The 65720-nt window shown below is 38.2% G+C and overlaps 2 protein-coding genes and 1 pseudogene across 2 annotated transcripts in view; 1 reads left to right on the top strand and 2 right to left on the bottom strand.

The window, feature by feature from the left end:
• Positions 1-19862: 19862 nt before the first annotated feature.
• On the top strand, positions 19863-20551 carry LOC113930385 (annotated as a pseudogene).
• An 18033-nt stretch (positions 20552-38584) lies between these two features.
• On the bottom strand, positions 38585-45499 carry PAGE2B (PAGE family member 2B). The gene is made up of 5 exons (XM_027608248.1): positions 45421-45499; positions 44414-44505; positions 43860-43968; positions 41825-41875; positions 38585-38699 (listed from the first exon to the last, which is right to left on the bottom strand). The coding sequence occupies exons 2-5, from the start codon at positions 44495-44497 to the stop codon at positions 38677-38679; spliced, it is 267 nt and encodes an 88-aa protein (XP_027464049.1). The 5' UTR covers positions 44498-44505; positions 45421-45499; the 3' UTR covers positions 38585-38676.
• Positions 45500-62993: 17494 nt separating this feature from the next.
• Positions 62994-65720, bottom strand: part of LOC113930771 (diphosphoinositol polyphosphate phosphohydrolase 3-beta) — a 3727-nt gene continuing 1000 nt past the window's right edge. The window contains exon 1 of the mRNA XM_035725667.1: positions 62994-65720. This exon is cut by the window's right edge and continues 1000 nt beyond it. The gene's annotated coding sequence lies outside the window, so the exon portion shown is untranslated.

Below are 65720 nucleotides of genomic sequence, written 5' to 3'. Positions count from 1 at the left end.
CTGACTGAGCCACCTAGGTGTGCCATTGTTTGTTTATTTTTGGATGTACAGCTGGGAGCAAATCTTCCTGGGTCACTGGATGTAAAGGTGCACTTTTGTTCAGTTATAGATGTCTATTTATTTAAAAAGTGGGGAGAGAAAAAAATAATGTTGCCATGATACTGATGCAACTCTAGTTGGGGACTTTAATATAACTTTCTCAACAATGGATAGATTGTCCACTCAGAAAATCAGTAAGGAAACATTGGACTTAAACTACACAATAGATCAGATGTACCTAACAGACATTTTACAGAACATTGTATCCAAAAGCAGCAGAATACCTATTCTCTTCAAGTGCACATGGAATATTCCCGGGATAGATCATATGTTGGGCCATGAAACAAGTCTTAATAAACTTAAGAAGATTGTAATCATATCAAGCATATTTTCTGATCACAATGGTATGAAACTAGAAATCAATTACAGGAAGAAAACAGGAAGACACAGAAATATGTGGAAACTAAACAACATCCTACAGAAAAACTAATAGGGCAGAGAAGGAATAAAAAGAGAAATCAAAAAATATATTCAAAGAAAGGAAGCACTAAAACTTATGGGAAGTAGCAAAAGCTGTTCTAAGAGGGAAGTTTATAATGATAAATGCCTACATTAAGAAAAAGATCACAAATAAACAACCTAACTTTATACCTCAGGTAACTAGAAAAAGAACAAACTAAGCCCAAAGTTAGTAGAAGGAAGATGATAACAAACATCAAAGCAAAAATAAGTGAAATAGAGACAAAAAAAAAACCCACAAAAGATTAAGAGCTGTTTATTTAAAAAGATAAACAAAATTGACAAAACTTTAGATAAAAGAAAAAAGAGATGATTCAAATAAATTATAAATGAAAGAAAAGACATTATAATGCATATCATACAAAGGATCACAAGAGACTACTATGAGTAATTATATGCCAACAAATTGGACAACATAGAAGAAATGGATAAATTACTAGAAATAATCTACCAATCATGAAGAAATAGATAATCTGAGCAGACCAATTATTAGTAAGGAGATAAAATCAGTAATCAAAAATGTCCCAAGAAAGAAATATCTAGGACCATATGACATCATTCCAATTCTTCTCAAACTCTTCCAAAAATTTGAAGAGGAAGGAACACTTCCAAACTCATTTTATGAAGTAAGCATTACCCGGATACCAAAGCCATGCAAGGATACTATAAGAAAATAAAATTAGAGGCCAGTATCCCTGTTGAACACAAATGCAAAAATCCTCAACAAATATTAAATTGAATTCAACAGCACATGAAAAAGATTGTACACCATGATCAAGTGGAGTTTATCCATGGAATGCAAAGATGTTTCAACATCTACAAATCAGTAAGTGTGATACACCACATTAACAAAATAAAGGATAAAAATATAATTTCAGTAGATTCAGAAAGATCATTTGACAAAATCCAACATCCTTTTGTAATGAGAACTCTCAACAAATTAGATATGGTAGAAATGTACTTCAGCATGATAAAGGCCATATATGACAAGGCCACATGTGACATCATATTCATTGGTGGAAAGCTAAAAGCTTTTCCTCTAAGATCAGGAACAAGAATGAGTGCCCATTCTCACCAATATTTTCAACATAGTATTAAAAGTCCTAGCCAGAATAATTAGACAAAATAAATAGATAAAAGAAAATAAATAAGGCATCCAAATCAGAAAGGAAGAAGTAAAACTGTCTCTTTTTGCAGATGACATGATATTATATATAGAAAACCCTAGAGACTCTACCAAAACTTTGTTATAACTAATCAGTGAATTCAGCAATGTTGTAGGATACAAACTCAATATGCAAAAATCAGTTGCATTTCGATACAGTAACAAACAATAGGAAAGAGTAAAATACTTGGGAATTGATTCAACCAAGCAATCTCCAGATTCAATGCAATCCCTATCAAAATTCCACAGAAATAGAAGAAAAAGTTCTAAAATTTTTATGGAACCACAAAAGACCCTGAGTAGCCAAAGCAATCTTGAGAATGAATAACAAAGCTGCAGGCATCACAATTCCTGATTTCAAATTATTTTACAAAACTGTAGTACTCAAAACAGTATGGTATTAGCATAAAAACAGACCCATAGATTAATGGAGTGGAGTAGACAACTCAGAAATAAACCCATACATCTGTGGTCAATTAATTTATGACAGGATCCAAGAATATACAATGGGAAAGGATAATCTCTTTAATAAGTGGTATTAGTAAACTATATAATAACATGCAGAAAAATGAAACTAGACCCCTATTTTACACCATAAAAATAATCTCAAATGAATTGAAGATTTAAATGTAAGACCTGAAATTGTATAACACTTAGAAGAAAACATATGGGGTCAGTTCTTCGACATTGATCTTGGCAATGATTTTTTTTTTACACCAAAAGCAAAGGCCACAAATGCAAAAATAAGTGGGGGTACATCAAACTAAAAAACTTTCCTTAGCAAAGGAAACCGTCAATAAAATGAAAGGGCAACCTATGGAATGGGAAATAATATTTGCAAACTATCTGATAAGGGGTTAATATCTAAAATATACAAGGAACTCATACAACTCAGTAGAAATCAAGCAAATATCCCAAATAAAAATTGGGGAAAGGACTGAAATGGGCATTTTTTTTTTCAAAAAAAGAAAAAGACATACAAATGGCCAGCATGTATATGAAAAGGTGCCCAACATCACGAATCATCAGGGAAATACAGGTCAAAACCACGATGTGATATAACCTCAGACCTGTTAGGATGGCTATTATCAAAAAGACAAGAGATAAACTCTAGTGAGAATGTAGGTAAAAGGGAAATCTTGCACACTGTTCTTGGGAATTTAAACTGGTACAGTCATTGTGGAAAACAGCATGGAGATTTCTTAAGAAATTACATAGAACTACCCTATGATCCAGCAATCCTACTCCTGGGTACATATCCATAGGACACAACCAAAGATCTTAAAGAGGTATCTCTACTCCCATGTTCCTTGCAGCCATAGCCAAGGTATAGATACAACCTAAGTGTCTGTCAGTGGATGAATAGATCAAGAAAATGTAGGATTATGTGTATATACAATGGAGTATTATTCAGCCTTAAAAAGAAGGAAATCTTGCTATTTATGACAACATGGTTGACTCTGGAGGGCATTATGCTAAGTGAAATAATCCAGACAGAGGAAAACAAATACTGCATGGTATTACTTATAGGTGGACTTTTTAAAAATAGAAAAGAAAAGGAAAAAAAAATAGAACGCATAGAAACAGAATAGAAAAATGGGCTTTAGGTAGAGGAAATAAGGAGAGTTTGGTAAGAGTACACACTTTCTTGGGCACCTGGGTGGCTCAGGCAGTTGAGTGACTGACTCTTAATTTCAGCTCAGGTCTTGATCTCAGGGTCATGAGTTCAAGCCCTGAGACGGGCTCCACACTGGGGATGGAGCCAACTTAAAAAAGTAAACACTTTCAGTTATAAGATTAATAAGGTCTAAAGATCTAATGTATAGCATTATGACTAGAGTTGATAACACTGTATTGTATAATTGAACTTTCTAAGACAGTAGAACTTAAATGTTCTCTCCAAAAAAAAAAAGGGAGTAAATGTGTGAGCTGATGGATTTATGTGAGGTGTTTATTAACTTGATGGGGAGAACCCTTTTACAAAGTATACATATATCAAATTATCATGTTGTACACTTCGAATTTCTTACAGTTTTTAATGTCAATTATACCTCAATAAGGCTGAAAGAAAAAGAGTCAAAGGGAAGGAGAGTGATGAGGTGTGGGTATGGGAGTGTAGAAGTTAAAGCATACGGTTTCAAAGAATATAGAAATGTTTAGTATGACCAGATGAAGGATGGATTATGCAGGCGTGGGGGACTGTTGAGAAGTAAAGAAGTAGTATCCATTCGAGTAATTGGATTAGAAATTATATTGAGGAAGTAATAGAAAAAATTCTAACACTTTAGCTGACAGCCCATTTTTTGTAGTCTTAGCTGCAGCAATTGTTAGCAAAGTTCCCTCTTTAATCTGTACTTTAGTTAAAATGCATCATGACATTAAAATATCTTTTCTGTTAAAAATACTTTAAAATATTTATTATTTTTCTGAGACTCACTGGTATATTTGCAGAGATCTTAGGGTAGATCTGGGAAGAAGTGGCTGAAAAGCATAGGAGAGAGGATGAAAAGGATTTCCTGCTATATCAGTTTTAAAAAGGAAAGAAACCCGGGAGAATTAGTGAACCATAATTAAATGAGAGACTGTATTCTTGTGACTGTTAAATAGCTATGGATTTGACTGGGGCAAGTCATTAAAGATTTATTGGTCTCAGTTTCTCATTTATAAAATGGGATAACAATATTTAAAGCTTTTTTTGTGAGGGATAAAAGAGAGAATATACATTAAGTGCTTAATATATTGGAAATCATTATATGAATTCGTTATATATATCTATTTTAGCCAAAGAGAAAAATGTGTTCCTTTCTCTTTAAATATCACAAAATTGGTTGTATGTTAATACAGATTTTCTATATATTCTTTGAATGTGTGAGGTGGTGTGTATATATGTGTGCAAGTGTCTATGTAATTTGTCTACAGATGCTTCTACTTTTGAAGTCATTAAAGCCATAGTTTTGTATTTTAAAAAGAAATCAGAGGAGGAGACGAACCATGACTCTGGTTTGACTCTGAGAAACAAACTGAGGGTTCTAGAGAGGAGGGGGTGGGGGGATGGGTTAGCCCGGTGATGGGTATTAAGGAGGGCACATACTGAATGGAGCACTGGGTGTTCTGCACAAACAATGAATCATGGAACACTACATCAAAAACTAATGATGTAATGTATGGTGATTAACATAACATAATAAAAAAAAGAAAATCATAAGGAAGAGAAAATACAAAAAAAAAAGACCAAGTCTTTATTGACTAAATCATTTTCTACCTTCAAGCTTTCTTCTCTCTCATAAGTCTTCTGTTCTTCTTTCTGTTAATACTAGGTTTTTAGAGACTATCCTGTCTTACAGAGTCTAGAAAGGAATCTTGGATCTTCCTTCTATCGTATATAGCCTCTTGGTGTCACCACTCTATCCTTCAGGACCTGGTTGGGTAATTTCTCTGGGGAAGGTGTGTAGAGGGGAGCTTGGAATTTGGCAGGGTAATTTCTCCGGGGAAAGTGTGTAGAGGGGAGCTTGGAATTTGACAGGTTCTCTTCAGAGCTGTGACTTGTAAATGACTCTTTAAAAAAAAAAAAAAAGAAGCTATGAGGCTGATCTTTCCTAGAAACTTAGAGGCATACAGCTGAATATCTTCACCCTCAAGGGGCGTAAGCCAAGATGAACTTGTTCTCTTCCTTGTCCTCCATCTGCTCTACTTCACCAGACTCAGAAAAATTCTGAGATCAAGGAAGGGGAATTGCTAAGCTCTTAGCTTCAGGAGCAGGTCTTTCTGATTTCTCTGGTGGCCCTATCAGGAGCAGCGGGAGTACCAATCCCTAAGAGAGCCTGGGACCGGTGGGTGAACACTTGAAGAATCCATGAGGTTGGAGGGTATATTCTTTGAGAGGATTCTGGGGCTGATGTAGGTGTAGATATATTAACTTTTTAATTTTTATGTCATAATATTATTTATTTCCCAGACTATTCATTTTTAGAGTTACCTTGATTTAATTAAAATATTAAGTACAGGTCATATGTAGATGAGACAAAAACCATGAAGATGGCATGGGTTATTAAAATGGTAGAAATGCTACTTAATGTCATATTATGTGTTGAGAACTGAGCTGGCACTGTGTGGCTAGGCCCAGAAAAATGAGTCCAATTTCTAGTCCTCAAACACCTCAGAGCTGCCCAAGAGAATTTCTATAACATCTGTTACACTAAGGCACTGGATACACAAGCAAGACATCTACAAAGAAAAAAAATCTATACTAATTTCAGATTGGAAGGGGTATTTTTCCTATCAGTGTTAATGCCAAAATTAATTTTAATTCAACAAATATGTCTACCATATTTCATGCAGTGTGATATCTACTAGATATGAAAAAGCCAATGAAATGGGGTCCTTCCTCTCAAAGGTATCACAAACTAGTGAGGGGGCAAACACTAACCAAATAGCATAACAAAGGACTACAGCTACTGAATTTGAAGTCTGTATAGAGTGGTGAGAAGGGAGGAAAAAGGGAAAGAGGAAACAGTGAAATAAATTGAATGAATAGGCAAAGAAGGAAAATGAGGAAATATGTTTCATTATGAATGTGAAAGCTCTAAACATACTTAGTAATTTTATCAATCACTGGGTTCACATCTTTGATTCTTACCCATAGGAAAATGGCTCTATCATGGTGTCCTGGTGCCCTTTCATGTATCCTTATAGTCCAAGGCCTAAGCCACAGCTAATCTGAGTCCTATAAGAACACCTTGTGATCTTCTCAGAATACAAGAGCATGGGAGGCCTTGGGAACTGCTACAGGGCCATTTACTCACATTCCTATCTCCTCTAGGAGGATGTCAGGAGACAATTTCTCATCTCCTCCCTGATTCTGAGGAGATAGAAAACTTTCTGTCCTGTGTTCCTCAAAATAGAGCTGGGGAATATAAAGTCACTTAGCTGTTTCTAGATTTGGCTCCTAACAACAAAGTACCTCACAATTTGTGTTGTGTAAGACAAAGATCACAGGTTGCTGGTACCTTTGGCTAATCTTCCTTTACTATCTTTGTAAGTAATAAACTGTCTAAATCTAAAAAGTGTCTCATTGCATCTTTTCAGGTCAAAGTACTCAGGCCTTGACTTGGCCTTGCCTTGTTTTTATTAGTAAGCTTAACAAATTTTGTATCCAGTGTGGGGCTGTAAATTTAAAATATCCTTTTAGAAAACATGGGACTGCATAGGCCACGTTAGGAGATAAGATAGATTTCCTGGCATCTGGTAGCACCTGCTCTCACCTATGTGGTACACAAAAGAGAAAGTAGGGTCCTCCTAGTAAGGGATTATAATGAGACCTGTTAGGAAGGGTAAGACTCCTCATGATCAGGTAGTGCAGCCCTTGGCCTAGGAGGTAGGCAAGGGGAGAGGAATCAGGGTCTTCCCACAGGAGCTGTGTGAACCAGGTTAGGGGATAGGACTCCCAGGGATCCACTAGTGTTACCCATTAATAAATGTTTGGAGATCAAGTGGCTACAAGTAAGATCAAAATGAGCTGCTCAATTGATGTTTTGTTTTTATTAAAAGTGCATTGTTGAGACCTGTGAATAGCCATTTAAAACCAAAAGTAAATGCGAAGATAATTTTTATCATGCGAGTTGCTTTCTGTGTGCCACACTTTCCCCCCACTCTTTGAGCTTTCATCTACAATGTAATCTAGAAGTGCCTAAGTTAAAACTTTTTGTTCTGTGTTTCTGTAAAAAAAAGAGAAAGAGAGAGAGAGAAAAGTACCTAATAGAGTATGGGGAAACTTGCCATGGAGAATTTTTTTAAAAAGTTAAAGTGTGGGTGTGCGGGTAAATTGACCTTGGCATCCACTGATAGGGAAGATTAGAACAAAAAAACAACAAAAAACAAAAAACAACATAAGAGCTTATGATGCTACAAGTCAGGGACCCAAACAAGTAAATCAAAGTGGCTCGTGTATTATAAAAACTCAGCTGCACAAACACCTCTTCTTTAAATGGTTAGAGTAGACAGAGATTCTTATAGGGCATGGCCACTTTGGTTGTGCATGGCACAATGCCAGGGGCTGCCCTTCCCAGGCTGTCATCAGAAGATGCTTCTACTAGGGGTTGAATTATGTGTCCCCAAATTCATATGATGAAGTCCCAACCACCAATACCTCAGAATGTGACCTTATATGGAAACTGGGTCGTTGCAGATATAATCTGTTAAGATGAAGTCACGTTGGAAGAGAGTGAGCCCCAAGTGAATATGACTGACGTCCTTATAAAATGGGGAAATCGGGACACAGATACACATGCAAACAGACGTCATGCGAAGACTTGGAGTGATGCTACCACATGCTAAGAACTACCGGAAGACAGGAAAGAGGCCTAGAACCGATCTCTCCCTAGCACTGACAGAGGGAGCATGGCCCAGCCCCCATCTCACACCTCGATCTTGGACTTACAAACCTCCAGAACCGGGAGACAAGAAATGCCATGTGGCAGCCCTGTCTACAGTCCACCGACTACCTTCCAGAGATGTTGACCCCCCCGTACCCCCAGGCCCCTAACATAATGAACTGTGCTAGTGTCTGTTCCAAATGCACTGACATGCCCATAGATGAACCAGGCAATCTATTCTGTATGCTTCGGAAAGAGAGCTCAGTAAAAAGAGAGAAAAGACATGCCGGAGACAACCTGTCAAACACTAAACAACATGTAATGTCCCTGCTGCACTGGTGTCACTGGGATTCAGGAAGACTGACTGGCAGAAAGCTCTGTCTAAGGCCTGCCAACACCAGTTGCTGTGGCCAGAAGGTGTACTTTCTGCTTGGGAAAGAGAACTGTTCCAACACAAAGCTTCTACCTTTTCTGATTTGGCTGAGCAGTGCTTCTGAAACTTCCTGGGGTGTCAACATCAACTGAGAATTTGATTAGAGCCGATAACCCTCTATTGGAAAAATATACTTGACCCCAACATTTGCACACAGGTTCAAGAGTCTGAACGGGGCTGGCCTGAGGGGCAGTGACTTTGGGTAACTGCATAGGGCCTGCCTGGGTTTGGTTAAATACCCTGCTGTCACGGTCTTGAAATTCTTAATTTTTAAATAATGGGTCCCACATTTCCCTTATGCATTGGACCCCACAAATTATGTAGCTGGTTCTAGGTTTTAGGAATACAAAAGCACTGGGAGAATGGGCCTTTAGCTGTACCTATTCAGGGCCAGGAAAGATTTACAACTCCTATTCAACAGATTTTATGTGAGGGCTCCTTTGCAGAAGGGCTACATGGTTAGGGATGCAACATCTCAAGACAGCGAGAGAGGGAACACCAGCAGGGGGAGTGGGAGAGGGAGAGGCAGGCTTCCCGCTGAGCAGGGAGCCCGATGCAGGGCTCGATCCCAGGACCCTGGGATCATGACCTGAGCTGAAGGCAGATGCTTGGCGACTGAGCCACCCAGGTGCCCCTATTATTAGTTTTTTGAAGGAACGGAACCCAAATGCCTACAAATGACTTATGTGTCCAGGGAAAGCCATTATATTGAAAACCCTATTTCTTCAGAATCACAGTTATTTTAAATTTAAATTTTATTAAAATTATGTTTTCTCCAAAAACTTCAGAGGAACATGAGCCAGCAAGCAGGAGAATCTGCCCTGTCTTGCTGACTTATCGTAATAAACAATGTCACCACCATGGGGACGTCTTGACTTTTCAGCTGTATGTAGTCTCCAACGATGGCTGCAGGAAGTTTCCAAGGATGGCCTTCAAGCAACTGAACCAGGCTGCCCAGTGTTCATACCCTTGTGTAGTCCCCTCCCACAGTGATTCTGGCCTGGCCTCTTGACTTGGGTTAACCAAGGGAATGTGGCATAGGTGATGCTTTGGCAATTCTGGACCTAGTCATAAGGAGACTGCTCACTTCCACTTACTCTCTCTGGGAACATTCACTGTGGAGAGGCCTGAGGCACCAGGCAAGGAATTAAGTGACCCTACTTGAGAGATCACATGGAGAGGCCACAAAGGACCCTGAAACTATATAAGGAATAGAAAGTTCCAGTTGTCTCAGCGCTCAAGACAGATATCCAGATTTCTTCAGTCCTGGCTATCACCTAACTACAACTATAGGAAGGATCCCAAGGAAGACCAGCAGAACTGCCCAGTTGAACCCAGTTAACCCTCAAAACCATGAGAGATAATAAAATCATTATTGTTTTGAAAAAAAAAATTAAAGTAACTTGTGAGTGAGGTTCAGGATGATTCATTGCATGTACAGTTGTAAAGATGTGTAATTGGTTTGAAATGTGATACATGTTTTAAATTTGAATGTTTATAAAGTATTAGAAAATTCCTTTGATATCCAAAGTTTTCACTGTATAATGATGTTTTGTTGGTTGGCAAATTAAAGATCTCATTCTCAGTGGCCTTGGCTGCCCACTAGCAGGAGTGCCTAATAAGTCCCAACAAAATTCAAGGCCTGCTTGCCAAGAAAAGTTTCTTCAAATAATAGCAACTTCACAACATTAAATCCCTCTGGAAGTCAAAGAAAAACTGCTGTCTTTTGCAAACTAAAAAACAGTATGTTCCTGATAGAAAATTTGTAACTCCTACAAAAGTTGGCCATTTATCTTACAGTAAGAGAAGTGATACGACAGGGGACTTTGGCCCCACCTGTTTCTGGCAGACTGACTCCATTCAGATTTGTAACCCCCTCCTCTTAGAGGCCTATAAGGTTTAAATACCGTTAGAAAAAAAAGGTAGGTGAGACCCCTCAGGTTGAGTAGCCAGGTATGTAATGGGACCTTGGTGGGTAGTAGTAGACCTAGTTACTGAAGTGTTCAGTGCAAGGTAGAGAACTAGTGCTTAACTATCATGATGATGAGAACCCTAATGAGTTGCATCAGTAGTTACAGTTAGAGATAAGAGTTAGGGACCTTTTAAAGCTAAACAAAGTATTCCATGGTTGTTATTCACTCTCCTTGCTATTGGGAAAGCAAAACTATTTCCTCCGGATCATTAGCTATAGTCACAGATAAAGTACTCCCTGGTAATCAAGAGTTGTCAGATACTCAGAGAAGTGCTAAGGTCTACTCTTACAATGACTAGGAAATGTGGGAAATTAGAAATAGGTTTGAGCAAAAGCCTAATGAAACTACAGAGGCTTGGCCCCTTTGACTAGCAGGTGAAGGAGCCATACTAGTTTTGATGGGTGAGAGGGGATGGAAATCATTCGGTTATCTAAAGACAGACCCATGCTCAAAGCCAGCATGGCCACATGCACCTTGGCTGATGGATGACATGAGCATGGAAAAACAAGTAAAGACCAATCATGGCTTGTTGCATTGGGTCTTTACATTTATAAGAAAATGGTAGTCTACCTGAGATGAGTTTCTGTCATCTGATAAACACACATGAATGAGAACAGGGAAAGCTATCACTTCCCTTATGGTCACTGTAACCCAAGCTGGATTTATAATGGAGAACATGAGTGCTCAGATGAGATATTTATCCAGGGATAGACTGACTGGTTTCAGTCTGGTAGTACCAGGCTGTCAGGAGCAATTACATCTTCTCTTGCACCCCAGAGATCGCTTCCAGGTTCTGTCCAACAAACTGTCAGAATGGAAGCCTGGACAAAAGACCAAGAAAATGTCGTTTAGGATAATGAAGAGAAAAAAAAAAAACTGAAGTTCTAGACCATAGAACCTTGTTGACCAAGCTATTATGCCAGGAGAGCTCCAAAGAGGAGAGTGATAATTTGCCCATTGTCTTAGTCTATTCACGCTGCTTAACAAAATACTATAGAGTGAGTGGCTTAAACAACAGACACTTATTTCTCAGAGTTCTAGAGCCTGGGAAATCCAAGATCAAGGTGCGAGCATATTTAGTGTCTGGTGTGAGAGCCTGTCTCTTGGTTTACAGACAGCCATCTTCTTGCTATGGCCTCACATGGCAGAAAGGTCAAGAGAGCTCTCTGGAGTCTCTCTTATAAACACACTAGTCCCATTCATGAGGGCTCCATTTTCATGAGTTAATCACGTCCTGAAATCTGCACTTCCAAATACATTGGGGATTAGGATTTTAACATGAATTCTGGGGGGACATAAACACTCAGTTCATTTCACCCATGAAGGAAACTCACTATCAGACCATAAGAGGACTACAGAACTTAAAGATCTTGGCTGTAGTAGGCTACGATCACTGGTCAGCTTTGGCCTTTACTGTGGACAAACAGGAGGAGAACCAAGAGGACCTTGCTGAAGTTTGTGTTGTTCGAATTAGTGTTGATCCAACACCTTCAATATCACTTCTTTATCCAGACCTTACCAACCTTCAAGACAAACAAGATTAGGACAAAGGCCAGGGTCCTTCCTTCTCTAAGAGGGTCTGAAGGCCTTGTACACTGGTCAGGGTGTGTTGGGGACATGATGAAAATGAAGGTTGCAAAACCTTTTCAACTCTTTGGACATAGGGACACAAGCACTACGGTGCTGAGCAGCACTCATGAGTATGGCCAGGATGGTATGCTAAATGATGCCTTCCCCCCAAAATGCTCACTTCCTAATCCCCACAATTGGTGACTATGTTACATGGCAAAGGGAAATAAGCAGGTGTGATTAAGGTAAGAATCTTGAGATGGGGAGCTTATGCTGGATTATCCAGGTGGGCCCAATGTGATAACAAGAACCATTATAGTCCTTATCAGAGGGAAGCAGAAGGTCAGAGGAGAGAAGATTCTATGCTGCTGGTATTGAAAATAGAGGAAGGGGCCATGAACCAATGAATTCAGGTAGCCTCTAGAATATGGACAAAGGCAAGGAAACAGATTCTTCCCTGAAGTCTCCAAAAGGAATGCAGGCCTGCTAATGCTTTAATTTTAGAATTGTGACTTTCAGAACTGTAACAGAATAAAATTGTGTTGCTTTGAGCCACTAAGTTTGTGATAATTTGTTATAGCAGCAATAGGAAAATTATACAGCCTCAAATTAACTAGATTTGGAAATAAATCTCAGATTGGACAATTGACTTATAAAACCATATATGTGGGCCTTTGGGGGCCAATACCCACTAAAGTGGTTGTAACATACTTTTCTTGACTTTAAGGGATATTCCCTATAGAGAAATGCCACAATTAGAACAGTGGTGGTAATGTGAATGCAAAACCAGGAGTCTGCCTGACTTCCCAAGTCTATTCATGTAGTTACTATAAAGCAATAAAGATACCAGGGTGGTAATCAAGGACTAGTGGAGGCAGAAATGCTTAAAGAAACCATATAATCTTATAGTATTTCTGTGTGTCTGGTGAAAAAGGCTGATGGTATTTGACACTTTGAACTGTTGTAAACTCAGTGCAGTAGTCTCCCTCATCCCTGCAATTCCAGATAGCATAACAATTACTGAGCATTTTGTGCAGACTGAAGGATTCTGATGTGCAGTGTTGAGCACTGCTGATCTCTTCTCAGCATCCCCCTGGATCTACATGATCAAAGCTAATTTGCCTTCATGTGGGTCAGATTAAAATATATGTTTACTGTGCTGCCTCAAGGCGATCTGAACTCTCTCATGATTTTTCATCATTGAATAGGCTGAGACATAGAAAAGACTGAAACCTCACCACAGGTTTTCTAATAACATTACATGGATGACATTATTCTTGGCTGGAAGGGCTAAAGACAGCATACAGACTGCCTTAGTTAAATAGTACCATATGTGAGTAACCAGGGCTGAAGGATTAACTCTGACAAAAATCAGTGGCCAGCAATGCAACTAATTCTCTTGGTAACCATGTGGGCTGATGCCCAGGGAACAATCCCTAAACTTATTATAGAAAAACTGATTACCTTAAAAACTCCAGCAAACAAAAGGGGATGTCTGATAGACTTGTTCAATATTTGAAGTTCATCATACCTCATATGAGGCAAAAGTAACCATCTTTGAATGTGGCCCTGACCAGCAACAGGCCTTAGAAATTATCTAGCAAGCTGTATAGACTTCCACTTGGGCCACTCAGCTCTAAGGAGCCCTTTCAGATACAAGTGTCAGTAATTGACAATTATGCAGACTGGAACTTGTGACAGAGAGATCTGATCACTAGGCAATGGTGCTCCCTGGGGTTTTGGACAGCCTCCCACCAGGCAGCCGGTAACCACATGGTGTACCTCATTTGAGAGACTGTTAGTGGCTTGTTATTGGGTGTTGGTAGATTCTGAAAGACTGACAAAGCAACAGCAATGTTGTTATACCCTGATATCCCTACCCTGGGATGGGTCAGAAATCAGAACACCAACAAAATAGATATTGTACAAAAGCATCCATTATTAACTGGAAGTGGTATATTCAGGGGAAAAGGTAAGATAGGCATTATGGCATCTCACAGTACATAAAAAAGTGTCTGGTCACCCTACAGATGAGGTTGTCTCAGATATGGGGTCTGTGCCAGCACCTTGGGCTTCTTGGGGGCTTTAGTACACTTGAGGTTCCTGAGGATACCTGGGCCTGATTCACAGTTAGATCAGCTGAATTCAAAGCCAGTGAGGTGTGCTGGGTCCCTGCTTCTGTGCAACCCCAAAGAAAACTGTACTACAGCAGTGCATGAAAAAGGGAACTTTGTTCAAAAGGATATTTCCATGGTGTTTGCCCTGGAAAACACTTCCCAGAATGTACCCTGTTACATGGTCACTGACTTATGGGCAAAAGCCAAAAGGCTGACAGTGTGGTACCTGGCAGGAGGATGACTAGATAATTCTCAGCCTCTGTAGAGACATTAAATGGCAGCAAATCACACAAGACTCACAACCCCTGCTGGTGACCTACACACACACACACACACACACACATACATAGATGTATATCAACTTGACTATTTGGCCTATGTGGAAGACAGATGGATCTTGGAGAATGACAGTGGATCATCATAAGCTTAACCAGGTAGTGCCTACAGTTGCAGCTCAGTTCTTTTGGAGTGTAGCACATCTCTTCATGGGTCATGCTTTGTACCTCACCTTTAGGGGTCTGCTGAGACTTGAATCTAATTACAGGTATAGAAGCAAATGGGTGGTGGGAGTGAGTCTTGAGGAGAATCAGCATTGTCTTGCATGGCAGCTGCCTGGGTGAAGACATTACAGTTTCCTCAAGGAATGCAGGGCTCATCTCAGATGGCAGTGGAAGGGCTGCTAACTGGGACTGGGAAAGCTGCTACCACTGGGGTTGGGGAGGGCATTTTCACTGGCAAAGCAGACTCATCAGAATTTAGAGGCTTCATGTCCTGAACTCCATCAAGATCTTCCCATATGTTCCCATCCCAACTTATAATATCCCATTCTTTCCTAATCAATGACCTTACTTTAACAGTAGACACCCTGTGAGATTGGGAGTTCAACTTGTGTTATAATTCAGCTAATTGCTGGATGAAATTCTGTGTTTGATTTTCAGCAATCTCAGCCCTGCTGCTGCAGGAGATAAGGGTCTCCTTCAGGGCACACATAGAAGCTCTTAGAAAATGTATGTGGTGCTTGAGCTGGGAATTCAAATCCCTGAGCCTATCCTTTTTACTTCACTACTTTGTCTAGTGACATTAGGAACAAACTCCTAATGAGCCAATCTCATTATATTCACCAATTTTCCAAAAAATATTCAAAACTATCATATATGCAGTCACCCAGCTCCTTGCTTCTTATAAGTGGCTTATTAGGAATATACAATACAGATATCTTGTTTATCTATATTGCCAGATCCTGCCATGTTCTATCATTGCTCTCTTTACTACTGGAAATAGTCATTAGCATCTTTAAATCTAGTAAGTATGGAGAGTCAATTCCAGAAACTCTGAAACAGTTCAGAAAACTCATTCTTAACATCTATTCCTCTAGAACCACTGTCAGCATCAAAATCTGTATTAATCAGCGTTCTCCAGAAAAACAAAACCAATTGGATATTAATTAACTTATTTATTTATCATGAAGAATTGACTCAAGTGATTATGGAGGCTAAGAAGTCCCAGGACCTCACACTGTAAGAAGGAGCCCCAGGAAAGCTCTGAAGGCCTGACAACCAGGAGGAGCTGATGGTATAAGTCTCAGTCTCAGGGCAGAAGACTGGTGTTCCAGCCTAAACAGTAAGGCAGAGAGGGGACAAATTCTTCCCCCATCTGCTTTTTTGTTCTATTCAGGCCCTCAACAGATTGGATGATGACCACCCACATTGGGAATGGCAATCTGCTTTACTCAGTCTACCCATTCAATTGTTAATCTTATTCAGAAATATCATCATAAACATACCCAGAAATAGGGGTACCTAGGTGGCTCAGTCTGTTAAGCGTCTGCCTTCGGCTCAGGTCATGATCCCAGGCTCTCGGGATGGAGCCCCGCATCAGGCTCTCTGCTCAGCGGGGAGCCTGCTTCTCCCTCTCCCTCTGCCTGCCTCTCTGCCTATTTTGCTTGCTCTCTCTCTCTCTCTCTCTCTCTCTCTGTCAAATAAATAAATAAAATCCTAAAGAAAGCATACCCAGAAATAATATTTAGTCAAATATCTGAACACCCTGTGATCCAGTCTAGTTGACACATAAAAGCAACCATCATACTGATCAAATCTGCAGTATCCAGAAAAGGACACCTGGATACAGCATCCATCTGAATACAGCATTGCACAGGTATGGTAATTCATCTACAATCCAGGGCTGAACCCCAAAAGCAAGATGTACTGATTCCAGCGCTGAACTCCAAAAGCAAGACTTAGTACATGAGGCTAAGAAGCCTGGAAAATGTGCCCAAACTGCTAGCTACACAATCAAGTGGCAAAGGGAGCTTTGGGGCACATATCCTGAGGTACTAGATCTGGCCAATCCTGGCAAGCAGACTATAATAGCCCCCCTATTTTCCTCTTGAGAGTACCCCTGGGCATTGGCTTCATAGACACCTTTTCAGGATATGGTATTGCCATCCCTGTCCACTTAGCAAATGGAGACCATACTATTCAATGCCTCTTAGGTGAACTGTGTAGTGTATTTTGATTCTCTAAACATGTGATTAGACATTGGTACTGTCTTTATAGCAAAAAATAACAAATAGTGGGAAGTTACATAGGCATTCTATGGACATTTTATGCCCCATATCATCCCCAGGCAGTAGATGGATTGAAAGATAAACTATTAAGAAAATGAAAAAGATAATTGGATAATAAAGGCTCAGCTCCCAGTGGAACACATACTTACGATAGGCAGTTTGGGCTTTAAAATGGTAATTCCACAGAAGGTTACCTTCCCTTCAAATAAAATGCCTGATTATGAGGTTGGAGGTGGGGTGCGGGAGGAAGCCCAGACGGGCTGTAAGAAAATCCAAACCATATAATTCACTCTTCTCACTCTATCATGTTACTTCCATACCTGCTCCTGGGAAATCAGGCTACTAGAACTTGCAAGAAACAAGATTGTGGGGATGGGAAACTCTAATCTGATGCATCTTTAGTTGTCTGGCTATGCTTGATGGATTTGGGCAATTGTGGACATAGATAATAATAATCATTAATGTGAGGTAATAAGCCCTAAGGTGGTCTGGGCATGGCCCACATGTCAGGGGTTGCAAGATCATCTCAAATGTACAAGAAATACAAAGAAGAAATTTCTGAACCACACAGGTACAAAATCAAGGATATGGTTTGGGTAACACATTGGGAGGATTGGAAAAAACGGTGAAGTGATTGCTGCAGGAACCAATCATACCAATCAAGTGGCTATGGAAAGAGAATAACAACCCTGGCTGGTGGAGAGAGAAAATCTTTGACCTTGGGTGGTCAAGGGTAGAGAAAGAGACTATTAATTTCTGTTTCCTTCTCTCAGTTCTTATCCATAGTACATCTGGTCAATTTAACACCAAGTGACACCATCACCCATAACTTAATTGCTGACCAAAACAAATCTTAGTTTAAAAACTCTCAGAAACCTCTTAATATCTGCTGACTCCAGAAAGAACAGCCTTGAAACAAAGAATAAGTTTAACATTCTAGACACTGATATGATTCTCTTTAGCCTTATGTTGTTATTGCTGGACTCTTTATGCTTTTACATATTGAACTGGCTTGACTGCAACTGGCTAAGGTCTCTTCTCCAGATGGTTCCAATCATCCTACTAGGAGTTACAGTTGTCAATCTTATCCAGTGTTGCTTAAGTCAAACAGAACAGATTTGATACAATCCGCTATCAGTACAGTTGATTGACTTATTTGGGTGGTGCAATAAACAGTCTGACTCCATTTTTGGGTTTTTGTGGACTACTGAAAGCTTCTAAGCCATGCCTCTCCCTCTTGTTCATCTACCCACATTTGGGCAAGCTGATAAAGTGCACCCTTCATTAGTGCTGATGGGAGTTTTAAATAATGCAAGATCCTACTTATGCATAGGGACACTCACCATGGTGCCCCCCAAACACAATAGGAACTCCAAGCCAGTTTCCTTTTCTTGCTCTCTCAAGATATTTTCAGACTCGTTTGGGAAGTCCACTCTGCTCTCCCTCAAAATCCTCCTTATGTGAATGTTAAAACTTTGAATATGCTCTTGGTGTGTAGGTGGCATTATCTGAACCTAATTTGGGGTGAGGGGCACATCCTGTGTCTTCAGAGTGGACACAACTATTGGCAATGTGAGCAGTATAGCCTAGGTGATGACCACTACTACAGGGGGTCTTTTTTTTCTTGCCTTGGCTTGATAACTGGCTCTGCTGTCCGATAGAAAGTATGTAATTTGAGCTGTTACCTACTGGCTGGCTTGTCTTTTGAGTGTCCTCCTTTGTGTTGCATTTGCTAAGTTCTACCAAGTTTCTGTTATAGATTTGACCAGCCTAAGTTGGAAGTTTTGATAAATAATGAGTATTTGTGGACTGGAGTATAGGGTTGAAGTTCTCTTTAAAGTAGCCCTGGGACATTTGTCATGGCCCAGACCCATCTATGTGTCTTAGAATGAATGATGTGTTTCAAAAATTAGAACAAACTATTACTGACACTAGGCTCAGGGGAATAACTTTTACCCTGTGACCAATTAATTGTCACCAATTAATCTCAACCAGGCATTGGTCCCCCAGTCTATACAGCACTCATGGGAAAGACTATACCCTGTGAAATATATGCAATATGTGAACTGGTCAGGTGGTCACTTGTGTGGAGGAAGAATAATCACTATTTGGAGAATAGTTGCTATTTGAAGATTTGAATTTTTGAGGTCCACAACCCTAAAGGCATATGGCTCACTAGGACTCCACAAAATACTTTAGTTTCTGGTGCTACCTATGCCTGTAACCAAAAAAGATCCCAATCCTGAGGATTAATTATGGAAAAATGCCAATGATACTCCTGTAGCATACCAAGAGATTAATTCAAAACTGACTTAAGCCCAGGGTTCTTAAACTCTAAAAAAACAAATATTGCAATGCGGGAGGTCCCTAATCCTCATGATACCAATTTGAGGCTCTCTGGAAAAAGAAATTTATAAATAAATGGGGTAGGGATAATGCCTCCAAGTATATGGAAAGAGAGAAAAAGGGAGGGAGAGAGAGAAAGCGAGAGATGAGGATTAAGGAGTGCCCTCGTTGTGATGAGCACCAGCTGATGTATGGAAGTGTTGAATCACTCTATTGTACACCTGAAACTAATAATACACCTGTATGTTAACTATACTGGAATTAGAATAAAAACTTAAAAAGGAGAAAAGAGGAGAGGAAGAAGGAAGAGGAGACAAAGAAGAAGGAGGAGAAAAAGGAGAAGAAGAAAAAGAAGAAGAAAAGTGGGTATAGGGAGAAGAAAAAAATGAAACAAAGGTCCAGATTCTGACCCAACTGGAAATCCAACCATTCCTAAATGAATTCATACAAGAAAAAGATAAAGGGTCACTAATTGCCATTTGTGCTTCTATAGTATAGGTACTGAATTAATTTTAACAACTGCTGAAATGCAAAATTGGCAAAATTTCATGGTCTTAATTCTGGGGATCAAATTGCAGTTATATCTCTGATCTCATTCAATTTATACTTGGCGTGATGGATAATTTTATGTTTCAAATTAGAGGGTGTTTTTGAATGAGATTAACATTCTGCAGCTGGCCTTCCGGGGCTGGGCCATGGAGCAAAAGGAGCGCACAGCCAGGCCGGAGCCCCCTGTAGGCTCTGTCTGGGCCTCTCCTTTGGCGATGGGGTCCTTGGTGAGGTTGCTGAGTGCAGTGATCATGGGGGTACGATGTTGTCCTGTATCAGCAACCACTTTGCACTGAAGCACCTCTCCAGCGGGGCCTGCTCCAAGACAACATGCCTCGAGGCACAGAAACTGGTATGTTAGCCAAGATTTTCACTGACCAAGGGAAGCTCATCCCAGATGATGTCCTGATTCAACTGGCCCTTCGTGAGCTGAAAAACCTCACCCACTATAGCTGGCTATTGGATGGTTTTCCAAGGACACTTCCACAGGCAAAGCCCTGGATAGAGCTTATCAAATAGACACAGTAATTAATCCGAAAGTGCCTTTTGAAGTTATTAAGCAGCGTCTTACTGCTTGCTGGGTTCATCTAGCCAGTGGCCAAGTCAACAACATGGAATTCAACCCTCCCAAAACTGTGGGTGTTGATGGCCTGACTGGAGAGCCTCTCATTCAGTGTGAGGATGATAAGCCGGAGACAGTTGTCAAGAGACTGAAGGCTTATGAAATCCAAACAGGGTCAGTCCTGGAATATTACCAGAAAAAGGTGGTGTTGGGATGTTGGAACCATTCTCCTGAACAGAAACTGACAAGATCTGACCCTATGTCTCTGCTTTCCTATGAACAAAAGTTCCACAAATAAACCAGAAAGTATCAGTTACTCTGAGGAAAGATGCATATAACTAGTAAGATAAGCAGAGGCTCCTCATCTCTGCATTTAGAAGTTCCTTGTCCTGAGATTTACATGTATGAATTCTTTGAAAATTATTAGTTTTACTTCTACTGATTTTATTCTGGAAATTAAGGATGTGCCAAATAAGTCAGATACTAAGATTCATCTTTTCATCTAGTGTGTTTTATCCAGTTATCTTCTATCGGTGTGCAAATCAAAAACATCAGGTATGTCATAACTTTTTAAAAATCTTCCAAAGCCTAATTAAAAGAGCAATTGGTTGTAATATAACTTTTGTTTGGAAGAGTAAATGGTTGATAAAAATTTTCTTATTTTTCTGGAAAAGTTAAAAAAATTCCATGCCATTTGGGAAAGTATCTCATCACAGAAATTTGCATATACTGATGCCAAAAAACTGGCATCATTAGCAGTGTGGTACATGGTTTTGTGAGACACCATGTCCATCAAATTTAAGAAAAAAAGCAAGGAATATGCAGATTAGTTTCAGGATGCAAATTTACCGCTGCTTTTACACTAAGAAACTTATAAGCTTAGCCATATATGCTATATTTATTTTGTTATTAAACGTACCTTCAGTTTACTCAGAAGTTTCAGCCTGCTATAAAATTGTACTAAATTAGCATATAGGAAAATATTACTTTCCTATGACATATTTTCTTTTGAGAATACATGTGCATTGAGGAAAATGATTTATGTTAGAAATTGACTTTAGAAGTTCTTGCAAAAGCACCGAAGTCGAGGTTTCAATGGAAAATGTAATTATAGTCTTATGTTTTCAGATGTTACTCAGGCTAAGAAATATGTGCTTTAGAGTCTACTTGCCAGTTTCTCTTTTTGATTGCTATGGATGATCTGCCTTGATGAGTAACAAATTAAAGTACAAAAAGAAAAGAAAAAACCCATGACCCTAAGTAAAGGAAGCATACTTTGTCCTTAGGAAATAGAAATAGATCAGGTATGCCTGGGGAAAATTCCCTACATATAAAGCAATTATAACTAGTAAACAGATGTAGCAATTAGAAGGATTTACATGACAGGTTAAAAAAGACCAGGAAAGTAATTGAGTTTGCTGAAGGAATTCTTTATTTCTAATCAAAGAAGTTGACACCTGCTGGCTTTCACTGCCCTTCTATCATCTGGCAGGGAAAGAACTCTGCCTGTATGTGTGAGTAGCCAATTAAAAATGAAGATGATTTGACTTCTTAGTGGGGCAACAAGGATACATACTTATGTCCCATGACCTGGTAGGAAGAATGAGGCAATGAGAGGTTGAGGAGAAACACAACTACATCTTCAATGGCATATTTACTCTTACTTTACTTGGTGCTAAATCAAATGAAACAAGTCCTTGTACAAGCTGTTATTAACTGCCTTTGAACATTTGACCCATTTTGTTCTAGGCACTTAAAATACAAATGTCAGCAAGCAAGTAGTTCTTTATGTATGTTGTGGGGAAAAACTCATTTTCTTTTTCTTTTGATTTTTAAAAATTCAATGTTGATCTTTCAAAATGGACCAAGGCTTTTAAAAAGGATTATAATAAACATTTAATTCTTTACAAAACTTTCTATAATGCCTTATTTGAATGTTAATATTATGTGCTTTCTAAAAATGTTGTGAACTACTAAACCTTTGAATTATCACTGGGTTACCAGGCATACATTGGTATTAATGTACTAGAATAAAATTAAATTTTATTAAAAAAAATTACATCAGTGAGGGCACCTGGGTGGCTCAGTTATTGAGCGTCTGCCTTTGGCTCAGGTCATGGTCCCAGGGTCCTGGGATCGAGCCCCACATCAGGCTCCCTGCTCGGCAGGAAGCCTGCTTCTCCCTCACCCACTCCCCCGCTTGTGTTCCCTCTCTCGCTGTGTCTCTCTCTGTCAAATAAATAAATAAAATCTTTTAAAACTTTTAAAAAAAATTACATTAGTGAACTTGAGCAAGCCGACTGCTCTTCATAGTATGAGTGGGCCTCATCCAATCAGTTGAAGGCCTAATTGGAACAAAGAAACCATCTTCTGTGAGCCAGAGGGAATTCTCCAGCAGATTGATATTGGACTTTATCTGCACCATTGGTTCTCCTGGGTCTCCAGGCTGCTGGCCCACACTAAAAATTTTGGATTTATCAGCCTCTATAATCTCATAAGTCAATTCCTTGTAGTAAATCGTCTCATGTTTATAAACATCCTACTTACTGGTTTTGTTTCTCTGGAGAACCTTACTAATATAGATTATGGTACCAAATGTTTCCAGAAGAACAGAATCTTTTTTTTTAAAGATTTTATTTATTTATTCATGAGAGACAGAGGGGGAGAGAGAGAGAGCGAGAGAGAGAGAGAGAGAAGCAGAGGGGGAAGCAGGCTCCCAAGGAGCAGGGAGCCTGATGCGGGACCCGATCCCAGGACGCTGGGATCATGACCTGAGCTGAAGGCAGACTCTTAGCCATCTGAGCCACCCAGGCACCCCAGAATCTTTTTTTTAAGATTTTATTTATTTGTCAGAGAGAGAGAGAGAGAGAGAGCACAAGCAGGGGGAGAGGTAGGCAGAGGGAGAAGCAGGCTGCCCAACGAGCAGGGAACCCAATGGAGGACTCGATCCCAGGACCCTGGGATCATGACCTGAGCTGAAGGTAGGCACTTAACCAACTGAACCACCCAGGTGTCCCCAGAAGAACAGAATCTTAAGGAAAAATCTTTTTAATTAGTTCTGGAGTTTCTGGTATTGTCTCTCTAATCTGGTTAGATTTAATGGCACTAATGACTCTATTTCCAGGAGTAAAGAGAGCCTTGATAGCCATGACACAATCTGGCGATAGAAATAAGCAAAATATCAACATTAGATACTCCTAATAAGATACTTATAAGAAGCAAGGAACTAGGTGATCATGCATATGATGCTTTCAAATGTTTATCAAATTAACAGGTATAGTGATATTGGCTGGTTGTTCCTAGTGTTGCTGGACAAAGTAGGGAAAGAAAAGAATGAACCCGAGTTCAAATTCCCAGCTCAAACACCACATAAATGATCTGAAACATTCTGTGTCTGCCCTGAAAGAGACTTTATTTCCTAGAGTCACAGGACTCAGATTGCACAATCTCATCCTGTGAGTGGCTGAATTACAACACAAGTTGAACTCCGAGGCTTGCAAGGTGTCTACTGCTAAAGTGAAGGCATTGATTGGAAAACAATGGAATCCTGAAAGTTGGAAAGGGAACATGTTAGAAGACCCTGACAAAGCTGGGGACATTGAACTCCTAAATTCTGAAGAGTCTTCTTTGCCAGTTGAAGTAGCTTTGTCTGAGGGGATTAATCCTACCTTGCATAAGGAAAACTGTAATAGCCTCCCCGGAGGCAGTTGCCATACAAAACAATGCTGATTCTCTTCAAGACTAACTCCCACCACTCCTCTTTTCCACCTCCTTCTCTGCTCTCCTCTGTACCGCTAGTGCTAGATTCTTGGTATTCTAGGTGGGTGCTCCACAACCTCTTAGGTATTGCTAATGATATGCCTTTCTCTAAGGGAAGTAGAGGCCATTTTTATTTCTCTCAGAAGTGATCACAGATGTATGGCTTTGGCAGGTGTGAAGGTGTGAATGTTTGCAGTGGCCTGAGGATTCCTTTGCTAATCATTTGCCTCAGGAGTGCAGGGGGCGGGGACTTTTGGTAGTGGTTTCTTCCAGATGCCTGACTGTCTGCATTTCATTGGATTCTACATCCAGTATGATTTCCACTATCTCTATAGATTCATAAAACTTGATTATCCTTGATTATTATTTTCTTTTGTGATGCTGAATATTTCTAGTTTCACTACAAATGAAGTAGTGATAACAAATAGATTGACTTTCTATGTCAGCTACACCCCACTCAAAAAACACACAAGTTATATCAGTTTGACTTCCATTCCTAGGGAGGTTTGGCAAGAGATATAATACCTGAGCTTCAGTGACTACTTCCTACCTTGCAAGATCATTATCAGAATAAAATTAATTGGATTAGTAATAGAAGTAAAGATAATATTAAAATAGAACAAATAATAGTCCTGTTGTGGGCTGAGTTGTGTTCCCTCAAAATTCCTATGTTGGAGTCCTAACAACTGGCAACTCAGAATATGACTATATTTGGAAATAGTATCTTTCCAAAGAGATCAATAAGTTAAACTGAGGTGATTAGGGTGGACCTTCACCCAATATGACTGGAGTCCTCATAAAAAGAGGGATTTAGGACACAGACATATATAGAAGTAAGACCATGTAAAGGCACAAGGAGAAAATAGCCATCTCCAAGCCAAGAGAGAGGACTTAGCAGAAACCAACTCCGCTAACACTTTGATCTCAGACTTGTAGACTCCAGGATTATAAGAAAAAAAAAATTCTGTTTTTAGGCCCCCCAGTCTGTGGTACTTTGTTATGGAAGCCTGAGCAAACTAATACACATACTTTTAGTGCCTCTGACTATGCTACAACTCCTCCTACTACTACTAATAATATAATGACCACATAATAATATAATAATTCCTGTGTCTGAGCAACCAAGTGATGATGAGAAAACCTCAAAACTACATTTTATCTCAAACCTTAGAACCATTATTTTATCTTAAATGCATGACCATGAATGAATGGTTTCTTACTTTCACTCTCATTTTACCTATACCACAGTACTCCTCAATTGCTAGCAGCTCCCTTTCTTTCTAATGACCTCCCTGAATAATTCATTGAGATAATAGAAGTAATAAGGTGGAACTTCTCAGAGCTTCCCAAACCCAGTCTACCTGTTTCTACCCTCAAATTCTCTGCCACCTCTCTGCATACATGTTCCTAACTGCAACCAGCCCCTCAGCTCTGCTCAGGATCCCATGTCTTCCACATCTCAATGACTTTGCTCCTGCAATTATTGCTTTTCTCTCCTGAACCATAAATTACCTCCTCTACATTGATTTGTTCCCAAGTTAAGGGGAGAAAATACTAAGCCCCATCCCATACATCCTTCTGTAGCTACTTGCACATTTATCTGTGTCCGTCAAAGAAAACTGCTTCAATTTATCCTAAAACCATTTATTCCTCAACGCACTTCATCAGAGCTGATTCTAAAAATTATATAGAAAGGCAAAGGAACACTGTGTGTTATACGCAAACAATGAATCATGGAATACTATGTCAAAAACTAATGATGTAATGTATGGTGATTAACACAACATAATAAAATTTAAAAAAAAAAGAAAGACAAAGGAACTAGAATAGCCAAAACAATTCTGAGGAAGGACAAGTTGGAGAACTCACACTATCTAATATCAAGACTAAATACAATCTTATAGTAATCAAGACAGTGCGGTATTGAGAAGAAAGTGACATACCAGAGGAGTCCAGAAATAGACTCATACATATGATCAATTAATTTCAACAAAGGTGCAAAGTCAATTCAATGGAGAAAGATAAATTTTTCAAGAAATAATGTTGGAATAATTGGACTCCATAAGAAAAAAAATGACCCTTTACCTTGACTTTAGTCCAAATACAAAAATTAACCTAATATGGATCATAGAGCTAAATGGAACACTTAAAACAATGAAACTTATAGAAGGAAACAAAGAAGAAGATATTTGTGACCCTTAGATAGGCAAAGTTTTCTTAAATAAGACACCATAAACACAATGTATTGAAAACTTGATACAGTGCCCTTCAAAATTAACAAATTATGCTCTTCAAAAGACACGGTTAAGAGAAAGAAAAGCCAAGTCACATATGGGTACAAAATGTTTGCAAAGCACATATCTGATGAAGTACTTACTTCATAACAGAGAGAGAAATAACAACAGTACTAAAAAGCTCACTAGGGGGGTGCGCCTGGGTGGCTCAGTCGTTAAGTGTCTGCCTTCGGATCAGGTCATGATCCCAGGGTTCTGGGATCGAGCCCCACATCAGGCTCCCTGCTCTGCGGGAAGCCTGCTTCTCCCTCTGCCACTCCCCCTGCTTGTGTTCACTCTCTCGCTGTGTCTCTGTCAAATAAATAAATAAAATCTTAAAAAAAATAAAAATAAAAAGCTCACTAGGGTTTGCAGTGCAACTGGAACTCTTACATATTGCTGATGGGAATGCAAAATGATACAGCCAATTTGGAATAGAGCTTGGCAGTTTCCTATAGTTTGAAACATATACTTACTACATGACCCAGCAATCCCACTCCTAGATTATTATCTAAGAGAAAAAAGTTATGTTAATTCAAAACCTATAGATAGAAATTTATGGTGGCTTTATTCATAATTACCAAGAACTGAAAACAACTCAAATGTCCTTCAGTTGGTGAATGTATATATATATATAAAAAAAACTGTGTTATATCTATTAGGGAAATACTATTAAGGATAAAAAGGAAAGAAATACTGCTATATACAACCACATGGCTGAATCTCAAATGCATTATACAAAGTGAAAATAACCTCACTCAAAAGGTTACACAGTCTAGGGTTTCATTTATATGACATCAACAACAGAAAGCCTATATATCTTTTCCTCAGGGTCCCCAGCTAAGGCAGCTAGGATCCATCTTCAGCATGCTACTAACCCAAAGATAGATCCTGACACTGGTCTATGATCCAAAGCTGAAGGATATAAGGAGACTTCCACACACATTTTATGGATAGACTTGAGTCTAAGCAGAACAAAACACAGGGATTTATCTACTTCTACAAGAAAAAAAAAAATCTCCCCTTCTTTCTTTATTGACTGCATTTTCTGTCTTCTCCTTGAGTGTCTCCTCACCTAAATTTCTTAATCAAAGTTAGTCATCAGGTGACTTGGGGAAAATAACAGAAATCAGCATGTATCCCTGGTTTTAGCTTGCTCCAAGTTGAGATTGGCTCAGTGAAAACACTTCAACCAAAGTCAGTACAACTTAAGAATTCCTGTTCCCCACAGTCTACTTTTTGTCCTTTTCAAAGAACATTAGGTTATTGTCAGGTTCAGGGATGTCAGGGCTTATAAATCCATAGGAAACATATAAGCCTGGTGCTGTGTAAACCCTTCCATTGGGGAGGGAAAGAATGAGCTTCCAATACTTTGTAGGAAGTTGGCATAATATTGGTATCAAAACTCAAGAAGGAGACTTAACTGGTTAAGCTGTATATTTGTTTTAGGCGTCTGTTAATTAAGGTAATTAAGTAGACTTATAGAAATCTACTGGAAATCAGGAGCTAAAGACAAGTATTCAGTGGAAGACTTGAAATCATCAGTTCAACGAATCTTTAGAAAGCTGAATAAAAAGATAAAAGAAGTGAAACAATAAAAAATAAAGTCTTAATAAATGTGATCTAGAGTTAGATCAAGAAAATTTCCAGTTACTGAGAACAGAGAAAAAATCGGAGAAACTTATCAAAGATATATTGCAAGAAACCTCTTTAAAAATAAATATCATGAGTATCCAGCAAAAATGTATAAAGACTTAGATAAAGGGGTATTAATGTAAACTTTCAGAATACCAAAAATAAATAAAAATAAATAGTAAATTCTCAAAACAACAAGAGGACAAACAATCCAATAAAACATGCACAAGACAACTGATCAGACAAGACTATATGTAGATGGCAAATGAGCACGTGAAAATACACTCAACATGTTGAAATGCAAATTAAAATCCCAAAGAAATAACACTACACACCTTTTTAAAATTAAAAAACTGATCATACCAAGTGTTGGTGAGGATGTGGAGCAGAGAATGTAGAACAAATAGAACCCTCATATACTGCCTGTGGAATTGCAAAGTGATACAGCCCACTTTGAAAAATATTTTGACAGTTTGGCAATAAGGGTGTAAAAAAGAACTTCAGATGAATTTTTAAAAAGAACTTTATGGGACAAGCAGAGCAAGGAAAAGTATTTCTGGTGAATTTGAATTAAAACAGATGGTTCTAAGCAAAAATGATGGTTATAATGAAAAGTACACATGGGGTTCTAAAAATCTTAGGTCCAAAACTGGCTGCACCAAGGACTAGTATTTTTGTTTTGGGGGGTTTTGTTTGTTTTTATCTTTCTTTTTGATTGTCAATATATCTGATTTTATTTTATTTATATTTTGTTTTGTTTTATTATTTTATGACCAACTGCCCTGCATGAACAGACAAGCTTCTCTAATATCACCTGTTGCTGGTGGATAGATTTTCTTTGTCTTTTTGTTTTTAGCTTTATTGAGGTATAATTGATACTTTTAAACTGCATATATTTATTGTATACATCTTGAAGAATTTGGACATATGCATACACCTGTTATACCATCACCATGACCAAGGTATTAAACATATCCATCACCTCCAAAAATTTCCTCGTGTCTTTTGTTTTTGTTTGTATGTTTGTTGTTTTGTTAAGAACATTTTACATGAGATCTATAATCAAACATATTTTAAAGTACAAAATACCCCATTGTTAACTATAGGTGCTTGATTTCTAGAATATATTCACTTAGCATAACAGAAGCTTTATACCCACTGAAAACCAGTTCTCTATTTTGCCCTTCCCTAGCCCCTGCCAACTACCATTCTATTCTCCACTTCTATGAGTGACTATTTTTTGATAGCCATATAAGTGCAATAATGCAGTATTTGTCCTTCTGCACTTGGATTATTTCACTTAGCATTATGTCCTCCAGGTTCATTCATGTTGTCACAAATGCCAGAATTTCCTTCTTTTTTAAGGCTGAATAATATTCCACTGCATGTATATACCACATTTTCTTTATCCATTTATCTGTCAATGGACATCTGGGTTATTTCCATACCTTGGCTATTGTGAAAAATGTTGTGATTAATATGGTAGTTTAAATATCTCTTTGGGATCTGATTTCAATTCTTTTGGATATATACTCAGAAGTGGGATTGAGAGCTCATATGGTAGTTCCATTTTTAGTTTTTTTAGTTTAGTTTTTTAGAACTTTACACTGTTTTCCATAGTGGCTACACCATTATATGTTCCAACCAAAAGTGTGTAAGGGTTCCAATTTCTCCACATCCTCACCATTGCTTATTATCTTTTCTTCTATTTTCAGAAATAACCATCCTAATAGGTGTGAGGTGTTATCTCATTGTGGTTTTGATATGTATTTCCCTGAGGGTTAGTGATGTTTTTATATACATGGTGGCCATTCCTATGTCGTCTTTGGAAAAATGTCTTATTCAGATCCTTTGCATATTTTTAAATTGAGTTATTTGGTTTTACTGCTATTGAGTTGTAAGATATTATTATATATTTTGGTTATTAACCCCCAGCAGATAAATAGTTTGCAAATATTTTCTTCCATTTTGAAGGTTGCCTTTCACTCTGTTGATTGCTTCCATTCCTGTACAGAAGCTTCTTAGTTTGATGTAGTCCCACTTGTCTATTTTTGCTTTTTGCCTATCACAGCAAAGAAATCATTGCCCAGACCAATGTCAAGAAATTGTCCCCTTATGTTTTCCTCAAGGAGTTTTACAATTTTAGGTCTTATATTTGAGTCTCCAATCCATCTTGAATTGATTTTTGTGTATGGTGTAAGATAGAGGACCAATTTTATCTTTTTACAGGTGGATATCCAGTTTTCACTGCACCATTTGTCAAAGAGAGTATCCTTTGCCCATTTGAATTTTTGGCACCCTTGTTGAAGATCAGTTGACTACATATACACAGATTTATTTCTGGATTGTCTATTCTAGTCCATTGGTCTATGTCTGTTTTTATGCCAGTGCCATACTGTTTTAATTACTGTAGGCTTGTAATATATTTTGATGCCTCCAGCTTTGTTCTTCTTTAGCAAGATCACTTTGGCTATTCTTTTGTGAGTCCATATGAATTTTAGGATTTTTTTTTATTTCCTTAAAAAATACCATTGGGATTTTGATAAAGATTGCATTGAATCTATGAACACTTTGGATAGTATGAACATTTTAACAATATTAACTTCCAATACATGAACACAGGATATAGAAGAAAGATCTCATATAAACAACTTAATTTTATATCTCAAGGAAGCAAAAAAGTAGAATAAACTAAGCCCAAAAATAGCAGAAGGAAGGAAATAATAAGAACAGAGCATAAATTTAAAGCAATAGAGTAGAAAAACAATAGAAAAGATCAATGAAACTAAGAGTTGGCTTTGTGAAAAGATAACATTGATAAATCTTTAGCTAGACTAAGTCAGAAAAGAAGACTGAAATCAAGTTAGAGACAAAAGAGGAGATATTACAATGGATACTACAGAAATATAAAGGATCAAAGGCAAATACTATGAATATTTATACTCCAACAAATTGGATAACTTAGAATAAATGGATAAATTCCTCAAAACATACAATCTACCAAGACTGAATCACAAAGAAATAGAAATTATAAACACACCAATAAATAAGTTAAGAGGTTGAATAGAGATAAAAAACATCCCCCAAAGAAAAGCCCATGACCAAATGGCTTCACTGGTGAATTCTACCAAATATTTGAAGAAGAATTAATGCCAATCCTCACACTTAGTGAACATTTTGAAGAGGAGGGAACACTTCCAAGCTCATTGAATGGGGCCAACACTATCCCAATACCAAAGCTAGATAAAGATACTACAAGAAAAGAAAACTATGGACCAATATCTCTGATGAATATAAATGTAAAAATTCTCAACAAAATATTATCAAACCAAATTCAAGAACAAACTAGAAGGATTATACACCATGAGCAAGTAGGATTTATTCCTGGGATGCAAGGATGGTTCAGACATATGCAAATCAATAAATGTAATACATCACAATTACAGAGTAAAAGATAAAAATCACATGATTAACTCAATGGAACAGAATAGAAAGTCCAGATATAAACCCATGATTATATGGTCAATTAATCTTTGAAAAAGGAGTTAAGAATACGCAATGGGAAAAAGAGTCTCTTCAACAAATGGTGCTGGGAAAACTGGACAGCTATATGCAAAAGAATGAAACTGGACCACTTTCTTACCACCATACACAAAAATAAACTCAAAATGGATTAAGGACCTAAATGTGAGACCTAAAACCATAAAAATCCTAGAAGAGAACATAAGCAATAATTTCTCTGCCATCAACCAAAACAACTTCTTTCTAGATATGTCTCCTGAGGCAAGGGAAACAAAAAGCAAAAATAAACTATTGGAATTACATCAAAATAAAAAGCTTCTGTACAACAAAGGAAACAACCAACAAAACTAAATGATAACCTACTGGGGTGCCTGGGTGGCTCAGTTGGTTAAGCATCTGACTCTTGGTTTCAGCTCAAGTCATGATCTCATGGGTTGTGGGGTGGAGCCCCATGTTGGGCTCCATGCTCAGTGGGGAGTCTGCTTGAAGATTTTCTCCCTCTGCCTGTCCCCCTACTCGATATCTGTCTCTCCCTCAAATAAATAAATCAGTCTTTTAAAAAAATGACAACCTACTGAATGGGAGAAGATATTTGCAAATGACATATCTGATAAAGGATTAGTATCAAAAATATATAAAGAATGTATACAACCCAACAACCAAAAAACAAATAATCCAATTAAAAATGGACAGAAGACATTAACAGACATTTCTCCAAAGAAGACATACACAGCAGACACATGAAAAGATGCTCAAGATCACTTATCATCAGGGAAATGCAAATCAAAACCACAGTGAGATATCACCTCACACCTATCAGAATGGCTAAAATCAAAAACACAAGAAACAAAAAGTGTTGGTGAGGATGTGGAGAAAGAAGAAAACCTCATGTACTCTTGGTGGGAATGCAAACTGGTGCAGCCACTGTAGAATACAGTATGCAAGTTTCTCAAAAATTTAAAAACAGAATTACCGTATGATCCAGTAATCACACTACTGGGTATTTACCCACAGAATATGAAAACACTAATTCAAAGCTATATATGCACCCATGTGTTTATTGCAGTATTATCTACAATAGTCAAATAATGGAAGTTGCCCAAGTATCCTTTGACAGATGAATAAAGAAGATGTGAGATATATATATATATATATATATATATATATATATATATATATATATATGCAATGGAATATTATTCAGCCATAAAAAGAATGAAATCTTGTGATTTGCAACAACATAGATGGAGCTAGAGAGTATAATGCTAAGTGAAATAAGCCAGTCAGTGAAAGACAAATGCCATATGATTTCATTCATACATGGAATTTCTGAAACAAAACAAATGAACAAAGGGGGAAAAAAGAGACAAAACAAAAGAACAGTCTCTTACCTCTAGAGAACAAACTGGTGGTTACTAGAGGGGAGGGTGGGGGGATGTGTAAAATAAGTGAAGGGGATTAAGAATACATTTATCTTGGTGAACACTGAGTAATATATGGAATTAGTGAATCACTATATCGTACACCTGAAACTTATATAACACTATACATTAATTACACTGGAATTAAAATTTTTAAAAATCAAATGATCATCACAATAGATGCAGAAAAACCATTTGACAATATTCAACATCTTTTCACAATAAAATCCTTCAACACACTGTGAATAGAAGAAACATACCACAACATAATAAAGACCATATACAACAAATCTGCAACATTATCCTCAAAGGAGAAAAATTGAAACTTTTCCTCCAAGATCAGGAACAAGACAAGGATGCCCCTCTTTACCAGTGTTATTCAATATAGCACTTTAAGTCCTAGCTGGAGCAATGAGGAGACGAAGACAAACAAACAAACAATATCAAGATCAGAGAGGAAGAAGTAAAACTGTTGCTATTTGGAGAATATATGATTTTGCATATAGAAAACCCCAAAGACTCAACCAAAAATATTTTGGAACTAATCAATAATTTTGGTAAAATTGCAGGATATAAACTAAACATACAGAAACCAGTTTTATTTTATACACTAATAATGAAACATTGATCAGGGAATTTTTAAAATTCTATTCACAATAGCATCAAAAAGAATAAAATTCTTAGGAATACATTTAACCAAAGGGGCAAAAGACTTTACAGTGAACACCATAAAATACTAATCAAAGAAATTAAAAGGACTAATGTGGTGACCTTGAATAAGATATTTATCTTTTTTATCTTCAGTTATTTCCTTAATAAAATGGAGATAACTGAGCAGATATATTTTTTTATGAAAACTGGCCACTCTGATTACAGTTAACCCTTGAACAATGCAGGTTTGAACTGTGCAGGTCAACTTATGTCTAGATTTTTTTTCAATAAATACAGTAGAATACTGTAAATGTATTTTCTCTTATGATTTTCTTAACAACATCCTTTCTCTAGCTTATCTTATTGTAAGAATACAGTATATAATATGTACAACAGACAAATATGTATTAATCTACTCCAATCAAAAGTAGGCTATTAGTAGTTATTTTTGGAGTCAAAATAATACACGGATTTTTGATCATGTAGGGGGTCAGCTCACCTAACCCCCATGTTGTTCAAGGGTCAACCGTATTTAGTTGTTAAGTGTGAAGTTGGTAGGTTATTTTAGATTTAAATGTGAGGCCTAGATGTCACCTAGCCTCATATCAGCAGGATCACATATACAAAATCAGTGACCAGTGGATGTGGGAATCCAGGTGGCCTTTTTTACTCTGAGGATGAGTCTCCTTCTCCTGGTTTTCCTCCTGCTTCCTGGCCACTCAACTCACTGTGTTTTGTTATCTTTTGTTTCTTTTGTTTTGTTTTCTGGGTCCCTTCTTGTGTTTCTCCTCTGCATTTCAACAGCTTTTCTGTTTATGTATCTATCTACCTCACCAGAGTGATATCTCTTCTAGCAAGCACCACATGTCCTTGGTCTTTTCATTTCTGGAATCCCAGATATTTTCTGAAACAAGCTAAAATTCAGTGCATGTGCACTAAATTGATCTTTTGTAACAACTCCCAACAGGAAAAGCACCTCCTCCATTTAGAAGTCAGCATTATAGATTTTATATTTGTAGGCACCATACATATGACCTTTTGTTTGGTGCCAAACACTGCAGAGAACTGGCTCTGCTTTGTTGCCCTGGTGAATTTGCATGTTCCTACTTAGGCCCTGTAGGCAAAGTTAGACTGCAGGCACGTGACTCTTGGCAGAACACCTTGTGATTCCTCTTGGGGGGGCGGGGGTAAGCCGCCTGATGAGAAGCTGCTACAGAGTAGTTTCTCACCTGCCTCCCTATCTAGCTGGAAGCTGACACAAGGTCAAATATGCATCCATCTCTGGTTTCAGTTGGTTACAGGACATTCCTCCTTGCTCCACCTGAGAGTACAGCTGTGGACTACAAAAATGCTCCCTGCCTTAGGGTACTGCTGTGAACTTCACACTGGCAGAGAGACCCACCAGCCTGTGTTGTCTGTCACTGAACAACTCCCATTCAGTGTCAGTCCCTGTATGGCTACCGGTGCAGGGAACTGACACCAAGCTGATATTGCTTTTGCTGTGTCTGTAAGTAATAAACGGTTTGAATCCATTTGGGCTTACCATTTCCTGACCGGTCAAATCTACAGAAGTGTAATAAGCCAAAATAATAGCTGCTGTGGTTAAGCATGTGGTCCTGTTGGCTTCTGCAGTGTTACTTAAGGACCACTTGACAGACTCTGGTGTTGACTTGTGTGGGTTGCATGACCAGAATATTGACTTATTTTCTTTGGCATCACACACAGCAAGGAACACAGTTCTCAGCACATACCATGACTTAGAGCAGCCTTGTCAGACCTCAGATATTTACAGACCCACTTTAGAATGGATGCCATGTCTAACACCAGCTACATTGTTATTCAATCAATAAATGTATTGAAATCAGTTTCTAAACTCAAATCATTTAAAAAGTTAGCTAAAAAGACATCTATGCCTACTTGAAATTCAAAATCAGTATTACTTGCTAGAGATGGAATTGTGATAGTAAATGAAACAAAAACAATTTGAAAGTTTAAATGAAAAATAAAGGAACAAGCCAAACCCATTCACAATGTAATGCCGAACTTCATGTTATTTCATTTATTCTTCATAGCAATCATTTAGTATAAATATTATAATTTCTATTTTATTTTATTTTTAAAGATTTTATTTATTTATTTGACAGACAGAGACACAGCAAGAGAAGGAACACAAGCAGGGGGAGTGGGAGAGGGAGAAGCAGGCTTCCCGCTGAGCAGGGAGCCCGATGTGGGGCTTGATCCCAGACCCTGGGATCATGACCTGGCCGAAGGCAGAGGCTTAATGACTGAGCCACCCAGGCGTCCCTGTTATTTCTATTTTGGAAATGAAACAGACCCAATGGATCTAAATGCCTTTCCTGTCATCAGACAGTGTCAGAGTCAGGACTGAAACCCATGGCTATTTCATGCCATAGCCAAAAGGAGGCAGAATAGGTAAGAACCAAGTTAATTTGCTTTAGCCATACCCCCTTTCTCTTTTTTTTTTTTTTTTGTTTGTTTGTTTGTTTTACTTAGGCCCTCATTTTTTTTTTTTAATCCAACTCCACAACCTAGGGACCTCTCATATATTTTGTGGCACAGTGTGACACCCTACCTTTAGTCTCACTCTTAATTTGAACCTTAGATTTTCAGTACTTTTGGACTAAGGAGTATTTTTCATCCTCTGTAAAGTGGGGAAACAATTGCTGCTTGTAATCCCTTGCCATTCCCTAAATGGGGTGAATTTTGAGTAGTGCCCTTAGTTGCAGAAGTACTTTTTTGGAGTGTGAGGATGCAAATGGGGGCGGGGCTCAGTGATACAAGTAATTCTTGTATTGTGCAGACTAATAGGGGTGTAAGGCTAGAACTAGCCTCTGGAGGTGCTTCTGTGATGTGGTGATTGTTAGGCTGATAGAGATGTATGTAGAGGGAAAAAGAGATCTGCGGCTTTTCCCTCCCTGCCTTTAAATAACTTTTGAAGAGAGGTCAGAAATTCTGCAGATGTTGTGGTCTTTTGCCATGGCGCCTTGTGTCACCAGTTCCTTTCTCTTTCTTCATACAAACCATTCCAAATGGCTTTAGTATGCTAGTTATGTTTTTCTATAGCACAGTAATTTATGTTATCAAAATATTTTTAATGTTTTTGTTATCAATGATTTCATCTGGGACACTCACTATATGATCTGTGGGCCACATTTTGGGAAAACTTTCCTTCAAGAGAAGAACAAAACCTTTTATGTCAAATGGTGAAAAAATTACTATAAATTTTTATGAAAATATCAGATTACCATGATAGTTATAATGTACACTGTGAGTTTTCCTAGATTCAGCATTTTCAGAAATATTTACTTTGAGAAAGAACAAGGCTTCTAACTTAGAACTTGAATCTCCAAGTCTGCTGCTTACTGGAGTCAGATATAAGTTTTGGGTACAATCTGACCTTTTTTGTGAGGTCATAAAATGTATAAAATGAGGTCATAAATGTATGAAACTTAGGACAAAGGAGTGGCTAACTTAGTACTCACCTTACAAATACAAGTTTTTATAATAACTCCTGTTATTATTAAAGAACACAATAAATGGAGTTACTGTCCTAACTGTACACAGCTCTGGTTGGTCAGCCATTCACAACCATTATCTAGGCAAGTTAATAGAGCCATGATGTTTATTTTTCTGGGTATAGAAGAGTAATAGAAGCATAGAAACAGGAGCAGGTAGCTTGCATAATGGCAGCATCATTAGGGGTATCTTGTAGGAAAGATGGGCAACTCACAAGGCTTGAAAAAAATAGTCATTGTACTTTAAGTAGGGTCCAATGCTAAAAAGGAGATGCATTTCAGAAACAGCTAAACATGGGAAAGTCTAGCCCTGCATTACTCACAGCCTGTCAGAGTCTTCAGTTCCAGGGAGTAGAAAAGGGTTTTACATACCAATTCATTTTATGAAGCTAGTGTTACCTTGATACCAAAGTCCAAAAAAGAGAGTACATGAAATAAAAATACAGGTTAATGTCACTCTTGAGGATATACACAAAAATTCTAAACAAATTATTAAGACTTAGATTATTCAGAAGAATAATATATCATGACCATTTTCCCCCCTAGTAATGAATGGTTGGTTAAAAACAGAGGAAGTTACCTATGCATTTCACCACATTAATAGATTAAAGGAGAAAAAAATCCTACAATCATCTCAATAAATGCACTACAAGTGTTTGATGAAAGTCAACATATATCCAAGATAAATATAGAACTTTCTTTACTACATAATAAACATGGTGAAATTTAAAATTTTCCACTTCCTATCAGGAATAAGACAAGAATGTCCAATATTACCAGTTCTATTCAACATTTGTACTGGGTGGGTCTGTCCAATGTTATGAGAGAAGGAAAAGTTATAATGTTTAAAACAGAAGAAGCAAACTGTTAGTATTCAAAGATTATATGGTTGTGTATGTTGAAAACCAAATGGAAGCCAGACATAAACTTTCAAAATTAAAAAGCATATTTAGCAAAGTTGGAGAGAACATCAATATATATCTGTATATACCAGGTAAATCACAATACAAAATTTAAAATAATGAACAAAACAAATGAATAAAGAAAAAAGGAGAGGGGTGCCTGGGTGGCTCCGTTGGTTAAGCGACTGCCTTCGGCTCAGGTCATGATCCTGGAGTCCCAGGATCGAGTCCCGCATCGGGCTCCCTGCTCAGCAAGGAGTCTGCTTCTCCCTCTGACCCTATCCCCTCTCATGTGCTCTCTCTCTCTCAAATAAATAAAATCTTAAAAAAAAAGGAGACAAATAAAAAACAGACTCTTAAATACAAAGAACAAAGTGATCGTTGCCAGAGCAGAGGTGGGTGGGGGGATGGGTCAAATAGGTAAAGGGGTGTTAACAGTACATTTATCTTGATGAGCATCAGGTGATGTATGGAATTGTTGAATCATTATTTTGCACACCTGAAACTAATATAACACTGAATATTAATTATACTTGAATAAAAAAATGACATGAAAATTACAAAGTAGATGCTCAATAAATGTTCTCTCCCAGGGAAATAATAAATAAATGAAGTGATATGATTTTCAATAGCATCAAATGCTTAGAAATAAGTTTAACAAAACATTTGCATGATTCTTTGGAGAAAGTTGTAAAACTTTATTGAGAGAATTTTAACAGTGAAATATCCAGCATAAGAACAGTTTGCATGGTTTCAGCTTGTCTTCATTTAATCCTGTGATTGCCCTTCACCTGTAAGGTAAACAAAACAGTTGGAAACATTACTTAGCAGAATTTTATTTATAGTACATTAAAGGTATACAACAAACACTATAGTTTTGGTTTTATAAGATAGATTTTAGGCAAATATTTAATCAGTATTTTTAAACACATCACTCTTTCTATGGGTACAAGGAAACAAAAAGGCAGTTCAAGTTCAGAACACACTAAATGAATGGAACTCAGGTCAGGATCTCAGGGTCATGAGATCGAGGCCATGTAGGGCTCAGCAGGGAGTCTGTTGGATATTCTCTCTCCCTTTGCCCCTCCCCTGCTTGTGTGCTCACGCTCTCTCTCTCAAGTAAATAAAAATAAAACTTTAAAAATAAATAAAAGCTTCCACTTGAAATAACATTCTGAATATAAGATATCTAAAACAATGTCACATTTTTGCTGCTTAAGTGAATAAAAAGGCCAGTACTACATTTGTTTTGGCTCTATTGTGCAGAAGTGCAAAAATTTTTTTTGAGCTAGTTTAGCCTTTATATGATTGGTAACCATTTGTTCCCATTTCCACCTGTAATCCTACTATGATTATGAATAATGCCCTTTTTCACACTTGACAGTTTGTATAATAAATTACATGGTCATACTGATTTTAAGTTATCACCATCACTTCTGACATCAAAATGTGAAGCACATATATACTGTGTCTTACAGTATGATACAAAAATGGAAGGAATGAATTGAGGAAGTGAAAAAGGAAATGAATGGAGAGAGGGAAAGATACCTAGAAAAGTCAAACATTTGTTTCTAAAAGTGCTTTTTTAAAACTTTTATTAAGGAATAACTGACAAACATACTTGTATATATTTCAAGTGTACATGATGATTTGCTCCTATGTGTACACCGTGATTACCAAATAAACATAAGGAATTAACACATCCATCACCGCATATAGTTAACCTTTTGTGTGTGAGAATGCTTAAGATCTACTCTCTCCACCTTTCAAATATACAATCAATATCATATTATTCACTAAAAGTAAGTGCTTCTGAGGGACAACTCTGACAAATTTCGGAAGTTTTCTCATAGTATCTGCAATGTTCAGATACTTCTGGGATATATTATGTAAGTTTTCCTAATATATCAACTATTTCATCCATATTTTAAAAATATTGAGTTCAAGAATGTATTCACTTTCAGTTATATAAAATACTATTTGTTAGTGTCTTGTTCATATTCCTTATTGTGTGTACTTCATTTTTTTAGTTTCTTCAAGATTATGTAAACTAGTGGATATTCTCCATAAATATTTTTTAAAAGAGCAATCTTCCTCAATTATTAGTCGTATTACTTTTCCTTTTACTACTATTTCATACCTTTTATTCAGTACCTCTTTCCTTTTTGTTAGGTTTATTCTGTTGCTTTTTTTTCTTACCTTTTATATTGGATGCTCATGTAACGTATTATCTATGGAATAACATGCATTTTAAAAGCTATGATCTTCGTATGAGTACATTTTAGCCATGTTCAATAGGCTCCTGGAAGTAGTCTGAAAAATATCTCTTTATGTAAATAGTCTAATGGAATGGTTCAGCAATGTAGACTAAAAACGTTTAGGCCAATGAAAGGTAATTTCCTTCCTAAATATCAAGTGTGTCCTTTAAATTCAGAAGCTCTTATAATTAATGGTCATCAATTTGAAAAACACGTATGTAAAATCTAAGTTGATTACTTAGGAATTATTAAAGTTATAGACTTTAAACTTCAAATCTTACCAATTTATGTCTCAAGGCAGAAACTTATTGTCACTTTTGCTATTGTTATAGGTAATTTATCATAGCGTTCACATTTTTATTGGGGACAGTAGCTCAAGAAGACTGACGGGGATAGTGAGCATGCTTAGCACAGATATCTTACACCCATCTTGACTATCAGTGACTACATGCATTTTCTACATGCATGTATCAGCCACAGGTACTAGAAACTTGACTCCCTCTTGCCATTTTCTTATGTAGTCATTTGAGGCTTCTTGGGAAAAAGGATTTAAAATGCAATTGTTTTTTAAAAGCCAGAAGAATTCAGAATTTGACAGAATGTACTTACACCTATTTGGGTCTCCATAAAGAAAAACAAACATCAAGCAGTATTTAGTCATTGTCTTAGTAGCAATGAAATCTCAATTCAGATGTTAAAATTTGACCCCAGAGGATATTTTACAATAATTGAGTCATGCAAAATAGCAAATCTTTGTATTCTATTCATGCTATCCAACAGAACCAGAGAATGCAAAAATCAGCATCAAAAGTTACTTTAATATATCTGATTTGAATTCACTAATTATACAGGAGTAAAGGTGGGTTTAGAAGTTAAGGGATTCTCCTAGAATCACACAAATTACGGGGGTGCCTGGGTGGCTCAGTTGGTTAAGCGGCTGCCTTCGGCTCCGGTCATGATCCCAGGGTCCTGGGATAGAGCCCCGCATGGAGTCCTGCATTGGGCTCCCTGCTCGGCGGGGAGCCTGCTTCTCCCTCTCCCTCTGCCTGCCTCTCTGCCTACTTGTTCTCTCTGCCAAATAAATAAATAAAATCTTTAAAAAAAATCACACAAATTACGTTAGAGCTGGTAGTAGAATCTACTTTAGTACCTCAGCATATTTCATACAAGCTGATATTTACTATAAATGCATTATGTATTTGTAAACATAGACATTATGAAAGAATCTGAAAATTATTAGCTCTTGGCTAAAGTACTTATATTCAAAAGTAAGAAGATGTTTTATATTTCATAGTTCAATATGGCTCTGACCCAATTTGTTTCTAGATCTGTTAGTCTATAAATAAGGCAGTCAGGCACTTAGGGTCCAAATTACCTGCCAAATAATCTTTATTATGTGAACAATAATAAATTTGACTATGTCTTGTCATTTTATTATTTAGTCATTTGAGGCTTGTTTGGGGAAAGGATTTAAAATGCAACTGTTTTTATTAAAGTAACAATAATGTTATATCTGTATTATTAATGATACAATATTCTGAAAACTAAAACCACATACTTTGCATTCTTAAAGGGTAGAATACCTGCTTTTGGCGTTTTAATGAACTCTACATTTGATAAACTTGCCCCCTTGACATTCAGACCATCTCTACACTTACCCCAAATATTTGACTCAGCCAGTTCCCAGAGATCAGCTTTCAGACCAGGCCCTTAAAAAAAAGTTAACAATTTAAGCAATGAACATGAAATATAAATAAGGAAAAAATATTTATTCCTTCAGTTATATGAAATAAAATCCTGTCGGCTACTATGATAATAACTATGATGGAAGGATGGACTTTACATCTTTGTTTTCCTGTATTATGAAACTATTTTAAATGACAACCTAAAGATAAACCACACACACAAAAAGATAAACCACACTACATCTACATTTCCATTATATTACCATAGGGCACCAAAAGTAGAGAGCATCAGCTATCTAAGAAATCTGAAGTCTACACCATGGATAGGATTTTAATTACAATAAAATAATTTTCTGAAGGATTAACTGAGTGCATTTTTGGGCTTATGACAAATCTTATAGTAGTGACCCACATCCCCTTTTGGGGTAGCCTGAAACTTATTTTGTTAAAAGTAACTAGCTATATTAAGGTACAAAGGCCCTTTATGTAATTTTCCATAAATAAGTCCTATTTAGAACAAAGTATCAAAAATACCAACAAATTATTAGCAAAATTTCTGTCCCAAATGAGAATAAAGGAAGTAGGTTGGAAGGAAATTAATGGGCTTTGTTGTCAGTCATGTTGTGGAAACCTCTTAACAATGAATTGCTAAAATAATCCATGGCCTAAATTATGTAAATAATTGACTATAACTTTTTGGTAAAAATATTATATTTAGAAGAAACAGTTTTTGGTTGTATGGTAATTTTAAGGTACTTCTGATTTTCCAAATCATAGAAGTATTTAAACACCTTTTAAAGCCACTTTAAAAATCATACTAATATATTTAGCTATATGCCAGTATTCTAAATTATCCAGCTATTACCAAGCTTACCAGATCAAACTATCAGTAAAAGGAAATAGTGGCTATCACTTATTGAGCTCTTTTCTGGAGCCTCTCTCCTGCTCCACTGAACTGCATTTATTCCTGGGCCAGGACTGAGCTACTTTACGGTACAGACACATTTGAGTATTAAGCATTTTATATAAAACCATTCACTTTTGTTTTTATTTTTTTTCTTAAAGTTTATATTTAAATTCCAGTTAGTTAACATACAGTGTAATATTAGTTTCAGGTGTAGAATTTAGTGATTCATCACTTACATACAACATCCAGTGCTCATCACAACAAATGCCCTCCTTAAGACCCATCACCGGTTTAACCCATCCCATCCTCCCCACCCCCAGCCCAGCTCCCCTCCAGTAACCCACAGTTTGTTCTCTATAGTTAAGAGTCTGTTTCTTGGTTTCCTCTCTTTTTTTCTCTCTCTGTTCATCTTTTTGTTTCTTAAATTCCACATGAGTGAAATCATATGGTATTTGTCTTTCTCTGACTGACTTATTTCGCTTAGCATAATACTCTCTAGCTCCATCCACGTCATTGCAAATGGCAAGATTTCATTCACTTTCCATACAGTATAGATGGTAAGAAGAACATAAGCCTTGGAATGAAATATGAATTATGCTTCCATGAGTGAAGTGCAAACCATGATCCCTAAGCCTGTTTTCTCATAAAATGAGACTACCATCCCTATGCAAACAGACTTTTATTCCAGGTGTTATAAGATATGTTGACTTGGCACTCAGCCCATGCTGTTAAAAGTTGCTTACACTTTTTTTAAGTCACTTACACTTTCAATGCAATGACTAAGAAGGTCACACAACAACGTTCTGAGGAAAACAAATTAAACTACTGAAATAATGTGCAATTTTTGTAATTATAGCTAAACACAGTTTCCTCTGCTTTGGCAAGGTATTTTCAAGCAAAAGAAAAAAATCAATCTTGTAGGAAAAGAGCAAATTCATTATAGTGAAGGACTGCACAAAGTTGCAAAGTATAGTCTTCACACTTTCAGCCTATTTTCAGGAAAGGTTTGAGATAATCTGTGTTTTCCTTCCTCCTGTTATGGTATGTCATAATGCATTATGCCCCCTTCCCCCTTCCCCCTTAAGCATTCTTCCCTTTCACCTTCAAACCCAGATGCTCCTTTATCTTCTTTCCCTTGATCAGGTATAATATCCTGACTCTCAAATGGTGCCTTCTTTTGTTTCAGTTGCCCATCACTGCGCCGCTGGGCCTAGGGGTGTGTGTGTGCACACCCACGTGTGCAAATAAAAAGTTTTGTTGTTAATAGTTGCCAACAATATGAATCATACAATACATAGATATATCTAGTCATAAATAAGTATAAAGGCATTTTAAAAATCAGATTCTGTAAACTTATTCTTAATGAAGTTACTCTTCCCATACACTGACGACTCAAGAAGAAATACCAACAAGGACTTTGGAGGCTATTTTAAATTATACTGGGATAGATGTGTGCAATTTGCTGTTAAAAAAAAATGGGAAAGAAGTCCCAGGATGTATTTCCACAGGCAACACCAGAATGGAATTCTCCTGGATCAGTGTTTCCTTCCCATTATCACCAGAGAAAACTTACCACTGTATCCATACTAGTTCAACAAAATTTTCAGAAAAATAAATTTCTGGTAATAGAAAACATCAAATATTAAAGTACTCACAACCACAATATCAATTCCCTGGGAAGACTTTTGATCATTTCTTCTTTGTTTAGATTGGGATCTTGATTGTACATGCCCACTCATATTTCACCCTGAAAGTAGAACATTGGTATTTGGAAAATGTATTTAAAAGAATAGCTATACCACTACCATGGCTAAACGTTTTCTTTTAATTTTTTTAACTTCAAAAATACTTTATTTAAAAAAAAGATTTATTTATTTCACAGAGAGAGTGCGCACCAAGCACAAGCAGGGGGATTGGAGAAGCAGGCTCCCCCACCCAGCAGGGAGCCCCATGTGCGGCTTATTTGAGAGAGCGTGAGCCAAGCACAAGCAGGGGGAGCAACAGAGGGAGAAGCAGGCTCCCCACCCAGCAGGGAGCCCCATGCGGGGCTCCCTCCCAGGACCTGGGATCATGACCTGAGCTGAAGGCAGACACTTAACCGACTGAGCCACCCAGGCGCCCCCAAATTCTTAAAATAAGTCCCAGAATATATGGCTGTTTTCACACTAGGCAGAGATGTTTAGTTCCAATACCGACTAAAGGGTCTGATCCTCCCTTGCACTTTGCACGATGCACCACAAGTCTCGGAGAGGCAGTTACAACCTGACAACATTCCCCGTTTCTAGACCCTTTTTTATTGCCCACATGGGAGGCCCCCTGCCCATGGCCCCCATGAGGATTCCAGCTTCCGTGCTCTGCCGGCAGTTCCAGGTACTTCCAGGACTCAGACACCTCAAATAATAACCCCAAGGCACACCCCCATCTTTATCTGACCCGTTCCCTCCTTGGCCCACGTTTCTCCGTTGTCTCCCCTGTCCCCCACCGCCTCGCCCAATAACACGGGCCATGATGGTCACAACGCCTGTGAGAAGAAGGACGACCTCCAGAACCTTCCTTCTTGGACGCCACCAAGTGTGCCACCTGAATTTGCCTGAGGCCCAATAGCACCCTCTTTACGGTCACTCACACTTAGATTCCTGGAAAGACTGATTTGTGGACCTACCAGTAGCGTCTCAGACAGAAAGAAGATGGAAGGAACGCAACAACCTCTACCTCAGCTCCGCTCACAGAACACAGACAGCAGAGCGCATGTGCAGCAACTGACGTGCACAGCAACGGGCATGCGCACTGATTGAGGCACGTGAAATGTGCATTGAGGTTTGTGATAGGTTGCCACTGAGACTCAGAACCACAGGGTCTCCCGAGGATGACAAAAGGGGCTTGAAGAGGTTTTTGTTTTGTTTTGTTTTGTTTTGTTTTCCTCCCACCCAGTCTTTCCTATGCATCCAGAAACTTCAGAGAAAGACAGACCCAGTTTACATTTGGGAAGACTGTTTCTCAGAACAATGTGACAGAAATGGATATTAAGTATTTATTATTTTTGTACATGGTTTGATTAATCATTTCCTTCTATGTTTCTGGGACTTCTGTCACTCTCAGTCCACTCTCAGATGGTGTACAGCAATGGTGACTATGCTCTTCATATACCGTACTTCCCAAATATCAACCAATTTGCTGAGTGAAGGTGACTTTATTGCATAACACTGTAAGGGAGAGCACTACCTGGACTGAGCCTTAGTAGAGTCTTGCACGTGGCAGGGCAGGAGAGATACTTATTCAGATTCTGAAGTTGGTGTAGAGCAGGTCTACAAATGTCAGGGGAGGGTGTAGTTAGGATTAACAGTCATAATAGAACAGTTTGGGTTTAGTGAATGTGGTGAGGCAAGAATTTTAAGACAAATGGTTCAAAGAGACATGAGGTTGAAAAATGTCACTTGGTACTTTTTATTGAAGAGTTGATGGGTCTTGTAGGTAGTTCCTGGAATGAATAAGAGTTATTTCCCATTTTTATCTTCTTAGGCAAGAGATTCCTGGATTAGTAAAGTTATGTTGAGGAACCCAGTGGAGTATGAACTCTTGTTAACATAAACAAGGAGCTGTGTGCAGATTTCCTTTCTTATTACTTTTATATAACTTACCAGCTTTCTGTGGGAAGTAGTATATGGAAGGAAAGGACAGGAGGGGGGCCCTAATCAGAAAATAGCATTTTGAAAAGAAATTAGGATGTGTTGGTGAACTCTTATGTATCCCACCCAGTTAGGCTTCTTTTGAAGAAATACCATGAGTGGGGATAAGGGAAGTTTCTCAGTCTCTGTCCCCATAACAAGCAGATGGAATAGGAATTATTTTTCTTCAGAAAAATTTTTTAAGAGTGAGACTAATCATAATCCTTGATCTTTCATTTAGTTTATCTTTTATCTTTTTTGATCTTCTCAGCAAGGACACTATCATTACCAAATTTAACTTGCTTTTTTCCCCTGTTAATCCCAGTTATTAATGTAGTGCAATCAAATGCTCAAAGAATGGAAGATAGTGATTTCTGGATTTAGACTTTCTGTGAGCACATAACCAGCAAATGGTCAAATTCATGCCATCAAATGGCTAGACAGCAATGGTTCATGAGGACCTGGGCTTTGATTATTCCTAAATTGTTCAGTCCGCTTCAAGGGGCAGAGGTTTGCCAATCTTCAGCTTTCTCTCACCATTCCTGTGGGAGATAACTGCTGCCCAACTTGTTATAGGGCAATGATTAGACTTTGATGAAAGCTAGTTGTGAAGCAGCTCTGGTGACACACAGGAAACAGCAGAAAATATGAAAGACACTGTAAAGACAAGAAGAATTGCCTGATGCATGACTCTAGGAACACTCTCTGGGCTGCTAAGCAAGGAGTTAGGATCTGGGACTGCCAGCAGCCGCTCTACCTGTGGGAGGGCTGCAATTTCCCACATGACAAGAGCGTCCTTTCTTTCAAGTAGGAGAATCTAGGAAAAAAATTAAGTTTTAACAGGACCAAGGGTGAGAGTGGGGGATGGAGCAAGTTCTACAGATTCAGGGCAGCCGCCATTTTCCAGAGTACCATAAAAAGCTGGAATCCAAGCTCAGACTGCTTGGTGGCTGAGGTCAAATTATGTATTACTTATCATGTGAAATGCAGCTCTCACACTTGCCTCATAAGGTACACACAGGATAGGCACAGTAGGATATGGGGTCCTTTTGATACAGCCCAGCAATGCACAACATTTAGCTATGCCCCAGCCGAAGCACAGTATTCGTGACACCAAGAGAACAAGAGGCTATAGGCACCTGCTGACACTTAAGAAGAAGAAACAGGTAACATGAATACCTTATATGCATTAAAGGAATTTTCTTTAAAAAACAACAAAGAAATAAAACAACAAATCCAAAGGCTTTTCTTCAAGTAAAATCCAAGGCTCTTGTGGCTTCACTGGTGTAATGGTTCATTTTATGTGTCAACTTGACTGGGCTAAAGGATGCCCAGGTAGCTTGTTAAATATTATTTTTGGGTGTGTCTTTGACAATGTTTCCAGAAGAGATTAGCATTTAAATCAGTAGGCCGAGTAAAGAAGATTGCCCTCATCAATGTAGATGGGCATCATCTAATTTGTTGTGCTCCTAAATAGAACAAAAAGGTAAAGTAAGTTAGAATTTGCTCTCTGCTTCAGCTGAGACATCCCTCTTTTGCCCTCAGACATCAGTGTTCCTGGTTCTTAGGCTTTTGGACTCAGACTGTGACTTAGGCCATTGGTCCCATGATTCTCAAGCCTTCAGACTCATACTGAATCACCGCTCTGACTTTCCTTTTTCTCCAGCCTGCATACAGCAAATGGTGAGATTTCTCAGCCTCACAATCACATGAACCAATTACTATAATACTTTCATATTTACCTATATCTATATCTTATTGGTTCTATTTCTCTGGAGAACACCAACTAATGCACATTTTGGTACTGAGAGTGGTCCTAGAGGAACTGAATGTTAAGGATGAGTTTCTGAATTGAATCTTGAGTTTCTGGAATTGACTGTTTAGTATTATTAGATTTAAAGAAGTTAATGACTCTATTTTCAGTAGTAAAGAGAGATAGTCCATGAACTGTTTATAGAGATTTGCAAAATATCTGCATTGGATACTCCTAATCAGTGACATATAAAAAGGAAGGAGCTAAGTGACTCTGTATATGATATTTAGAACATTTTTGAAAACTAAGAAATATAATGGCATTGGTTGGTTTCTCCAAATGTCCCTGGACAAAGTAGTAAAGAAAAAGATGAGCTGAAGGATTTGAATTCTGAGTAATGAATGACTTAGGCTTTTCTAGTTGTGCCCTGAAGGAGAGCCTTATCTCCTATAGCCACAGGGTTGAAATTGCTGAAAATCAAATGCATAATCTTATCATTTAAATTGGCTGAATTACAATGGAAGCCTTGCAGGGTGTCTACTGTTGAAGTAGGGCAATTGACTGGGAAAGAAGGGGATCCTGTAAACTGGAATAGGAATGTGTGGGAAGGCCTTGATGAAGCTGGGTACATTGAGCCCGTAAATTCTGATGAGTCTAATTTGCCAGTAGATGGTGTCTTCCCATGGCCAGTGGAATTGGTCTCCCCATTCCCAGTGGTAGCCTCCCCACCCACAGTAGTATGGCCTTTTCACCTGTGTCTGAGGGTATTAAACTTGCATTGCCTAAGCAAATGATAAGAGCCTCCCATGAGGTAGTTTTCATGCATAACAATGCTTATTCTCCTCAGGACCCACTTGCCATGGCTCTTCTTTACTTTTAGACCTGTAACTAAACTCACATCCCAGTAGGTCCCTAAAGGTGAGGTGCTATGTGACCCATGAGGAGGTGTGCTACACTGCAAAAGAACTATTTGAGTTTTTAATTTATACAGACAGAAATCTGGAGAACATGTGTGGGAATGGATACTAAGAATATGCATGGAACATAGAATAATGGTGAAATGAACATAAAGTTGGCTCAGGCTGAATTTATTGATATGGGCCACTAAGCAAAGATTTCACATTCAATGTTACAGCTCAAGGAGTTAGAAAGGATTCTAGCAATTTGTTTGGTCTGTTGGCTGAAGCATGGAATTTAGGTGGCCCACAGTGAATAAAATAGAAATTCCTGACCTGCCTTGGTATAATGTAGAGGAAAGTGTTCAAAGGCTTAGGGAAATTGGAATGTTAGAATCATTTAAGACCTACTCACCCACACCAGGAGAGTCCTGAAGACATACCATGAGAAATAAATTTGTGAGAAATGCCCTAGCATCCTTGAAGAGCACCTATCTTTAGGTCAGATCTCATAGTAGAAACTGCAGTCACTGAATTGGGCAACCTAAAGCAATGGGAATAATTGGGTCCAATGGTGTCAGGAGCCAAGTTGTACCACTCATCCACCAAAGGCAAAGTGGGTGTGGTTACTGTAGTGGACAGCAGAGACAAAGCAACAATCTGAATAGCCTGACTCATTCAGACATGCCATTGGCTAGTGGATCATTGTGTTCCTACCAGTGAAAGAGATAGGAAGACTACTAAATTTTTACTTGATCTGTATAAACCGAAAAGTTTTAGGTAAAATGAACAAAAGTTTAATCTGGATCATAAGAGAAAGACTCATGACTACTCAATCAATTTCCAGTTTATAGGCCTAGAATTCCTTGAATGAAGGGGAGACTAGAACTCCTTGAGTAAGGACCCTGGTACACTACTGATAAGTATACTGTTACTCTTTCTCCCCACCCTCCCAAAGACACCTGAAGCCCTTTTTCAGGGTAACTGTACATTGGAGAAAGGAAAATAGTTAGACCTTTTCAGGAATTCCTGGACATTGGCTCTGAACTGACCCTGATTCCAGGAGACCTGAAATGTCACTTTGGCTCCCCTGAGAGTAGGGGCTTATAGAGGTTAGGTGACCAATGGAGTTTTAGCTCAGGTTTGTCTCACAGTGAGCCTAGTTGGCCTCCAAAAGCATCCTGTGGTTATTTTGCCAGTTTTGGAATGAATAATTGGAAGAATCCCTACATTGGTTCCCTGACCTGTGGAGTGAGGGCTATTATAGTGAGAAGGGCCTAGTGTAAGACTCTAGAACTACCTCTACCTAGGATAATAGTAAACCAAAAGCAATACGGCATTCCTGAGGGATTGCAGAGATTAGTGCCACCATCAGGGACTTGAAAGTTGCAGGGGTGGTGATTCTCCCCACATCCCTATTCAACTGTACCATTTGGTCTATGCATAGGACAGATGTATCTTAGAGAATAACAGTTGATTATCATAAGCTTAACCAGGTGGTGCTTCCAATAGCAGCTGCTATACCTCATATGGTTTTGTTGTTTGAACAAATTAACACATCCCTTGGTATCTGGTACCCAGCTATTAATCTGGCAATGCCTTTTTCTCTATTCCTAAGGTTCACCAGAATCAGTTTGCTTTCAGTTGGAAAGGCCAGCAGTACACCTTCACTGTTCTACTCAGGACTATATCAATTCTTCAGCTGTATGTCATAATTTAGTTAGCTGGAATCTTTTTTTTTTTTTTTTTTAAAGATTTTATTTATTTATTTGAGAGAGAGAGAGAATGAGAGATAGAGAGCATGAGAGGCAAGAGGTTCAGAGGGAGAAGCAGACTCCCCGCTCAGCAGGGAGCCCGATGTGGGACTCGATCCCGGGACTCCAGGATCATGACCTGAGCCGAAGGCAGTCGATTAACCAACTGAGCCACCCAGGCGCCCCTAGTTAGCTGGAATCTTATTCACCTTTCTCTTCCACTAAATATCACACTAGTCCTTTATATTGATGACATTGTATTGAATGGATTCAGTAAGCAAGAAGTAGCAACTACCCTAAGTTTATTGGTAAGACATTTACATGCCATGGGGTGGGAAATAAATCTGGCAAAAATTAAGAGGCCTTTTACACCAGAGAAATTTCTAGGGTCCAGTAGTATGGGGAATGTTGAGATATCCCCTCAAATGGGCAAAAAATGTGAAGATATTTGTGTCTTATGTGAATTCTTACCAAAGGGTGACCTCAGCAGAGAATTTAATAATCAAGTGGATAGGATGACCCATTCTGTAGATATCAGTCAGCCTCTTTCCCCAGCCAACCCCTGTTTCATGAACAAGGGGCTCATGAACAAAGTAGCCAAGATTGCAAGAATGGAGGTTATGTATGGGATCTGCAACATGAAGTTCCATTTATGAAGCCTAACCTGGCTATGACCACTGCTGAGTACCCAACCTGCCAACAGCAGAGACCAACCCTGAGCTCCTGAATGGCAACATTCCCTAGGGTGATCAATCGGCCAGCTACTTCAAGGCAGGTTGATTAAATTGGAGAGCTTCCATTATGGAAGAGGCAGTATTTTTGTTCTTATTGGAATAGACACTTACTCTGGATATAGATTTGCCTTCTCTGCATGCAGTGTTTCTGCCAAAACCACCATTTACAGAATTGTATTCCATATAGTATTATGTCTGATCAAGTAACTCACGTCACCACAAATGAGGTGCACCAATGGGCCCACCTCGTGGAATTCACTGGTTTACAATGGTCCGCACCATCTTAAAGCAGCTGTCTCGATAAAACTGCAGAATGGATTGTGAACACTCATTATAGCACCAGCTAGGTGGTAATACATTGAAAGGCTAGGAAAGATTCTCCAGCAGGCAGTATATGCTCTGAATCAGCATCTAATATATGATGCTGATTCTCCCATAGCCAGGATTCATAGGTCCAGAAATCAAGGGGTAGAATGGTAGTGGCACTACTCACTATACCCCTGGTGACCCACTAGCAAAATTTTAGTTTCCTGTTCCTGCAACTTTATTCTCTCCTGGCTTAGAGGTCTTAGTTCCAAAGGGAGGATTGCTTCTTCCTCTAGGAGATACAACAATAATTCCATTGAACTCTAAGTTAAGACTGCAACCTGTCCCTTTTGGACTCATCATCCCACTGAATCAATAGGAGAAGAAGGGAGTTACTCTTCTGGCTGGGGTGATTGATCCTAACTACCAAGGGGAAATTGGACTGCTACTCCACAACAGAGGTAAGGAAGAGCATGTCTGGAATATAGGAGATCCTTTAGGGCATCTCTTAGTATTACTATGCTCTGTGATTAAAGTCAATGGAAAACTACAACAACCCAATCCAGGCAGGGTCACTAGTAGTGGGAATGAAGGTTTGGTTCACCACCCTTCCACCCTAAGTAAAGAACCACAACCAGCTGAGGTGTTTGTTGAAGGCAAAGGGAATATGGGATGGTTAGAGAAAGAAGATATTTATAAATACCATTTATGATCATGTGGCCTATTACAAAAATGAGAACTTAATTATCATGAGTATTTCTTCCTTGTTTGAATGGGTTTTTTTTGAGTTTGTGTGTATGTGTATTTAATACCTTTCTTTCTTCCCTCTGTTAACCCTTTATCATGTAAGATAAGATATATTAGACTTTATATCTTACTATTTAACTATTGAATTTAATTTATGGGATTTAATTTATTGTATCTAAGCTATGGGATATCAAGGAGAAGAGTAAACATCACTCAAGGACTTTACCTCATCTTCTAGGGAAGAGACTAATGTGTTTTGGTTATACACAGTATAGTTGTATCATGTTAGGTGGAAGGATGACCTTCCTATTGACCTCATTTGGAAATTAAGTATGGCTTAAGGAGATGTATATGGGTATCAAATTGGCAAGAGGTAAACTTGTGATGGTTAATTTTATGTGTCAACTTAGAGGTTGTTTTTGGATGAGATTAACACTTAAATCAGTGAACTTTGTGTAAGATTGCCCTCGATGATGTGAGTGGGCCTTGTTCAATCAGCTGAAGCCCGAATATGACAAAATGACTGACTTCCTTGAGCAAGAGGGAATTCTCCAACAGACGACCATCAAACGTCATAATGTAATACCAGCCTTCAGACCGAAACTGCACCATTACCTCTCCTTCATCTCTGAGCTGTCATCCCACACTGCAGAGCTTGGATTCACTAGTCTCCATAATCATGTAAACTAATTCCTTATAATAAGTCTCCTTCTATGTGTGTGCATGTGTGTGTGTGTGTATGTGTGTGTGTGTGTGTGTGTGTGTATACACCCTATTGGCTGTTTCTTGGAGAACCTTGACCAGTAAACATGGTAACCCCTATAATCTTAGGGTAGTTACTGAATATTAAATAGAGGACAAACAGGTATACCTTATTTTAACCATCATAATTGCTGCCTTGACTAAATTCCCCATGGTAAAAGCACCCATTGCCCTTAAATATCCAATAGTGGGCATGGACACTTTGACCCATTAGGTAATAAATCAAAATTAAATTAAGGATTTGCAGGAACAGGAACTGGTTTAAAGAAATGGAATGTCATGGACATCTTCTCCGCCTTTATCTAGTTAATATGGCCCAATGTAAATTAAAACAGAGCTTTCAAGGAGTGAAACCCATTATACAAGACCTATTTAGAAAAGGGGTGATCCTCACTACTTCTTCATTTCACAGCCTCATTTGGCCTGTTCTTCACTTGGAAAGAACAAATGGGTCTTCATAATGGATTACTATAATCTTAATGCCATTATGGCCCCCATAATTAATATTATGGAACTTATTGACTTCATCCAACCAACGACTGATAAATATTTTTCTATTATAGATTTGGCCAATACGTTCTGCTTAGTTCCTATTTCAAATGCTTCTCGGCCTGTTTTCCTTTCCCTTCAAAGGGAAATGATACACTTTTACCTGGCTATCCATAGGGTCTCAACAGCTCTTCTATCTCACACAATCTTTGCCGGCAAGACCTTAACTGAATTCAACTTTCTTGAGGAACACAAATATGACATTTACACTGATACCATTCTTTTCCAAGGGGATTCCTTGAAAACACTAATTCAGGATATCCAAATATTCAAAAAGGAGCTCACAAAAAGGGTGTGGGTTATTGACCCACACTTAAGTACAAAGTCTCACCATTTCAGATAAGGTCCTGAAAATTAGTAATCTGAGAGCTGCCAATTCTTCACACTGTCAAAAAAGCACAACTTACCCTCTCAACACCCACATTAAAACAAGTCCAACACTTTTTAGCCCTTTTTTCATTCTGGAGGCAACATATTCCTCACTTATGAATTTTATTTTAGCCTATTTACACTGTTACTTGCAAATTGGCTCAACTTGAATGGCACACCCCCCCCAAAAAGCAATACTATAGGTATTCCTGATAGTGTCCTCCAGAAACTCTTTCATTGTAGGGGCTTAGCAACCTACTCTGATGCATCTTGGAGTCTCTGGACCACCCATGATGACCATAAATTGCCTGTGGCATTTTGACACAAGAAACTGCACTATTAGGTCCTGTGCTATGTATCATTAGAGTGCAATTGCTGGCTACACACTGGGATCTTCTGGAAATAGAGGCTTTCACAGGCCCTGAGTTTATGACCCTCCATATCCAGCTAATTGTGTCTTGGGCCTTGGAAAAAGCACCCCACAAACTCATCAGTCACCAAACCTCTTTGCTACAGTATGGAGCCAAACCTGGGTCCTCTAGCATATCACACTTGCAGGTAGGAATAGTCCTCCATGTCCCCAGTCTCTTGCCAGATGTCATGGGGCTGGAAAATGTCACCCCTTGGCTACTTGAGGATCATCTTGGGATTAATTTAGTGGATAGCAATGGGAGTTTGTACACTTTATGGATACATTGCCATAATCACACATGATGGATCTAAGTGGATTGTTGCTGTTTTTCATCCCTTAATCCATAAATCGCTGACAAAGTACTAGACCCAAGGATCAGCACAATTTGCCAAACTTCAGGCGGTCATTTTAGCACTGGATACTCTGGGCAACAATTGGCCCCTTCTGCAAATTTTTAGACTTCTAGGCCATTGTCTATGGCCTGGTTATCTGGTTTGGCCAATGGCAGCAACATAAATTCTTTATTCGATTGTCCCTTTTGGGGTAAAGACTCTGGGAATCTCTCGCTTCACAGATAAGAAAATATAAATCAACATCACACATACCTCTATGTATACTGAAGCTATGATGCAAGTCTTCATCAAGAGAGTCCTTATTCCTTTCAGAGTTCTAGGCATTGTTGACTGTGACCAAGGTATTCATTTCATTTCACAGAATACACAATGCTGAGGAAGACATCTGATGGAAGTTTCATCTTCCTTACAGGCCTCAGGCTACAGACTTCACAGAAAACCTTAATGGCTTATTAAACCTGTACAAATTCAATTGAAGAAGCATGGTACATGAAAAGATGCTCAGCATCACTCATCATCAGGGAAATACAAATCAAAACCTTGATGAGATACCACCTCACACCTGTCAGAATGGCTAAAATTAACATAGGAAACAACAGGTGTTGGCAAGGATGCAGAGAAAGGGGAACAATCTTACACTGCTGGTGAGAAGGCAAACTGTTGCAGACACTCTGGAAAACAGTATGGGGGTTCCTCAAAAACTAGAGCGGGAAACCAAGAAAGAGACTCTTAACTATAGAGGACAAACTAATGATTACTGGAGGGTAGGTGAGCAGGGGGAATAAGGTTAAATAGGTGATGGGTATTGTGATGTGAATCAGGAAATGTATATAAGTGATGAATCACTAAATTCTACACCTGAAACTAATTGCACTACTAGGTATTTACCCAAAGGACACAAAAACACTGATTAAAAGGGGCACATGGACTCCGATGTTTATAGCAGCATTATCGACAATAGTCAAATTATGGAAAGAGCCCCAGAGTCCATCGACTGACGAATGGATAAAGATGATGTGATATATATATATATATATACATATATACATATATATATATCTCACATGGAATATCACAATGGAATATATATATGTATCATGGAATATATATATATTCCTACATATATATAATGAAATATTACTCAGCCATCAAAAAGAAGGAAATCTTGCCATTTGCAATGACATGGATAAAGCTAGAGTGTATTATGCTAAGCGAAATAAGTCAGTCAGAGAAAGACAAATACTATATGATTTCACTCATATATGGAATTTAGGAAACAAAACAGATGAACATAGGGAAAAGGAAAAAAAGAGAGGGAGGCAAACCGTAAAAGACTCTTAACTACAGAAAACAAACTGAGGGTTGATGGAGGGGAGGTGGCCAGGGGATGGGCTAAGTGGATGATAGGTATTAAGGAAGGCACTTGTGATGAGCATTGGGTTTTATATGTAAGTAATGAATCACCATTACACTATATGTTAACTAGAATTTCAATAAAAACTTGAAAAAAAAGAAACATGGTACATTTTAGTCATCAAACATCAGGGATGAATTGTAATAAAGTCTGTGTCCATTTTGTTTTGATGTTTATTGACAGCTCTGAAACTTCACCCCTCACTCTTCCCCTTCAGCCGCACATCTGGACAAGCTAATAAAAACCCCGGGTGCTCTCTCCTTTGGTGCAATTGAGAGTTTCAAACCATTCAAGCCCCTGGCTGTGCATTACATCCTTCACCTCAGCCCCACCCTCTAACCGCAACAATCATCAAAGCCAGTCTCCTTTCCTTGTTCTCTCAAGACATTTTCAGGCCAGCTTTGGAAGCCTGTTTTCCTTTCCTCATAAAGCCTCATTATGTGAGTAATAAACCTTTTAGTATCCTCTTGGTATGTAAGTGGCATCACCAATCCCAACATCTGAAACAAATTTTGGATGGGGATGGGTCCATTCTGTATTTTCAGAGTAGCCACAACCAGTGGCCTATTTATAGACAGAATTCCAAGCAGGATATATGAAAGTGGAATTGTAGGGAATGGCTCATCTATGGTGACCTTGCATCCTTGCATATAGTCATATAGGTTTGAACTGCAGCTAATCTGAGTCTGGGTTAAATGCCCCATGACTTCCCAGAACACAGTCATACAGCCCCCCTTTCTTCCCATTTTTATTTAAATTCCAGGTCGTTAACATACAGTGCAATTAGTTTCAGGTGTAGAATTTAGTGATTCATCACTTATATACAATACCTGATGCTCATCACAATACCCATCACCCATTTAACCTCTCTGCCTTCTCCCCTCCCCTCTAGTAATCATCAATTTGTCCTCTATAGTTAAGAGTCTCTTTCTTGGTTTGCCTCTTTTTCCCTCATGTTCATTTGTTTTATTTCTTAAATTCCACATGAGTGAAATCACATGGTATTTGTCTTTCTCTGATTTATTTCACTTAGCAATATACTCTCTAGCTTCATCTATGTCATTGCAAATGGCAAGATTTCATTCTTTTTCATGGCTAATATTCCACTGTGTATATTTATACTACATCATCCTTATCCACTCATCAGTTGATGGACACTTGGGCTCTTTCCATAATTTGGCTATTGTAGATAATGCTGGTATAAACATTGGGGTGCATATCTCTCTTTGAATTTGTGTTTTTGTATTCTTTGGGTAAATACCTAGTATTGCAATTGCTGGATCATAGGGTAGTTCTATTTTTAACTTTTTAAGGAACCTCCATACTGTTTTCCAGAGTGGCTGCCCTGGAAAACAGTTTGCATTCCCCCACCAGCAGTGTAAGAGGGTTCCCCTTTCTCTGCATCCTTGCCAACACCTGTTGCTTCCTGTGTTAATTTTAGCCATTCTGACAGGTGTGAGGTGGTATCTCATCATGGTTTTGATTTGTATTTCCCTGATGATGAGTGATGTTGAGCATCTTTTCATGTGGCTAATATGTTTTCTTTGGAAAAATGTTTATTCACATACAGCCCCTTTTGTTTCTTTGTTCATTAGGGTATGTGGGACAAGGACCTGGGGAGCTGGCACCATTAGCTCATTCTTCTTTGCACTGTGTATATAAACTGTCAAAATCTAAAAGTAGCTCATTGTATCTTTACCAGTTGAATCAGTCAGGTCTTGGCCCTGCCTTGTCTTTTATGTGTGAATTTGTTACCATATAATTCTGATTGCTATCTTTTTTTTTTTAAAGATTTTTATTTATTTATTTGAGAGGGAGAGAGAGAGTGTGTGAACAAGAGTGAATGAGAGCACAAGCAGGGGGAGGGAGATGCAGACTCCACACTGAGCAGGGAGCCCAACATGGGGCTCAATCCCAGGACCCTGGGATCATGACCCAAGCCGAAGGCAGACACCTAACTGACTGAGCCATCCAGGCACCCCCCCCCCCGATTGCTATCTTTTATCCATAAAATAGAATGATATAATTGGCATACTTGTATTCATTCAACATTTCTTAAACTGAATAAATACCAAGGGCCTACCATATCTTTCAATCACTTGTATTTGGGAAAGTTCAGTGAATTATCAAATGCAGTGGTGGGGCCAGTTCAGCATCTGAGGGAATGTCCCATAGTATTAAGGTTAGGAATAGCTGTTACTAGAAGATTCTGAAAAAATGTAAACATGATTGATAGACAAATTTTTTCCCAATAAAAAGAAATTTGAGTATATACAATCTTATGATATATCAATTTTCACATTTTCCAGCAAAAAAATACTTGGTAAAATAACAGCAATATATTTTTGACAAGTGGGAGGCATGACAATCATTTATATAATAAACATGTTATGAGCACCTGTGGGGCACCATGTTCCAGGCCCCATGCCAGACTCTGGGGACACAAAGACAATCATTTAGTCTCGGTCCCAGAGCCAGGAGACTTCAGAAGATAGAAACATTCAGGCTAATAAATATAATAAATAAAAATATAATTTTGATAAGAACTATGAAATAACAACGCAGTGGGGTACTTGGGAACATAAGAGTATACTCTACCCCAAGAGATCAAAAGGGCTTCTCAGAAGTAGTGCTATTTATAAAGGTAGGGGATATGATTATCCCCATTTTACAGAAGAGAAAACCAAAGATTAGAGAGGTAAAGTAACTTGGCAGAGGCCACATTCAGTTTTGATCCATGGCCTGTTGGGACTCCAAACCACTGTTTTAATTTACAACCACCACCTACAGTTCCATTCCCCTGATTCTTTTTTTCTTGAAATTTTATTTTTTTTAATTTTATTTATTTATTTGACAGAGTTCAGAAAGAGCACAAGCAGGGGGAGAGGCAGGCAGAGGGAGAGGAAGCAGCAGACTCCCCATCAAGCAGGGATCCCGATGCGGGGATTGATCCCAAGACCCTGGGATCATGACCTGAGCCAAAGGCAGACACTTAACCGACTGAGCCACCCAGGCGCCCCCTGCCTTGAAATTTTAAAAACCTGCTAAAATTAGAGCAAACTCAAGTTAGGAAATGACTTCCAAAAAAAGAGAAATTTTGTGGAATTTTTCTGTTTCTTCTAACAGAAACCTTGGAAGGGAAAGCTCTGCCCAGCTGGGGCTAGTAAGGGACACTCTTAGGTAAACCTTTCACTTGGCCTTTTCCAAGAAACCGCTGTTTCTGGAGAACTGCTTGCTCTTGTATTGAAACACACTTAGAGAGCAGGAGTAGAATGGGCAGCTTCAGCTTCACAGTACTTCGCACTTACAAAGGTGTTCATCTTTCCTGGAAGGGGCCTCCAATGTTGTTCTTTCCGCCTGCTCCTTCTTTACTCACGAAAGTTGGGGCAGACCCCAAGTCTGTTGATTTCAGCACAGCTTCACTACTTCTGCCTTTACAGAATTCTAAGCACAGTCAAAAACAGAAGGAGGGGCGCCTGGGTGGCTCAGTTGGTTAAGCAACTGCCTTCGGCTCAGGTTATGATCCTGGAGTCCCAGGATCGAGTCCCGCATCGGGCTCCCTGCTCGGCAGGGAGTCTGCTTCTCCCTCTGACCCTCTTCCCTCTCGTGCTCTCTATCTCTCATTCTCTCTCTCTCAAATAAATAAATAAAATCTTTAAAAAAAAAACAGAAGGAATATCTACAATCTGGGATGTTAACTACTTACTCTTCTGTTTCACCTACCTTTGACTATAACTTTAAAGTTAATGAATATGTGGGGCGCCTGGGTGGCTCAGTCGTTAAGCGGCTGCCTTCAGCTCAGGTCATGATCCCGGAGTCCTGGGATCAAGTCCCACATCGGGCTCCCTGCTCTGTGGGAAGCCTGCTTCTCCCTCTTCCACTCCCCCTGCTTGTGTTCCTGCTCTTGCTGTCTGTCAAATAAATATATAAAATATTTTTTAAAAAGTTAATGAATATACAATTAACAAGTCTACAGCCACTATTTTTTTTAAAAACTATTCAAAAATGGCATTATTGATTTTTATAAAATTCCGTAAATTTGTTCCCTGGAGACTCCATCTCTTTGCTCTTTCACATTGAATATGAACTAGACTGTATCAAATATCCTGTTCAACAGAAGATGAGAATCCATTCCCATTTTCCAATCAATAAGAATTTAACTCTTTCTGTTTCAATGAGCTGAATTAAGAGGGAAAAAATGCTAACACTGGCCTGTATCAAGAGAAACACTTGCCACTCCAGAGTTTGTCAGCCCTCTCTTTTTGGGCATTTGACCTCCTGGGCTAGAAGAGGCAACTTGGAGCCAACATATTCTAAACAATCTAAAATTTTCCTTCCTCCTCTCTCTGTGCCTTATATATTAGCTTTATTAAGAACTCTGATAACTATATTAACTTTTTCTTATGGAAAATGTCAAACATACAAAAGTAGAGAGGAGGGGCACCTAGGTGGCTCAGTTGTTAAGCGTCGCCTCCAGCTCAGGTCATGATCTCAGGGTCCTGGGATCGAGCCCCCACATCAGGCTCCCTGCTCCGCGGGAAGCCTGCTTCTCCCTCTCCCACTCCCCCTGCTTGTGTTTCCTCTCTCGCTGTGTCTCTCTTTCTCAAATAAATAAAATCTTTTTAAAAAAAGTAGAGAGGAATATAGGTATATATAGAAATATATATAGGAATATAGATGAACCATCAGATAACCATCACCCAGCTTTAACAATTATCAACACAAGGCCAACCTTGTTTTATCTCTAATGCACTTAACATCCACTTACTATGAAGCAAATTCCAGATATCATTTCAACCATATTTAAGAATGTGTCTCTAAAAGTTAAGGACTCTTGTTTTCAACATAACCCCAATAACATTATTCCAATGAATATCAAATATCAAGTCAATTTTATAATTATCTGGATTCTCATAATTGTATTTATTTTACAGTTTAGTCAAATCAGGATCCCAAAAAGATCCATATATTACAGTTGGTTGGTGTGTCTCTAAGTATCTTTTAATCTATAGGTTCATCCTCCATTTCTTTCTTTCATCCTGGCAATTCATTTACTGAAGAAACTGGATCATTTGTCCTATAATTTCCTACAGTCTGGATTCTGCTGACATCAACTCTGTGGTGTAATGTTTCTCTATTCCCTTTAGATTAGCAATGTCTAAAGACATAGACTGATTTAGGTTCAAACTTGTGGCAAATATATTTAATAGGTAGTGTAGGATACTGCCATCAGGAGGCACATGTCTGGGATGATAGAGACATATGAGTAAGAATTTTTGCTAATATCTCACGGTTGCCTTGAAACAGTGTATGACACCTGGTATACAAAAACACATATGTGCTAGACAGCAGTTTAGTGTCCTAACACCAGATTAGGTGGTGAATGCTTTCCCACTCAGTGTCATTACCAAATATGTTAGACGAATCTTCAGTAATGTCTACCATATTTCAAGTGATGTCTTGTAGATACATAAAAAGACTAAGGAAACTAGGTCCTTACACTCAAGGTCATATAACCAACCTGGTGGGAAATACACATAGTCATAAAAATACAAAAAAGGCCCTATGTGCCAAATTAGAAGTCTACAGATACAGTGGTAGTGTAACAACCTGGAGAATAGTCATTGTAATAAACAGGAAAGTGTCCAAAACCATAGGATGAGCTTGTCCTCGGGAGTGTGACAGAGCTCACCTGTGCTTCACAATTCCAATCATTGGGTTCACATACTTGATTCTTTCAAAGTAAACCTGAGTAACATCTATGCCATTTACCTAAAAAAAATCTTATTGTTTTATTGGTTCATCAATTCCTCTAGGTACAAATATTGAGAGCCTACTAATGTTCATCAACCACTCTGTATTGGAACAGCCTTCAGTGAATTACCCAATTCAGTTCCACTCTGAGGCCACGTGAAAATAAGATTGTTCCAGGTAAAATATGAAGCTAAGAAATCAAGAATATACTAGTAGTCGACATTTCTAATCTGTGGATCAACAACAAATGTCTCCAAATTTTAGCCATTCTTCTAGGCTCTGACAATAGGGGCAGGATTCAGGCTGGGTCCTACTCCTCAAAAGAGTTCATAGTCTAGCAAGCCAACAATCATTCAGAAGGATGATTACAATACTAGAATGATGCTGAAAATATTTCCTGTTTTTCTTGGTGCTTCCACCAAAGGGACACTGAAAAAGAAAACTCTAGCCAGCTGTTAGTACTTAGGCTCTAACACAGATTTTTCACCTTCCTTCTCCCAGTTAACAACTTTGGATAAAGGGATTGTCTTTCTTCTAACTGGACTCCATTTAAAGGGGAAGTGAGAGGAGCAGCTCCAGCTTCAGAGCCCTTTAAATCATCTGTCCCAGAAAGGCCCTCGAACGTTGCTGCAACCTCACAAACTGCTTGTTCCTGCTCTTACACTCTTACACACACACACACACACACACACACTTATTTGATGTTTCATAATATAAAAATGTTGAAATCTTTACAATTCTTTCAAATGAAACCATACAAAGGAATTCAAAATATTTATAGCCACCCTCCATCCCTTTCAGAGTTAATTCGTTCAACAGTGATTTGATAAAACAAAACACAGGTTTCTTAGAAAATAATACATTAGACCGAGGGAAATTATGTACCAAGCATATCAGTATCACCTTTATTCCAACATGTCTTTTTAAAACTTTTTAAAGATAAGAATAGGCACTTATCCAGTTGGGAAAAGAAAAAAAAAAACAACAGCCTTTACAAAATCATGCTGAAAACAAATTTCTACCTCATATTTGAAAGTCTTATTTATCTTTGATCAATGCCTTTTTTGGGGTGCTATGAGCTGAAAGATTCATCTGTTCATTTTTTGTGCAATCATCACATAAATAATTCATGATGCTATATACTGACTCTGCAAGGAGAAAATTCCAACTGTGCATCAAACTCTTAGAGGATGTAAGTTATAGACATGGTTAGGTTCGTTAGCTCTGTGCCAACTGTTTTAGCCGGAATTTTTTGGATTTCTCTTTTAAAATGAAAGGCTATTGTTTTGAGGTTCTTTCTTAATTTTTTTCTAGACTGAACTCCAAAAGCATATATAATAACTTCTCGTGTGACTTTGAAAGCTTAAGTGTGATAACTGTAAAATGTTCTGTTGCAACTTAGAAATTCAAGCCGTGAAAGTTTTACAAATTGCATAAAGATATCTGAGCACTGAAGAAAATTCTAGCAAGTGACAGAACTCAATCCAAATGTTTCTGAATAAAATACAGTAAATATAGGCTACCAATTCTTAAGAGTTAACAACAACACTGTACTGTTCACATTCGTCAAATACATAGCTCAAAAGTCATAACATAAGATTGTGCATTATTATCTCCAAAAATTCCATGTGTAGGTTAAACCTCCCAGGTATTTGTGGCAGCATTTTAGATGAGGGTAGTTTTATATATGAAATAATCGTAAAGCAATAATCCAGTTCCTTTACTATTAGTTTGTATTTTGAAAAATCTCAGGTTACAGAGAATATCTATCAGTCTATTTGGATTATTTTAACAGGAAAGGTCAACGTGTAGAATTTAGAAAGTTTAAAAAAATAAGACATGTCTTTCTGTACAAAGAAACATTTTTGAAAAACATTAGATGATTCTGCATAATTTACAATATGAAATTTATAATTGGCTTTTAAAAGCTGTTGATTTTCTACTCATTCCTTTAACAATAATTTTTGTTAACTAAAATATGTACTTTATTCAGACATATTTATATATGGCAAATATTAAAAAAAAACAAACGGTTGCACCAAAGTTAAAAAAAAAAAGGTAACAAGTCAATTCTACTAGGGATTGTGTTCTTTTTAAACGTTAATATGCAGAATAACAAAGTATGTAGATATTATCCATTTATTACTAGTTTGTAGAATATTTTCTAGATCTTAAATGTTATAGGTAAGGTGATATTACCCATCTATACTCTCTTCACAAAACAGGCTTTTCCTCAACCTTCCTGAAAGAAGATAAGGAGTTCCAAGAGGAATCGAGACTTCCAAAATTTCTTAATAGAGTGCAAAAAATGTGACCCTCAAAGTTAGCTGAGTGACACAAAAAAACACCTATCAGTAACGATTAAAGATATGACATATTCTCAGTTGCCCTAAAAATTAGGAATGATTTTTCCACCCCCCAATACCGACTTCGTGAAGTCGACTGTATTTTTACCTACTATTTAACATGGCTGGGGTGGAACACAGGAAGTTTCAAGACAGATTTAGGTATTTTAGATGGTATTCTAAAATACTTGCAAGTTAGCAAGGCAAATGCAAGAATTTTTAGTTTGGCACCAAAAGGAGTTTATCTTCTGACACAAAATATTTATCCTAAATCTTTAAGAGAGATTATTCAGGTGTCCTGGCAGTTTAAGAAGTCTGTAAAAGCTGAGTATCAAGAAAGGTACCTCACTGGATTGGGATCTTATCACCATATAAATTCCATTCCTATGGTTACTGGTAGTCAGGAATGTTAACTGGAATGTCACTACATTCAAATATGTGAAATAACTTTCAAAAACTAGTTTATATTGAGAGAACCATGGTTGTTCTAGGGTATTAAGAAAGGGGCAATGGAGTTGGAAGTGGAACATACTAAATCGCACTCTGTGAATACAGTTTTCATGATAGTATGTACATATTGGGATGTGTTTGGTTAACAATACTTTCCCAAGAAGATATTCTCTGTGTAAAGTAATATTTTGTTAAACGACATTTGGGCTATATGGGAAATGACCATTTCAAATAGGCAAAAACAAAATACCACTAGTGAAAATTCTTTTGAAAATCAAATCATGTACAAGAGTAATGAAACTTTTGAAAAGGGCAAATTAGATCACATTACTGAACACAAATTATTGCCCGGTGCGGAAAGACCACAAGATGTAAAATTTATATATATATATGTGTATATATATAAAAAACACTGATTTTTAAACCAATTCCCATCACAGAAGGGCTTGCAAGTTAAGAGAATTAAAGATGCCACACAACCAAGATGTTCAATTTTAAAGGTGTTCAACTACAAAACAAAGCACATGACTGGTACCAAAAACACACACGTGTGTGCAATGTAATAAAACAAACCACAACGTGTACGTACACACACGCTAAAGGCTGGGCAAGCAGTTAAGGCACCTTAAAAAAAACCCAAAAACCCATGTGGTTTAGGATTACCGAAATCTGTTACAGTGCTACCAAGCAGCGATTTTC

This window comes from Zalophus californianus, chromosome X (genome assembly GCF_009762305.2).
Source record: "Zalophus californianus isolate mZalCal1 chromosome X, mZalCal1.pri.v2, whole genome shotgun sequence".
Lineage (NCBI taxonomy): Eukaryota > Metazoa > Chordata > Mammalia > Carnivora > Otariidae > Zalophus > Zalophus californianus.
The sequence above is the reverse complement of the archived record's forward strand: the minus strand, read 5'-3'. Positions and strand labels throughout refer to the sequence as shown.

Coding starts and splice junctions, on each gene's coding strand:
- PAGE2B (XM_027608248.1), bottom strand. CDS start 44,497: ATGAGTGGGCATGTACAATCAAGATCCCAATCTAAACAAAGAAGAAAT. Junction 41,876..43,859: donor AGGAGCATCTGGGTTTGAAG/GTGAAAGGGAAG, acceptor CTTTTTTTTAAG/GGCCTGGTCTGAAAGCTGAT. Junction 38,700..41,824: donor GGCTGAGTCAAATATTTGGG/GTAAGTGTAGAG, acceptor TTTACCTTACAG/GTGAAGGGCAATCACAGGAT.